This window comes from Oryctolagus cuniculus, chromosome 13 (genome assembly GCF_051225735.1).
Source record: "Oryctolagus cuniculus isolate XC-2025 breed Fujian yellow rabbit chromosome 13, ASM5122573v1, whole genome shotgun sequence".
Lineage (NCBI taxonomy): Eukaryota > Metazoa > Chordata > Mammalia > Lagomorpha > Leporidae > Oryctolagus > Oryctolagus cuniculus.
Window position 1 is genome coordinate 83,743,590 of NC_142879.1, and position 72,089 is coordinate 83,815,678.

General features: G+C 40.9%; 1 long non-coding RNA gene and 1 pseudogene across 3 annotated transcripts; one reads left to right on the forward strand and one right to left on the reverse strand.

Annotated features, from left to right (window-relative positions):
• Window positions 1-14,464: 14,464 nt before the first annotated feature.
• Window positions 14,465-37,176, reverse strand: LOC149122705 (uncharacterized). 3 transcript variants are annotated; one of them, XR_016219359.1, is made up of 4 exons: window positions 36,354-37,176; window positions 35,386-35,518; window positions 17,917-18,052; window positions 14,465-14,882 (listed from the first exon to the last, which is right to left on the reverse strand). It is a non-coding gene; the product is annotated as an uncharacterized LOC149122705 (long non-coding RNA). The 3 variants fall into 3 exon arrangements; XR_016219360.1 differs by lacking the exon at window positions 36,354-37,176 and adding an exon at window positions 36,004-36,318; XR_016219358.1 differs by having other exon boundaries at window positions 14,468-14,882; window positions 36,417-37,170.
• LOC127486144 (U6 spliceosomal RNA) lies at window positions 15,108-15,175 on the forward strand (annotated as a pseudogene).
• Window positions 37,177-72,089: the final 34,913 nt, after the last annotated feature.

Consider the following 72,089-nt stretch of genomic DNA (forward strand, 5'->3'; position numbering starts at 1 on the left):
TATTCCAGCCTCAAAATCAAAGCTCACCTCAGAAAATTCATTACAAACCATGATAAAGAAGAAAAATGACAAAACAGCCAAAGAAATGGAAGAGTCCTTGTTGATAGTGGGCTTGATTTAGTCCCAAGGAAACAGGCTGTTTCCGGATTCATCCACCCCTCCCAGCTGACTGGCTTTGGAAAACTCATTCAATTCACCTGAAAATCGCTGGCAAACTGATTTGGGGAATTAATGATCGTTCCCCTCTGCAAAAGGGTTCCATTTCTTTGTCCAAAACACAAAAATTCATGTTGGTCGTGCTGCCTCTAGAATTCTAAGCATGACACGCTAATTGGTTTTGTTTTTTTTTTATTTCATAATGGATCTGCTGTCTAAACTCGTGTTTGTATGGCGTCAGAATACAAAATTTGGGAAGGAAGAAGGCAAAACCAACTCAGACCCAGAAATCCTTTAGGAAATTGCCGCTCAAGAAACCAAAACTCGGCTGAGGCACCCAAAACCATGACAGAAAGCCAGAATTGGAGCAAGCCAACAGCTGTGCCCTGATTGAAAAACACCATTCCTTCCGTGTCTTGAACTCCATATTCCAGCCTCAAAATCAAAGCTCACCTCAGAAAATTCATTACAAACCATGATAAAGAAGAAAAATGTGAAAAGAGCCAAAGAAATGGAAGAGTCCTTTTTGAGAGTGGGCTTGATTTAGTCACAAGGAAACAGGCTGTTTCCGGATTCACCCACCCCTCCCAGCTGACTGGCTTTGGAAAACTCATTCAATTCACCTGAAAATCGCTGGCAAACTGATTTGGGGGAATTAATTATCGTTCCCCTCTGCAAAAGGGTTCCATGTCTTTATCCAAAACACAAAAACTCATGTTGGTCGTGCTGCCTCTAGAATTCTAAGCATGACACGCTCATTGGTTTTGTTTTATTTATTTCATAATGGATCTGCTGTCTAAACTCGTGTTTGTATGCCGTCAGAATACAAAATTTGGGAAGGAAGAAGGCAAAACCAACTCAGACCCAGAAATCCTTTAGGACATTGCCGCTCAAGAAACCAAAACTCGGCTGAGGCACCCAAAACCATGACAGAAAGCCAGAATTGGAGCAAGCCAACAGCTGTGCCCTGATTGAAAAAGACCATTCTTCCCGGGTCTTGAACTCCATATTCCAGCCTCAAAATCAAAGCTCACATCAGAAAATTCATTACAAACCATGATAAAGAAGAAAAATGACAAAACAGCCAAAGAAATGGAAGAGTCCTTGTTGATAGTGGGCTTGATTTAGTCCCAAGGAAACAGGCTGTTTCCGGATTCATCCACCCCTCCCAGCTGACTGGCTTTGGAAAACTCATTCAATTCACCTGAAAATCGCTGGCAAACTGATTGGGGGAATTAATGATCGTTCCCCTCTGCAAAAGGGTTCCATTTCTTTGTCCAAAACACAAAAATTCATTTGGTCGTGCTGCCTCTAGAATTCTAAGCATGACACGCTAATTGGTTTTGTTTTTTTTTATTTCATAATGGATCTGCTGTCTAAACTCGTGTTTGTATGGCGTCAGAATACAAAATTTGGGAAGGAAGAAGGCAAACCCAACTCAGACCCAGAAATCCTTTAGGAAATTGCCGCTCAAGAAACCAAAACTCGGCTGAGGCACCCAAAACCATGACAGAAAGCCAGAATTGGAGGAAGCCAACAGCTGTGCCCTGATTGAAATAGACCATTCCTTCCGGGTCTTGAACTCCATATTCCAGCCTCAAAATCAAAGCTCACATCAGAAAATTCATTACAAACCATGATAAAGGAGAAAAATGTGAAAAGAGCCAAAGAAATGGAAGAGTCCTTTTTGATAGTGGGCTTGATTTGGTCACAAGGAAACAGGCTGCATCCGGATTCACCCACCCCTCCCAGCTGACTGGCTTTGGAAAACTCATTCAATTCACCTGAAAATCGCTGGCAAACTGATTTGGGGAATTAATTATCGTTCCCCTCTGCAAAAGGGTTCCATTTCTTTTTCCAAAACACAAAAACTCATGTTGGTCATGCTGCCTCTAGAATTCTAAGCATGACACGCTCATTGGTTTTGTTTTTTTTTTTTATTTCATAATGGATCTGCTGTCTAAACTCGTGTTTGTATGGCGTCAGAATACAAAATTTGCGAAAGAAGAAGGCAAAACCAACTCAGACCCAGAAATCCTTTAGGACATTGCCGCTCAAGAAACCAAAACTCGGCTGAGGCACCCAAAACCATGACAGAAAGCCAGAATCGGAGCAAGCCAACAGCTGTGCCCTGATGGAAAAAGACCATTCCTTCCGGGTCTTGAACTCCATATTCCAGCCTCAAAATCAAAGCTCACATCAGAAAATTCATTACAAACCATGATAAAGAAGAAAAATGTGAAAAGAGCCAAAGAAATGCAAGAGTCCTTTTTCATAGTGGGCTTGATTTAGTCACAAGGAAACAGGCTGTTTCCGCATTCATCCACCCCTCCCAGCTGACTGGCTTTGGAAAACTCATTCAATTCACCTGAAAATCGCTGGGAAACTGATTTGGGGAATTAATGATCGTGCCCCTCTGCAAAAGGGTTCCATTTCTTTTTCCAAAACACAAAAACTCATGTTGGTCGTGCTGCCTCTAGAATTCTAAGCATGACACGCTAATTGGTTTTGTTTTTTTTTTTTTATTTCATAATGGATCTGCTGTCTAAACTCGTATTTGTATGGCGTCAGAATACAAAATTTGGGAAGGAAGAAGGCAAAACCAACTCAGACCCAGAAATCACTTAGGAAATTGCCGCTCAAGAAACCAAAACTCGGCTGAGGCACCCAAAACCATGACAGAAAGCCAGAATTGGAGCAAGCCAACAGCTGTGCCCTGATGGAAAAAGACCATTCTTCCCGGGTCTTGAACTCCATATTCCAGCCTCAAAATCAAAGCTCACATCAGAAAATTCATTACAAACCATGATAAAGAAGAAAAATGACAAAACAGCCAAAGAAATGCAAGAGTCCTTTTTGAGAGTGGGCTTGATTTAGTCACAAGGAAACAGGCTGTTTCCAGATTCATCCACCCCTCCCAGCTGACTGGCTTTGGAAAACTCATTTAGTTCACCTGAAAATCGCTGGCAAACTGATTTGGGGAATTAATGATCGTTCCCCTCTGCAAAAGGGTTCCATGTCTTTTTCCAAAACACAAAAACTCATGTTGGTCGTGCTGCCTCTGGAATGCTAAGCATGACACGCTCATTGGTTTTGTTTTTTATTTCATAATGGATCTGCTGTCTAAACTCGTGTTTGTATGGCGTCAGAATACAAAATTTGGGAAGGAAGAAGGCAAAACCAACTCAGACCCAGAAATCCTTTAGGACATTGCCGCTCAAGAAACCAAAACTTGGCTGAGGCACCCAAAACCATGACAGAAAGCCAGAATTGGAGCAAGCCAACAGCTGTGCCCTGATTGAAAAAGACCATGCCTTCCGGGTCTTGAACTCAATATGCCAGCCTCAAAATCAATGCTCACATCAGAAAATTCATTACAAACCATGATAAATAAGGGAAATGTGAAAAAGCCAAAGAAATGCAAGAGTCCTTTGTGATATTTGGCTGGATTTAGACACAAGGAAACTGGCTGTTTCCACATTCATCCCCCCAGTCCACACACTGACTTTGGAATTCTGATGGAATTCACCTCAAAATCGCACTCACACTCAATGTGGAGGGAATTAGAATCTGTCACCTCAGCAGAAGCGTTCCATGTCATTTTTCAAAACACAGAAAATCATCTTGGTTGTGTTGCCTATAGATTTCTAATCCTCAAAGGGCAATTTGCTGTGTTTTTTTTTTCTTTCATAATGCCTACTCTGTCCAAAATCTTGCTTGTATTGCATCAGAATACATAATTAGGAAATAAGAAGCAAAACCGACTCAGACACAGAAAACATTTTGGAAATTGCTGCTCAAGAAACCAAAAGTCAGCTGAAACACCCAAAACAATGAAAGCAAGCCAGAATTGCAGCACGCCAACAGCTGTGCCCTGATTGAAAAAGAACCTTCCTCTTGTGCCCTGAACTCCATATTGCAGCCTCAAAACCAAAGCTCACATCAGAAAATTCATTACAAACCATGATAAATAAGAAAAAAGAGAAAAAAGCCAAAAAAATTCAAGAATCCATAATGATATTGGGCTTGATTTATTCACAAGGAAACCAGCTGTTTCCTGATTCATCCAACCCTCCAGCTGACTGACTGTGGAATTCTGACTGAATTAACCTGAAAATCGCAGTGAAACTCAGTTTGGAGGCAATTAATATCTGTCTCCTCAGCCAAAGTGTTCCATTGTATTTTCCAAAACACAAAAACTCACCTTGGTCATGTTACCTATAGATTTATAAGCTTCAACCGCCTATTTGCTCTGTTTTTTATTTCATAATGGCTACTCTGTCCAAACTCTTCTTAGCATTGCATCAGAATACAAAATTTGGGAAGGAAGAAGGCAAAGCCAACTCAGACCCTGAAAACCTTTGGAAATTGCCACACAAGAAACCAAAACTTGGCTGAGGCACCCAAAACAATGACAGCAAGCCAGAATTGGAGCAAGCCAACAGCTGTACCCTGATTGATAAAGAACCATCCTCTTGTGCCCTGAACTCAATATGCCAGCCTCAAAACCAAAGCTCACATCAGAAAATTCATAACAAACCATGAAAAAAAGAAAAAAGAGAAAAAAGCCAAAGAAATGCAAGAATCCATAATGATATTGGGCTTGATTTAGTTGCAAGGAAACTGGCTGTTCCCAAATTCATCCAACCCTCCAGCTGACTGCCTGTGGAATTCTGACTGAATTAACCTGACAATCGTAGTGAAACTCAAGAAACCAAATTTCAGCTGAGGCACCCAAAACAATGACAGCAAGCCAGAATTGAAGCAAGCCAACAGCTGTGCCCTGTTTGAAAAAGACCATTCCTCCAGTACCCTGAACTCCATATTGCAGCCTCAAAACCAAAGCTCACATCAGAAAATTCATTACAAACCATGATAAATAAGGGAAATGTGAAAAAGCCAAATAAATGCAAGCCTGTGGAATCCTAACTGAATTAACTGAATTAACCTGAAAATCACAGTGAAACTCAGTTTGGAGGCAATTAATATCTGTCACCTCAGCCAAAGTCTTCCATTTTATTTTCCAAAACACAAAAATTCACCTTGGTCATGTTACCTGTAGATTTGTAAGCTTCAAAAACCTATTTGTTGTGTTTTTTATTTCATAATGGCTACTCTGTCCAAAATCTTGCTGGTATTGCATCAGAATACAAAATTTGGGAAGGAAGAAGGCAAAGCCGACTCAGACCCAGAGAACATTTAGGAAATTGCCACACAAGAAACCAAAAATCGGCTGAGGAACCCAAAACCATGACAGAAAGCCAGAATTGCAGCAAGCCAACAAGTGTACCCTCTTTGAAAAAGACCGTTCCTCCAGTACCCTGAACTCCATATTGCAGCCTCAAAACCAAAGCTCACATCAGAAAATTCATTACAAACCATGATAAATAAGGGAAATGTGAAAAAGCCAAAGAAATGCAAGAGTCCTTTGTGATATTTGGCAGGATTTATACACAAAGAAACTGGCTGTTTCCAGATTCATCCCCCCCAGTCCACAGACTGACTTTGGAATTCTGATTGAATTCACCTCAAAATCGCTCTCACACTCCATTTGGAGGGAATTAGAATCTGTCACCTCAGCAGAAGCGTTCCATGTCATTTTCCAAAACACAGAATCTCATCTTGGTTGTGTTGCCTATGGATTGCTAATCCTGAAAGGGCAATTTGCTGTGTTTTTTTTTTTTCTTTCATAATGGCTACTCTGTCCATAATCTTGCTTGTATTGCATCAGAATACAAAATTTGGGAAGTAAGAAGGCAAAACCAACTCAGACCCTGAAAACATTTAGGAAATTGCCACACAAAAAACCACAAATCAGCTGAGGCACCCAAAACAATGACGGCAAGCCAGAATTGGAGCAAGCCAACAGCTGTGCCCTGATTGAAAAAGAACCTTCCTCATGTGCCCTGAACTCCATATGCCAGCCTCAAAATCAAAGCTCACATCAGAAAATTCATTACAAACCATGATAAATAAGAAAAAAGAGAAAAAAGCCAAAAAAAAATGCAAGAATCCATAATGATATAGGGCTTGATTTAGTCACTAGGAAACCAGCTGTTCCCGGATTCATCCACCCCTCCAGCTGACTGACTGTGGAATTCTGACTGAATTAACCTGAAAATCACAGTGAAACTCAGTTTGGAGGCAATTAATATCTGTCACCTCAGCCAAAGTGTTCCATTTTATTTTCATAAACACAAAAACTCACCTTGGTCATGTTACCTGTAGATTTCTAAGCTTCAAATGCCTATTTGTTGTGTTTTTTATTTCATAATGGCTATTCTGTACAAACTCTTCTTTGCATTGCATCAGAATACAAAATTTGGGAAGGAAGAAGGCAAAGCCAACTCAGACCCAAAAAACATGTAGGAAACTGCCGCTCAAGAAACCACAAATCGGCTGAGGCACCCAAAACAATGACAGCAAGCCAGAATTGGAGCAAGCCAACAGCTGTGCCCTGATTGAAAAAGAACCTTCCTCTTGTGCCCTGAACTCAATATGACAGCCTCAAAACCAAAGCTCACATCAGAAAATTCATTACAAACCATGATAAATAAGAAAAAAGAGAAAAAAGCCAAAAAAAATGCAAGAATCCAAAATGATATAGGGCTTGATTTAGTCGCTAGGAAACCAGCTGTTCCCGGATTCTTTCACCCCTCCAGCTGACTGCCTGTGGAATTCTGACCTAATTAACCTGAAAATCGCAGTGAAACTCAGTTTGGAGGCAATTAATATCTGTCACCTCGGCCAAAGTGTTCCATTTTATTTTCATAAACACAAAAACTCACCTTGGTCATGTTACCTGTAGATTTCTAAGCTTCAAATGCCTATTTGTTGTGTTTTTTATTTCATAATGGCTAATCTGTACAAACTCTTGTTTCTGTTGCGTCAGAATACAAAATTTGGGAAGGAAGAAGGCAAAACCAACTCATACCAAGAAAACATTTAGGAAATTGCCACACAAGAAACCACAAATCGGCTGAGGCACCCAAAACAATGACAGCAAGCCAGAATTAGAGCAAGCCAACAGCTGTGCCCTGATTGAAAAAGAACTTTCCTCTTGTGCCCTGAACTCAATATGCCAGCCTCAAAACCAAGCTCACATCAGAAAATTCATAACAAACCATGAAAAAAAGAAAAATGAGAAAAAAGCCAAAGAAATGCAGGAGTTCTTAGTGATATTGGGCTTGATTTAGTGGCAAGGAAACAGGCTGCTCCCAGATTCATCCACCCCTCCATCTGACTGCCTGTGGAGTTCTGACTGAATTAACCTGAAAATCGCAGTGAAACTCAGTTTGGAGGCAATTAATATCTGTCACCTCAGCCAAATTGTTCCATTTTATTTTCCAAAACACAAAAACTCACCTTGGTCATGTTACCTGTAGATTTCTAAGCTCCAAACGCCTATTTGTTGTGTTTTTTATTTCATAATGGCTACTCTGCCCAAACTCTTGTTTGTATTGCGTCAGAATACAAAATTTGGGAAGGAAGAAGGCAAAGCCAACTCAGACCCAGAAAACATTTTGGAAATTGCCACACAAGAAACCACAAATCGGCTGAGGCACCCAAAACAATGACAGCAAGCCAGAATTTGAGCAAGCCAACAGCTGTGCCCTGATTGAAAAAGACCATTCCTTCCGTGTCTTGAACTCCATATTCCAGCCTCAAATCAAAGCTCACATCAGAAAATTCATTACAAACCATGATAAATAAGAAAAAAGAGAAAAAAGCCAAAGAAATGCAAGAATCCATAATGATATTGGGCTTGATTTAGTTGCAAGGAAACTGGCTGTTCCCAGATTCATCCAACCCTCCAGCTGACTGCCTGTGGAAATCTGACTGAATTAACCTGAAAATCGCAGTGAAATTCAAAAAACCAAATTTCAACTGAGGCACCCAAAAGAATGACAGCAAGCCAGAATTGGAGCACACCAACAGCTGTGCCCTGTTTGAAAAAGACCATTCCTCCGGTGCCCTGAACTGCATATTGCAGCCACAAAACCAAACCTAACATCATAAAATTCATTACAAACCATGATAAATAAGGGAAATGTGAAAAAGCCAAAGAAATGCAAAAGTCCTTTGTGATATTTGGCTGGATTTAGACACAAGGAAACTGGTTGTTACCAGATTCATCCCCCCCTTCCAGAGACTGACTTTGGAATTCTGTTTGAATTCACCTCCAAATCACACTCACACTCAATTTGGAGGGAATTAGAATCTGTCACCTCAGCAGAAGCGTTCCATGTCATTTTCCAAAACACAGAATCTCATCTTGGTCGTGTTGCCTGTAGATTTCTAATCCTGAAAGGGCAATTTGCTGTGTTTATTTTTTCTTTCATAATGGCTACTCTGTCCAAAATCTTGCTTGTATTGCATCAGAATACAAAATTTGGGAATAAGAAGGCAAAACCGACTCAGACCCAGTAAACATTTAGGAAATTGCCACACAAGAAACCAAAAGTCAGCTGAGGCACCCAAAACAATGACAAAAGCCAGAATTGGAGCACGCCAACAGCTGTGCCCTGTTTGAAAAAGACCATTCCTCCGGTGCCCTGAACTCTATATTGCAGCCTCAAAACCAAAGCTCACATCAGAAAATTCATTACAAACCATGAAAAAAAGAAAAATGAGAAAAAAGCCCAAGAAATGCAAGAGTCCTTTGTGATATTTGGCTGGATTTAGACACAAGGAAACCAGCTGTTTCCGGATTCATCCACCCCTCCTAGCTGACTGGCTGTGGAATTCTGATTGAATTCACCTGAAAATCGCACTCACTCTCGATTTGGAGGAAATTAATATCTGCCCCTCAGTGGAAGGGTTCTATGTCATTTTCCAAAACCCAAAAACTCATCTTGGTCATGTTGCCTATGATTTCTAATCATCAAAACCCAATATGTTCTGTTTTTCAATTTCATAATGGATCCTCGTTCTAAACCCTTGTTTGCATTGCATCAGAATACACAATTTGAAAAGGAAAAGGGCAAAACCAACTTAGACCAACAAAACATTTAGGAAAAAGTCGCTCAAAACGAAAAATTGGCTGAGGCACCTAAAGCAATGACAGAAAGCCAGAATTGGAGAGAGCCAACAGCTGTGCCCTAATTGAAAAAGACCATTCCTCTGGTTCCCTGAACTCCTTAAGCCAGCCTGAAAACCACAACCCACATCAGAAAATTAATTACAAACCATGATAAATAAGAAAATGTGAAAAATGCAAAAAAGAAAAAGAAATGCAAGAGTCCTTTGTGATATGGTGCTTGTTTTAGTACAAGGAAACCAGCTGTTTCCGGATTCATCCACCCCTCCCAGCTGAGTGACTGTGGAATTCTGATTGTATTCACCTGAAAAGAGAGAACATTTATAAGTATATTGGGACTGTGGAACCTGTCATTTACCAATCACATGTTAGACTGAATCATAGACCAAATATAGGGAAAAAATCCTTTGCATGTAAACCTTGTGGGAAGTCATTCAGTATTAAATTCTGCCATACCCTCCATCACAGCACTCATATTGTGGAAAACCCTCATGTGTGTAATGATTGTGTGGAAACCACTCACCAGAAGTCAGATCTCATTAGACATCAGAGAATTCACACAGGGTTGAAATCTTACAAATGTAATGACTGTGGGAAGTTCTTTGGCCAGAAGAAACACCTCATAAATCATCAGAGAATTCACACAGGTGAGAAACCTTATGAATGCAATGACTGTGGAAAATCCTTTGGCCAGAAGGCAAACCTCATAAATCATCAGAGAATTCACAGAGGGGAGAAACCTTATGAATGCAATCATTGTGGAAAAGCCTTTGCTGAGAAATCAAAGCTCACAAAGCATCAGACAATTTGTACTGGGGGAAACCTTATGATTGCAACGACTGTGGAAAAACCTTTGCTGAGAAGTCAAACCTCAGAAAGTATCAGAGCCTTCACACCATGGAGAAAGCTTATAAATGAAATGACTGTGGAAAAGCCTTTGGTTCCATCCTTGCATACCAAGGATAAATCCCACTTGGTCTGGGTGGATGATCTTTCTGATGCATTGTTGGATTCAATTGGCCAGAATTCTGTTGCAGATCTTTGCATGTATGTTCATCAGGGAAATTGGTCTATAATTACTTTCTTTGTTGCACTTTTTTCAAGTTTAGGAATGAAGGTGATGTTGGCTTCATAGAAAGAATTTGGGAGAATCGCCTCTCTCTCAATTGTTTTGAATAACTTGAGAAGAATTGCAGTTAGTGCTTTAAATGTCTGTTAGAATTCAGCAGTGAAGCCTTCCAGTTTTGGGGTTTTCTTGCTAGTGATGGTCTTTATTACTGGTATCATTTCCATCTGGTTATGTGTGTGTTTACGTTTTCTATATCTTTGTTGCTCAATTTAGGTAGGTTTTATGGATGGAAGGATGGTGGAAAGCCTCTTTGCTGTACTTCATAACTCATAAGATATCAGAGTATCCACACAGGGAATTTTCTACTTGACCTTTTTGTGCAAGTTATATCTCATGAAATATTAGAGAATTCACCAAGGGGAGAAATGCATGAATATAATACATGTGAATAGCCTTTGTGGTGCAAATCAGACCTCATCAAACATAAAAGAATTCTCATGGGGAGCAATTTTATGAATGTAATGACTCAGAGCCTTTTACCATAATTCAGCCCTCATTGTACATCATCAAATTCATATAGGGAAAAACTCCTTTGAAAGTAAAATCCCTTTAATTAGAAGCCATACCTCATAAGACAACAGGGAATTCACGTGGGAGAGAAACCTTATGGGTGTAATGAGTGTTGGAAAGCTCTGCCCAAATCTCTCCTTATATCAGAATGCACAACATATATATCTAATGAATGAAATAAATGTGAGAAAGTCATTTCACATAGCTAATGCCTCATAATCCATCATGGAATTTGAACAAGGGAGAGACCTTAACAATATAATGAATGTGGAAGAGCTTTTCTCCAAAATTCATGTAAGTATTGTGACAAAACCTTTTGCTGGAAATCACATCCTATCCAACAGAGACTCATGTAAAGGAGAAAGCTTATAAATATTATTAGAGTCAGAAGTCAATGGTACATCAGAGAATTGACACAGGTGGTTTCTTAGGCATATACTGATTGTGCAAACACATTTTCTTTATTTCAGGCTTGTATAGATACAGAATTCACAAAAGGTGATAGTCTTTGCATGCTGTAAATACAATAAAACCTTTAGCCAGAAATTAGACATCAACAGACTTCAGAGAATTCATAAGGAACAAAAGTCTATGCAATGAATTTGGAAAATGTATTTCTGTTATAAATCAGTCTTCAATTCCCATGAATAGACTCACAAATGAGAAAACATGCATGCATAGAAAAGTTTTGTACCATAAATTATCTCTAGATGGTAAACTAATAACTCACACAAAAGAAAAATCATGAGTGTAATGGAATTGGGAAACCCTTTGCTATAAGGCAGATTTCCAGAAAGCTTAGCAAGATTACAGAAAAGTCTCTGAAAATGTAACATGTCTGAAAGATTTGTTGGCATCACAAACTGGAGGATAGCTCAAGTGCATGTGTTTTTGTGCCTGGCATCCAAATTGATATCTCTTTTTCTTTGATGAATTCCTTGTTTATTTATTTAGCAGATTTAGAGACAAAGGATTCCTGTCCATTGATTTACTACTATATGCCCACAATTGCCATGGTAAGGTCTATGGCAAAAACTGAGTGCTGGGGGCTGTGAATCTGATTCATCACTGATAACATTGAAGACATTGGTTCCTGGTTCTTATGCTGCTATGCATGGAAATGTTTCTCTAATTTCATTTTCAAATAGTTCATTGTTAATATAAAGAAATGCTTCTAATTTTTAAAATTTCATTGAAATAATTTGTGATTAATGTGTCCTAGTCATGCATTATTACAGGGTGTAGTGCAATATTTGCACACATTTATGCAGTAAAAAGTGATCAAGCTAAGCAACTACAGTTTTATTAAGTTTTTAAAGAGTTATTTATTTGAAAGACAGAGTTACAGAGAGAAGTAGCAGCAGAGAGAGAGAGAGGTCTTCCTCTGCTGGTTCACTCCCCAGATGGCCACAATGGCCGGAGCTCTGCCAATCTGATTCCAGGAACCAGGAGCTTCTTCCAGATCTCCCACTTGGGTGCAGGGACCCAAGGACTTGGGCCATCTTCTACTGCTTTCCCAGGCCATAGCAGAGAGTTGGATCAGAAGAGGAGCAGCCAGGACTAGAACTGGTACCCACATGGGATGCTGGTGCTTCAGGCCAGGGTGTTAGCCCACTGTGCCACAATGCTGACCCCCAAGCAACTACAGTTTCTAATTCTTCTCCATGATTTGAGACTACCAGCTCCTCTCCTTCAGTTCTTTACACAGAACCTAATATGGTTGAATGTAGTCATCTCATTATATTATGGAACACCAGAAGTTCTTTCTGCCTCTTTGATTTTTGATACCTATTATCCAATCCCCCTCTATCCCTAGCTGCTTCCCTTCTCAGCCTCTAGTAATCACAGTTCTGTGTTCAGATCCATTATTTTCTTTCACTTCCACATGTGACAAGGACCAGGTGACATTTGTGTTCCTGCTTCTGGCTTATTTCAATTAATTTAATAATATTTTGTTCTTTTTTTGTATCTAAAAGAGGTTGCCCTGTCCATTGTTTTTCACTGATGGACAGCTAGATTGGTTTCAAATCCTGGCTGCAGTGAACTGTGTTATAGTGGCTGTGTTATGGGAAAATTGCTGTATCTTTGATATGCTCTCCTCCTTTCCTTCTAATAAAATTTCCTTATTCTATATAGCCAAGAGCAAGATAACTCTCACATGGTAGGTTAATTTTTATCTTAGTTTAATTTTTGTTATTTATTTGAAAGAGTTACAATAGAGGTAGAGACACAGAGAGGTCCTCCATTATCTGGTTCACTCTACAGATGACTACAAACGCCAGAGTTATGCCATTCTGAAACCTGGAGACAGGAGCTTCCTCTGGGTCTCCCACATGGGTGCATGGGCCCAAGGACTTGGGCCATCTTCTACTGCTATCCCAGGAGATAGCAGAGAGCTGGATTGGAAGAAGAGCAGCTGGAACTAGAACTGGCACCCAAATGGGATGCTGGCCCTTCAGGCCAGGGCTTTAACTCACTGCACAACAGCGCCGGCCCCAATTTTTATCCTTTTTAAGGAATGACCATACTGTTCTGCATAACATCTGTACTAACTTGTGTTTTCACCCACCATATATGACGGTTTTCTTTTCCCATGTGCTCTCTGGCATTTGTTATTTTTTATCAGTTTGGCATAAAAATGATATAGTATTGTTCATGTTTTTGTGTATTTTGAAATCAGTTAATTTGTTTATTAAATCTTTATTATTTGAAAGGTGGATTTAGAGAGAGAGGGAAAGACAGAGATAGCTTTCATCTGCTGGCTCACACCCCAGAGAGTTTCAACAGTTGAGCCTGGGGCATGCTGGAGTCAGGAGCTTCATCCAAGTCTCCCACATGAGTGGCAAGGACCCAAGTCCTTCGTCCATCTTCTGCTGGTTTCCCAGGTGTTTAGCAGTGAGCTAAATTGGAAGTGGAGATTCCTAAACTCAAAGTGGAACTCAGATGTTATGCTGGCCTCACAGATTGCAGCTTTCCCCACTTGGCCACAATGCCAGCCCCTCTATCAATTTAATTCCTCAAAAATAGCTCAGTAATGTTGGCATCTATCTCATTTTGTTTTTTCTCTGTTATTATTCAACTTATTGATGTCTTATTTTTGTTCACATTATTCCTCTCAATTGCTCTACCTGAGGTGAGTAGGGCTGCTGTGTTGCTTAAATGAAGTGTATGCTTTAGATTACTCATTTACTGAGTGCATGTCATTCACATAGCACTTCACTGAAGTTCTACTATGTCCCAAATCCTCTTCTAGGCAGAGAATTTAGACCACTTTTCTCTTAGGCCCAGATCTTGCCTTTAACATACTACTAGGAATTTAGTAGCTCATGAAATCTGCAGACTGCATAAATGAATGAATATTTTGAGGGCTGTGTTTTTGTGGAGGAACTTCATAGGAGACCGAAGGAATAAAATAAATCAAAAGCATCCACAGTATATAGAATGTATACTATTTTACAAGTCACAGAGAAGAGGAAGAAGAAGGAAAGTAGTAAGACTAGAAAGTTTGTGGCAAGACTAACAGGCGCTGGTCAAGAACTTAATAAGCACATTAGGAAAGCAGTAAGGTTTCTTTTTTTTTTTTTGAGGAAAAGTTTTTATTTCTAGTGATGAAATTGGCTACAGAACATTATGAAAGTTTAAAAATACAAAGAGAAATTGTCTATAATTAATAGATTCAAAATTTGACAATCAGTGAATATCATCATTAGTCATTACCAACAAAGATTCAAAATTTGACAATCAGTGAATATCATCATTAGTCATTACCAACAACAGTTATTGATTTGAAAGGCAGAGTGACAGGAAGAGGGAACCACTGTTTCACTCCCCAGACACTTGCAATAGCCAAAGCTTGACCAAGCCAAAACCAGGAAGTGGGAATTCATTCTGGATGTCCCATTTGGGTGCAGGGACCCAAGCACTTCTGCCATCCTCCATCTCCTCCCAGGGTGCACACTAGCAGAAACTTGCCTCAAAGCAGAGAAGCTACCACTCAAGCCAGGCATTTGTATATGGGTTGTGGGTGTGTGGTGGTGATAGCAAGCCCTCATAGATAAAAAAAAAAAGACAAAGTTATTTCTATGCCAAGGAAATTACTCTGTAGTCTTTCTCTTATAAACTACGTATTGCTGAACCTAGATAATTTTTCCTTTATTTAACAATGACATGAAAATGTCAGTTGAGTTGGCTTTCCTGAAGACCTTGTTTCTTGAATATTAGTGGCTAGCTGAGATAAATTCTTTTCATCTCTTTCTCGCTTCGGCAGCACATGTGCTCGCTTCGGCAGCACATATACTAAAATTGGAACGATACAGAGAAGACTAGCATGCCCCTGCGCAGTAAGGTTTCTTTACCTCCCTGTAGACTCTGCTCTCCAGAGGTGAACAGGGTCCTCTAAACCCACTTGCTGCACACACAAACACCTGAGTGTTGTATTCTCCCACAGGTGTTGGAGACTGATATGGTGTTCTGATTTATATTTACATAATGGCTAGTGACATCGGGCATATTCACATGTTTTGACCATTTACATTTCTTCTGAGAAATGTCTATTCAGATGTTTCTTCACTGTATTTTTTTGAGTTTTTCCAATTCATGTAAATGTTCTGGAAATCTGTAAACATTCAGAGTTTTAATTTTTCCTGCCATCTGTTCATTGTATCTACACTCTGATGTTTATTTTGTTGTGAAGAAGTATCTTAGTTGGATATACTCAAATGTCTCTGTTTTTATTTTTGTGACTATTGCTATTGGAATCTTACCCAAAAGCTATTGTCTGTTGACAATATTTAGAGTTTCCCTATGTTTACTTGGGTTTGGGTCTTATGATTACATTTTAATTCACTGTGAGTTCACTTTCACATAGTGTAAGAGATGTTGGAGTCTCTTTTCAGGCTTCTACATATGGATAATCAAGTTCCTCTGCACCACTTGTGAAAGAGATTCTTCTTTCTCCAGTTCATTTTAGTTCCTTTGTTAAATATGAGTTGCTGGTAGAAATTTGGGTTTATTTCTATGCTACCAAGTCTTTTCCATTGAACTATGTGTCTGTTATTATATCAGTGCTAACACTTCTTCCTTTTTTTTTTTTTGCAGTTTATTTATTTGAAAGGCAGAGTTACAGAGAGGTAGAGGCAGAGAGAGAGAGAGGTCTTCCATCCACTGGTTTACTCCCCAAATGGCCACAATGGCCGGAGCTCTGTTGATCTGAATCCAAGTGTCAGGAGCTTCTTCCAGGTCTCTATGCAGGTGCAGGGGCCCAAAGACTTTGGCCATTTTCTACTTTTTTCTCAGGCTATACCAGAGAGGGGTATAAGAAGTGGAGCAGCTGGGAAACATACTGGCACCCATATGAGATGCCGGCACTGCAGACGGTGACTTTACCTGCTTTGTCATAGTGCTGACCCCTGTAATATGTCTTAAAATATGGTGTGATGTCTCCAGCTTTTTTTTGCTTTATAATATTGCTTTAGATGTTAAGCATCTCTCATGTTTCTATGTGAATTTTAGCATCATTTTTTCTAGCTCTGAGAACATCGTTGGTATGTTGATTGGGATTGCATTGAATTTGCAAATTGCTTTTGGTAGTATGGATATTTTGGTATTATTCTTCCCATTCACAAACATAAGTTTTCTGAGAGACTGTCAAAAAGCCTTGACAAAAATTGGACTTTATTACACAAAAATTCATCACTTTTTGGGATCATTTAAATCCATAATTTTGCACTAATATTTGATAAATAATTAAAGACTTTGAGCATTTTAGTAGGAGAAATTAAAATATTTATCAATTTATTCAAATATTGTTTAGATGTGATATTCAAATATTGTTTAGAGCCATTGTCTGTATTCCCTCTAAATTAGGATATTTTTGCTTTTTGCCTGTTAAACTTGTCCCTTGATTCAACAACCCTTTTTAATGTAATGTAAACTGAAAATGTCATTTAATAAGCTAAAAAAAATGACAAAGAAGGAAAAAGAAGGGAGGGAGGTTGAGTATATAATTATGTTCTCCGAATTTTTTCTATAAAACATATTGAATCATTTAAAAGCTAATTAAAATTAAACTCAAAATTGGACCATTATGACCAATATTTAAAACAAGTGATTAAAAACTGTAGATGTCTTCAATTTTGATTATCATTCTTTAGAATATCTGAAAGAAATCCGGTTTCTCACTTTAAAATATACCAGTGTGTTAGAATTCAGTATTAAATGACTTTGTTTAAAAGTGTTATTTAATCTATCGCTTTAAGTAGTAATACTATGGCCATTGTAAAACAAAATCCTTATCATTTTTCATAAAACAGAAAGGGCCTTTAAAACATCATCACTAAAAATATTAAGAGACCTAAAATATAACATTCTTAAAACCCAAGTGATACCATTCAAAATTTTCAAATATGCAGGGATAGTTCGTGTCAAGTAACTAAATAATTGTGAAGTGTATATATGGAATAGCTTCTATAAATTCTTTTGGCAAGGGCTGGCACTGTGGCATAGTGGGTGAGGCTGCCACCTGCAGTGCTGGTATTCCATAGGGGCATCAGTTCAAGACCTGGCTGCTCCACTTCCTATCCAGCTCTCTGCTATGGCCTGGGAAAGCATTATAAAATGGTGCAAGTCCTTGGGCCCCTGCACCTGCATAGGAGACCAGGAAGAGGCTCCTGGCTCCTGCCTTCCAGTCAGCACAGCTCCAGCCATGGAGGCCAACTGTGGAGTGAACCAGTGAATGGAAGACCACTCTCTCTGCCTGTCCTTCTCTCTCTGTGTAATTCTGACTTTCAAATAATATAAATAAATCTTCAAAAAATTCTTTTGGCAAATAGATGAAGCTACTTGTTATACATTTCAAATAAATAGCAAACATACTAGAAAAATATATTGAATAAAATTTAAGCAACTCATAGCTATACACAGAAATTTCTCACCATAACAACATAGCAACCACTAAATTTCCAAATTCAATTTTCCACAACTTAGAATCTTTAACTCCAGAAGGAGTACAAAATTGACAGAACAGTGGCCTATGTATCAGGATACCTAATGCTAATACAGAATTATCCCTGCCACAACTTACCTATGTGACCTTGAACAGTTCACTTTATTTCTCTGGGCTTGGCATTTAGCATCCTCATATGATAAAGGAGGCTTGGATAAGATCAGTTGTACTCTATCTTGAGACTTCAATGATCTCTCAGTTTCCAAACAGACACCTTAAGGGAAAGTAAACCTTTAGATCAAAGCTTACATTTTTAAATCTAAATATATTTTAAACTGTTTCTACAACTAGTACAAAACAACACATTCAAATGTGTACCATGCCACTTTTCAATATTTGGGAATAATTAATGCATCATTTTAGAGCATTGTCTTGAGGCCAGTGCTGTGGTGTACCTAGTAAAGCCACTGCATGCAGTGGGGGCATCCCATATGGAGGCCGGTTCAAGTCCAGGCTGCTCCACTTTCCATTCAGCTGTCTGCTATAGCCTGGGAGAGCAGTAGGAAGTTGGCCCAAGTCCTTGGGCCCCTGAATCTGCATGGGAGACCCTGAAGAGGTCCTGGCTCCTGGTTTCAGATTGACATATCTCTGACCTTTTAGGCCATCTGGGGAGTGAACCAGCAGATGGAGGACCTCTCTCTCTCTCTCTCTTCCTCTTGTTCAATATCTGTGTAACTCTGACTTCCAAATAAATAAATAAATAAATCTTTTAAAAAATCAAAAGAATATTGTCTGGCACACAGTGAACCACTAAGTACAAGATATTATTAGTAATATTAGATTGAAATGTTGAAATAAACTAGGCAATAAGCCTTAAGATGCAAATTAATACCAAGAAATATAATCTCAAATTTCTGTGTTCAACAAGGTAGTCTCTTTTCACTACTAACTTTATACTAAATAAGATATTTTGATATTTTGTTAAGAGTAAATTTATCGGGGGCCAGCGCCGTGGCTCACTTGGTTAATTCTCCACCTGTGGTGCTGGTATCCCTTATGGGCAAAATGTTCTAGTCCTGGTTGCTCCTCTTTCAGTCCAGCTTTCTGCTATGGCCCGGGAAGGCAGTAGAGGATGGCCCAAGTGCTTGGGCCCTGCACCCGGATGGGAGACCAGGAGAAAGCACCTGACTCCTGGCTTTGGATGGGCACAGCTCCAACTGTGGCAGCCATTTGGGGACTGAACCAATGGAAGGAAGACCTTTCTGATTTCTCACTGTATATAACTCTACCTGTCAAATAAAAAAATTATTAGTTTTTCATTAAAACTGCAGTATTGAAAAAGTTCTAAAATCCCTCTAATTCTAAATGTCTGTGACTGCTAACTCATTAGCACATATTGCATTCTTTACATCTGGGTAATCATGACAATTCACTTTTAAATGATTAACAGATCTGCTGTTATATATAAATACATGCTTTTCCGAAAATCATACAATAAGCAGGCTACATACTTTACTTCAAGTAAAACTGCCATATCCAGTCCTACAATTGTAAATAAGACAGTTTCAATTGTTCAGCATTATCAATTATAAATTCCAATCGTGTAGCAATACTCATAAGAATTTAGGGGGCCGATGCTGTGGAGTAGCAAGTAGAGCTGTGGCTTGCAGTGCTGACATTCCAATTGGGTGCCAGTTCAAGTCCTGGCTACTCAAATTACTATCCAGCATTTTAGGCAAGTAAGACTTACTATCCAGCAGTAGAGGATGGCCCAGGCCCTTGGGCTCCTGCACCTGCATAGGAGACCCAAAAGAAGCTGCTGGCTCCTGGCTTTGGATTGGCAGAGCTCCAGCCATTGTGGCCAAATGGGGAGTGAACCAGCGGTTGGAAGACTGCTCTCTCTCTCTCTCTCTCCTTCTCTGTGTAACTCTGACTTTCAAGTAAAATAAATGAATCTTTTTTAAAAAAGGATGAAATAAAAAGGAAGATGAAGATTACAAAATTGTTTAATTTTTTTATAGGAGTGTCAATTTGTAAAGTCAACAACAGGAGTCACTGTGCACTTACTCCTCATGTAGGATCTCTGTCCTTAATGTGCTGTACACTGAGGCTTAATGCTATAACGAGTACTCAAACAGTATATTTCACTTTGAGTTTCTATGGGGGTGCAAACGATTGAAATCTTTACTTAATGTACACTAAACGGATCTTCTGTTAAAAAAAAAAAAGAAACTATCAATTCCCAACTTGACTCTCACTGGGATTAAACATGACAATAGGTCTGATCTGATTTCATCATCATTTAAAAAAAAATCATCTATTATTTTTCACTTTATGTTTCTGTGTGGGAGCAAACTGTTGAAATCCTTACTTAAGGTATACTAAGCTGATCTTCTGTATACTAAGATAATCGAAAATGAATCTTGATGTGAATGGAAGGGGAGAGGGAGTGGGAAAGGGGAGGGTGGTGGGTGGGAGGGACAGTATGGGGGGGAAAGCCATTGTAACCCATGAGACGTACTTTGGAAATTTATATTCATTAAATAAAAGATAAAAAAAATGAATTAGGTGGTGGAAGATTTCTGTCTCTCCCTCTCTCTGTAACTCTTTCAAATAAGTAATTAAATATTTTAATATGATAAAAATGGCAGAGAGACACAGAGACAAAGAGAGAAGGAAAGAGAAGCAGAGAGATATCCCATCTGCTGGTTCACTTTCTATATGGCTACAACTGTGCAAGACCAGGTTTCAAGTCCCCATTGAGGTTACAGTTCTCCAAATTAGATGACAAGAAGGAAAGAATTTGAGTTATTATCCATTTCTTCCCAGGGATATTAACATGAAACTGATTTGGAAGTGGAGTACCCAAAACTCAGATTAGCACTGCAATATATGATGCGGGCATCTGTTGTGATGGTTAACAAATTGGAAAACCTAGAGGAAAAATCAACAGATTCCTGGACATACACAATATACCAAAATTAAGTCATGAAGACACATAGAAAAGCTAAACAAATCAAAAACCAAGACAGAGGTTGGATGAGTAATAAAGACCCTCCCAAGAAAGAAAAGTCCAGGATCAGACAGCCTCACTATTGAATTCTACAAGTCTTTTAAAGAACTAATGCTTCTCAAACTATTCAACACAATTGAAAGAGAGACAATCCTCTCAAACTCCTTCTATTAATCTGACAATGACTCATTCTATCATTTATTTATACATAATGTTGAGAAAATCAGAAGTATTTGTTAGGACTTCTGCTAAAATGCACTAGATTTATAATTTTTAAATACATCTTTCCTAGATGTAATGCAGTCCTTTGCTACTTTAGAGTATCAGAAATTTAAAATGTTGGACTTGTGCTGGGGTGGAGCAGGTTAACACCCTGGCCTGAAGCTCCAGCATCCCATATGGGGGCCGGTTCAATACTCAGCTGCTCCACTTCTGATCCTGCTCTCTGCTATGGCCTGGCAAAGTAGTAGAAGATGGCCCAAGTCCTTGGGCCCCTGTACCGATCTGGGAGACCTGGAACTAGCTCCTGGCTCCTGGCTTCGGATCAGCACAGCTCTGGCAGTTGCGATCAATTAGGGAGTGAACATCAGATGGAAGACCTCCCTCTTTCTCTCTGGCTCTCCTCTCTGTCTGTAACTCGACTTGTAAATAAATAAATAAATAAATTTTTAAAACAATTAAGAAATTTAAAAAGGGAAAGGTTTTTAAAAGATGTATTTATTTATTGTGAGGCAGAGTGACAGATATAGAGAGGAAGAGAAAGAGAGGTCTGCTATCCACTGGTTCACCCCTAAATGGCCAGAATGGCTGGAGCTGGGCTGATCTGAAGCCAGGTGCCAGAAGCCAGGAGTCAGCAGCTTCCTCCAGGTCTCTCACATGGGTGCAGGGGCCCAAGCACTCAGGGCATATTCCACTGCATTCCTAGGCCATTAGCAAAGAGATGGATTGGAAGTGCAGGAGCAGGGACTCAAACTGGTGCCCATGTGGGATGCTGGTGCTGCTGGTGGATGCTTAATCTACTATGCCACAGAGTGGGCCCAGGGAAAGGTTTTAGGAAGACATCTTTCATGTAGACTAGGCTGCAATATTGCAAGGTAAGGTTTAGCTTTTATTTCCACACATCAGTATTCATCTTTTAGCAACTATAAATACTGAATATCATACATATAGACATAAATATAGGTAACTGCAGATTTTGTGGTCATTCTTTCTAATTCTCTTTTAATGTCTGCTAATAGGCCATCTTATGGATTATTATATTGATGTTACCTGTACACAACCATCAGGCATTTCCACTGTTGAATGTGTTTATGTGTACAGGTAGTTTTGTTTGTGTGTACATGAATGCACATTTGATGGAGATAGCACTGACAGTAATACTGTGAGAACTCCTAATGCTGATTTCAAACTTTCTATCCTCTGCAGAGATGGCTGTCATTGAAGTAGACCACAGGGCCCCTTTGCTGTTGTGGACTGAAATGTGCCTCCCTAAAACTCAAACACTGAAGTGCTAACCACCAACATAACTCTACCTGAAGAAAGTGCTTTTAAGCAGTTCAAATGATAGATGTGTCTGTCACATCAGAGAAGGGCTTCTGGAAAAATCGAGCCTATTAGCACCTTGATCTGATATTTTCAAGCTCTACAACTCTGAGAAGTAAAATTCCATGATTTAAATCATATTCTCTGTGGTATTTTCTTAGCAAATTAATATATCCTCATTTCTGCTAGCATTTTCTGCTGTCATCTAGAAGGTCCTCGTGATTAGCAGAGAAATATAGAAAGTAAAAACTATGATTTTAGATTACCAAGTATCTACTAACATAAAAAAGATATCCCAGAAGCCACCTACTACCATCCTCCAGGACCCAGGAAAAAAAAAAAAAAAAAAAAAAAAAACAGGAATGAGTCAAGTTGTGGGGCAGTAGAAAAGTGAATAATGAAAGATCACAGCAGACGTAAATAAGGAAGGGTTTGATGCTGTGGTGTAGTAGGTTAATGCCTTGTCCTGCTGTGCATGCATCCCATATATTGTTGCTAGAAGACCAGGTTCTCCACTTCCAATCCAGCTCCCTACTAATGCACCTGGGAAATTGGTGGAAGATGGACCATGTTCTTGGGTGCTGGCACCCACATGAGAGACTTGGAAGAAGCATCTGGCCTTGCAAATAAAGAAATCTTAAAAAAATAGAAGCAGTGTTAGCACTGTTGGAAAAACAGACACATAGTTCAATGGAAAAAATAGGCAGCTGAAATAAACTGACTTTTCTACAGCCAACCCCTATTTAATAAAGGAAATAAACAGGAGAAAGAAGAATCCCTTTAGCAAATGGTTTAAAGGAAAGTGATTATCCATATGTAGAAGCCTGAAAAGATACCCCAACACCTCATACACTATGTAAAAGCAACTCAAGGTTAATTAAAAGTCTAAATATAAAACCAAAACCTTGAGAGCTTGTTTTGAGGTTCTAGCAGGGGAGCGCAGCTACTCGTATACCCTTGACTGAAGACTGGTCCTCCTCTAGTGGGGAAGGTCATCCTCTTCGACCGAGCACGCAGCTTTGGGAGGGACGCACATGGAGTGGTGAGGGAGGAAGGGGACACCCGCCTAGCCAGCCAGATCAGCCGAAGCAACCCTGGCGATCAATGGGGTGAAAGATGTTGCAGCCAGATCACCCTCACATTCTGAGTTCACGCCGGAGCTGAGGGAAGGAAGCAATGCCGTCGGATCTGGCCGCTCTGCGGGAGTCTGAGGAACAACTCGCACCAGGTGGCCGCCATTCCGTCGTCATGGGTAAAGGAGACCCCAACAAGCCGAGGTGCAAAATGTCCTCCTATGCCTTCTTCGTGCAGACGTGCCGGGAAGAGCACAAGAAGAAACACCCTGACTTCGGTCAATTTCGCAGATTTCTCTAAGAAATGCTCGGAGAGATGGAAGACCATGTCTGCAAAGGAAAAGTCCAAGTTTGAAGATATGGCAAAAAGTGATAAAGCTCGTTATGACAGGGAGATGAAAAATTACGTTCCTCCCAAGGGTGATAAGAAGGGAAAGAAAAAGGATCCCAATGCTCCTAAAAGACCATCATCTGCCTTCTTTCTCTTTTGCTCTGAACATTGCCCAAAGATCAAAAGTGAACACCCTGGCCTGTCCATTGGGGACACTGCAAAAAAATTGGGTGAGATGTGGTCTGAACAGTCAGCCAAAGATAAACAACCATATGAACAGAAAGCAGCTAAGCTAAAGGAGAAATATGAAAAGGATATTGCTGCATACCATGCCAAGGGCAAAAGTGAAGCGGGAAAGAAGGGCCCTGGTAGGCCCACAGGCTCAAAGAAGAAGAATGAACCTGAAGATGAGGAGGAAGAAGAGGAAGAGGAAGAAGATGAAGATGATGAGGAAGAGGATGAAGATGAAGAATAAATGGCTATCCTGTAATGATGAGTGTGGAGTGTGCGTGTGTGCTCAGGCAGTTGTTTTGCTAAGAATGTGAATTCAAGTGCAGCTCAATATTAGCTTCAGTATAAAAAAACTGTACAGATTTTTGTATAGCTGATAAGATTCTTTGTAGAGAAAATACTTTTTTTAAAAAATGCAGGTTGTAGCTTTTTGAGGGGCTACTACATACAGTTAGATTTTAAAGCTTCTGATGTTGAATGTTCCTAAATATTTAATGGTTTCTTTAATTTCTTGACTTGTGTATGGTAGCACAGCAAAGTTGTAGGAATTAGTATCATTTGTAAATTTGGATTTTTTGTTAGGATGTTGCATTCTGTGTTGTTTTTTTAAAAAAACATTTTGTAATAAAATTATGTATGTTAAAAAATAACCCAAAACCTAAGTAAACATATGAGAAACTGTAAAACATAAGCAGAGACAACAGTTTGTGTAAGATTCCAAAAGCACAAGTAACAAAAATAAAATATACAAATTTGAGCATATCAAATTAAGATACATCTTCACAACAAAGTAATCAACAGAGTGAAGATACAATGGATGGAATGGCAGGATACATTGAAAACTCTGACTATGACAAAAGATTGATAGCCAGAACATACATATATAGAACTGGAAAAACTCCAAACAAGAAGCAAAATGTACACGTAAGAAATGGGCAATGATCAGAATACAGGTTTCTCAGAAGAAGAAATCTCAATGGTCAAGACATAGATGAACATGCCCAATATCACTAGCCATTAGGGAAATGTAAATCAAAACCAATAGCAGACTCCATCTGTGGGAGAAGACAATGCTTGGGTTTTCATTTGTGCAACAAGTGGGTTTAGAGGACCCTGTTCACCATTAGAGGGCAGAGTCTACATGGAAGTAAAGAATCCTTAATACTTTCCTAATGGGCTTGTTGAATTCTTGACTAGTGCCTATTACCATTGCCACAACCTTTCCAGTCTCACTACTTTCCTTCTTCTTCCTCTTCTCTATAGCTTGCAAAAACAGTATATCTTCTATATACGGAGGATACTTTTGTTTTGTTTTATTCCTTCTGTCTCATGATGTTCCTCTAAGAAATCACAACCCTCCAAATATTCATTCATTTATGCAGTCTGCAGTTTTCATGGGCTACTACATGGCAAAGTACTAGGTTAAAGGAAAGGTATAGGTCAGGAACTGAGCAAAGTTCACAATGATGTAGTATTATCTGGGGAAATGAACCTGATGGAAGACATCTCTCTCTCTCTCTCTCTCTCTCTCTCTCTCTCTCTCTCTCCTTCTCTCTCTGTGTAGCTCTGATTTTCAAATAAATAAATAAATCTTTAAAAACTAACTAAATAAATATACTAATAACCTGGTGGCAACACCTTTCTATCAGAACATGTGAAGCACTCAAACACAGTTTGTCCCAGAAAGTCAGCCATAGTTTTCAAGGGCACACCTTCCACTCCATTTGTGGACATCTCTGTGTGGAGTAAGGGGCACTTATTTCTTCCCCTCTTCTTTCTTACCACTCTCACAGTTATAACTTCTTCCACAGAGCAGTCTTTATGAAATTGTAGAACTAATATCCTCCCATTTCAAAAATGTCATGGGTTTAACCACAGAACCCAAAATAAGACAAGTAACTGGCCTTCTTAAATTACACAGTGTGGAATGTAAGATTCTCAGTGGATCACTGGGTAACTGTAAAGTACTGGGCAGAGAAAAAGATGTTACTTATCTGTATTTATGATGTTGTAATTCTCCAATTTATGCAAACTCAGATTAAAAGGGCTCCAGATAGTGGGCAACACTGTTGCATAGTGGGTAAAGCTACTGCCTGCAGTGTCAGCATCCTATATGGGTGCCGGTTGGGATCCTGGCTGCTGCACTTCCCATCCAGCTCTCTGCTGTGGCCTGGGAAAACAGTAGAAGATGGCCCAAATCCCTCATCTCCTGCACCCACCTATGAGACCTGGACAAAGCTCCTGGCTTCTGGTTTTGGATCCAAACAGCTCCAGCCATCCATCTCTGCTTCTACCACTCTGTAACTCTGCCTTTCAAATAAATAAATAATTATTTTAAAAAACAGCTTCATCCCAAAAGAAGCTCCTGGCTTCAGACTGGCACAGCTCCAGCTGTTGCTGCCAATTGGGGAGTGAACCATCGGACAGAAGACGTCTCTCTCTCTTTCTCTCTCTCTCCTCTCTCTGTGTAACTCTTTCAAATGAATAAATAAATCTTTAAAAAAGTAGCTCCAGTTATTGACAACACAGTAGACTTGCATTAATTTTAGTTCCCTTCTTATTTTGCAAAGGGATCAGTGGCAGGTCAAAACAGTTGACAGCCTTGCTAACAGGAGAAGAAATAGCTGAAGACAGAAAATGAAAAGCAGCCAAATACATCATCAAAGAAAGAGAAGTGGACCCCATCCAACACAAACCTTTAAAAGTGGATGCTCACAATTGACGAGTGAAACAGCTGCCCACTGAAATCTTATCTAGGGAGGGAAGATGTCCTAAGTTCTGCTTCTGTAAACTCCAGTCATAAATCTATCCTAATAAATCTGTCCCCGGCATCACTTTTACAAACATACTGGACCCACTGACCATTGGAAATGTGGACCTAAGTCATGAAGGCTGCCATTTAAACCCACCAATGCTGTAACAGCTAAGAAACTTGAATTTGATGCTCAGTTCTCAGGAAATCATTCCAGCTGAGCCTAGGGCCATTAATAGAAACTCCTTGGATCCTCCACTGTCTCTGTGCCTGTTTGAAAGAAGGGAGTTTTCCCACCCCAGGTTTCTGGAACAGCTTCAAATTCCACATTGGAAAAATCTGATAATTAATATGAGAGGGATCAATGCACACTTCACACTGCTCCCCACCAGGAAGATGAGGTGCAGGATGAGAGCAGTGGGGCAGATCCCAGTCAGATCCTCCTTCCCACCCCTCTGCTGCCCCAGGCTCCCTGCTGAAGGCCACCCAGCCCCACCCTGCAGGAACCAGCCCAGGAAACATCAAGAGACGTGGCCAGACTGCATTCTGAGACCACCCACAGTGGGAACCCAGCTTATTTAACTGTGGAGAGCTGGAGTCTTTCTGCCTTCCTTCCCTGCGTGTGCATGTTCCCAGAATGCTGCCCCCTCTCTCCTATAACCACTAAATAAAGCGCATTAGGGACAGTTTGGGTGAGGTCCTGCAGGAGAGATTCCAGGCACTGGGAGCCTGGGAAGTGGAGGTGGGAGACAGAACAGCCCGGGTCCCAGTCCTGACCTCGGGGGAAGCTGCCATGATCTATGGCTCCCTGGCACCCACCCTTCTCCCACACGTATCCCAGCCCCTTCCTGCATGCCAAACCTGCAGCAGAAAGTCCCTGGAGCAGGTACCCTTTCTTCTGGACACACGGGGATCGATTCGGGGAGTGGCGGGAAGAGACTCCCTGGTAAGTGGGACCCACAGGTGGAGGATGAAGAGGGAAGATGCAGCAGGAGGCAGGCTCGGGGTGAGCACTTGGAAACTCCCTGGGATAGCACGTGCAGAGCAGGAGATGCGGTAAATGCCAGAGAAGGAGAAGCACAGCCCCCAGGGCTGACCCTGATCAGGGAATGAACTCCCTCTGGTCCAACTCAGGCCCCAGGGAATGGCAGCAGCATGCGCATGTGCACAGGCATTCAGAAGGCATAATACATCCGAGCTCCTGGGAACTCTGGGAAATGGAGTACAGGCCGCAGCATCCCTAGAGACACCAGCTGACCCTCCCAAAGGCTGTAGTCAGGGGTGGGTGCCCACAACCAGAGGGCCTTTGCTTTTATTCAGTCCCTCCTTCCTTTCCTTCCCCCCACCAAAATCTCAGGGATCAGTTGCTTTCTTCCTTTCCTGAATCAAATCTGAAAGAGTGACACTCACTGCTGCTAACTGACCCCAAATCCTGGCTCCCTCATAACCTCTGTCTCTTCCAGAAAAATCTTATTTACTACTTTGGCCCTAGAAATCATAAATGACTATGATAGAATGTAGCTTTTAACAGAGGTGTAGAAGGCATGGTTTAATGTCCAGTTTTGAGAATACAATTTTCATTTGTGTTTTATTGATGTTTATAGTTCTTTTAAGATTTATTTATGTATTTGGAAGTCAGAGTTACAGAGAAGGAGAGCCAGAGACAGAGAGAGAGAGAGAGGTTTACCATCTGCTGGTTCACTCCCCAATTGGCAGCAGCAGCACAGCACCGACCCCTTATAGTTCTTTTCAAATCATTTTAAACTGTCTTTTTATTCATCTAGTACAGAGACAGAAGAATGGACACAGAGCTAACATAGCTGCGTATTCAAAGAGACAGGTTAAGGGGTTAAATGCCTTATATCATAGCATTTATACCTTAGATTAACTCTGGGGACAGTATTATCTGGAGTTTACAAAATAGAAACTGAATGGAAAGAGCTTAGAAAAGCATGGTGTTTTTTAATATCATAAAAAAGTCTAAGTTAAAGGCCAATCAAGGGGCCAGCACTGTGGCATAGCATGTAAAGCATTGACATTCCATATGGGTGGAGGTTGAACCCGGCTACTCTGCTTTCGATCCAACTCTCTGCTATGGCCAGGGAAAGTGGTGGAAGATGGCCCAAGTCCTTGGGCAGCTGCATCTGTGTGGGAGACCCAGAAGAAGCTCCTGCCTGCTGGCATTGGAGCTGTACAGCTCCAGCAATTGTGACCAATTGGTGAGTGAACCAAAAGATGGAAGATGTTTCTCTCTCTCTCTCTCTCTCCCCTTCCTCTCTGTGTAACTGTGACTTTCAAATAAATAAATAACTGTTTTTAGAATGTCAATCAATATATAATACTAGCTTAAAGATATTTCTTTTGTCTTGTGTCTCAGTTTTTAAAATCTGATTTATCAAATGGAAAAATGTGAGAGAGATGAAGAATACCTACAAAAATAATTTACTGTAATTATTTACTGTAATAATTTACTGTAATGATGTACTGTAATTTACGGTAATAATGTACTGTGAAGAACCACATAGGATTATAACTTGTCTAGAAAACAAAGGAGATTCAAAGTTGCTATTTTTCATGGTTATTTTTTCTTATTTTTAATATCAAGATAGTATATAAATATTATGCACTCCTAGGTATTTGTGTGTTGTTTGATATGTTTTATTTTTAATCAGAAATTCAAAGAGATAACTGGGTAACATGAAGTTCTGTGTTTCTGATTACTTCTCTCAATTAGAGATCATGGGATTAGAGGTGGTGCTAGATTAAGAATGCTTCAATCTTTATCCACTGACTTCACACCAGCATTTACTATGTTAAACAATATTCTTGGGGTAGATGGCTCTTTCTTGCCAGACTGTAAACTTCATGGGGTCTAGAAACATATTTGCTTTGACACTAAAACTCAGCATCTTGACAGTCAGTCTTTTAGTTGAATAAATACATGATATACAAAATAAATATTTCTGCCCCTCAAGAACTGCCTAAGAGAGAAGAAAATAGAAATCAATTTGATGACTCTCAGTATTAGGTGAATATATAATTTGTCATTCTGACATAAGCCTTGTCATAAAAAGGGCATATGAATAATCACACAGAGTTGAAGTGTATGAACACCTAGGGCCAAGTGGATTAAAAGTTCAGCCTAGCTATGTAAGGCATTCCATGTCAATAGGAGAGGAAGGAGGAAGAGGGGAGGGAGTGTAGGCGGGAAGGTGGTTACGGTGGGAAGAATCACCATGCTCATTACTTAGCAGCAAAGAGAGAATCTGTGATCATTTGTTGCTTAAGAAAGGGTGATAGGCATTATTTAATTATAATGCAGGCATCAGTGTTCACCTGTCTCTGAAATAGGAAGTCTATAACTCAGAATTCCTTGCTGTTTCATCAAAAACAATTCAAAACAAAAACCTAATTAAGCATAAGTGGAAGTTGTGCATTAGAAGTCTATTCTAATCTCTAGGAGGTTCAGGGGTTGGAAAATTCATCTAAAATCTTGCTGCCAAACATTGTCCCACACATTTTCCATGAACACTACCCTTAAGCATAAGCTTTTTTTTAAAAAAAGATTTATTTATTTGAAAGTCAGAATTACAGAGAGAGGAGAGGCAGAGAGAGAGAGAGAGAGAATCGTCCATCTGCTGGTTTACTCCCCAATTGGATGCAATGGCCAGAGCTGAGCTGATCCAAAGCCAGGAGTTAGGAGCTTCTTCCAGGTCTCCCGTGTGGGTTCAGGTGTCCAAAGACATGGGCCATTTTCTACTGCTTTCTCAGGCCACAGCACACCTGGATTGGAAGTGGAGCAGGCTGGACTCCAACCGGTGACCATATGGGATGCTGGCACTGCAGGAGGCAGCCTTACCTGCTATACCACAGCACCAGCCCCCATAAGCCCTATCTTCTGCAGAACCAGCACCCCAGACACCAGCCACCACATGGCATCCCATGGCACATTCAACCCTGGCAATGTTCTGCAGCTCTTGCTCCTCTCCACTTTCACTGGAAGAATCTGCAACTCCTTGTTTTCATGCAAGTAATTCTGATTCAGATGATGCCCCTGACACAATTGGCTGGCAAGTGCCATGGCATGTGTCCACGGCCTAGCTAAATGCAAAGCTGGAACATTTTAAACTTTTCACTGCCATGGTGAGACACGGACTCCATCTGATGAAGTAGGGGATTTTTCAGGGAGTCTAGAGAATCAAATATGACAAAATGACAAATCTTAACCAAAGAGTGCCGTGGTACAGATGAAGAGAACCCAAAATGTATTTTTCTATCTTTTCTTTTCTGAGTTAAGTGCCTAAAAACAAAGCCAATGAGGGTTAAACAGACCCATTCTGAAAATTCCTTAACATCTTCATTTTCATCCAAATTAATATATTACTTGAAGGAAATAAATTTTACATAAATGAAAATGCAGTACCACAGACAAGTGTACAGAACATAGCCCTTCAGTTAGCTTCAAACCATCTGGGTCCATTAATGTGTTCTTCCAGAACCCAAGCTGCAGTACAATAGAACCACAGCCTCTGACATTCCTCCTCCACCCTGATGGATCTTGGGTTTTCCTCCCACCTCCCCTCTCCTGTGAATACATCAGTAGCAGGATAAATGGAATCCAAAGATACGATGATGTTATTTAACATGGAATAAACATAGTGTTTTAGTCAGTACAATCCTCAATACTACAATAATAATTCCGAGTTCACTGACTATGAAACTAAGTATATGAAATCTATTCCTAAGTAATCGTACCATCGAGAGCTGAATGTAGACTTTCAGAGGGAAAGAAAGAGAGAATTGTGTAGAGATGTGTATCTCTATAATAGAGATTTACCGCTGTACTTTATAGACAGTACACCATGTTTGTATTTTCTTGTTTTTTTATTTTTTTATTTTTTGCAGTCTGGAATAGTTTATTATATCCAGCTTGTCACTTTGGAAATTTTATGATTAGACACTAATATACAACAAATTTTGAATCCTTACAGACAATATAGAGCACCCTAGGCCCTCCCAAGGGCAGAAAACAGACCAAGAGCTCACAGATTGGCTGCAACTGCAAGAAGCAGATGAAAATATCGTCAGAAAGATACATATTCCTGCAGTGTGGCTGCTGAGCAGTTCTGCCCTTATGGATCTCATCTCTGTTTCAGATCATTAAAGAAAGTTACATGCTTTCTGACATTTCTAAAGATTTCAATAATGAGAATCTAATATATGTTCACTATGCTAAGAGCTTCAGAACAGCCCAAAGATGTGGGCCATCTATTGCTTTCCCAGGCCATAGCAGAGAGCTGGATCAGAAGAGGAGCAGCTGGGACTAGAACCGGAGCCCATATGGGATGCTGGCACTTCAGGCCAGTGCTTTAACCTGCTGTGCCACAGCACTGGCCACAACGTAGTATTTCTAATAGAAGAGATGGTTAAGTCATTAACTCCTCTAAAATACAAGTTAAGTATTAGTTTTGAAACTCTGATTCATTCATGAGAAAAACAAAAGGTTAATTTTCACTCTTTGCTTCTGGGTATGTAAATTTTCTTCTAAGAAATTAATCATGACTTTTACATCTCAGACCCTATTATGAGTAAGTAGAGAATATTGTGGGGTCATACGCTCATTCTATCAAAGGAACATTTCTCCAATTAAAGAAAACATTATGGGCATCCCATATGGGCACTGGTTTGAGTCCTTGCGGCTCCACTTCTGATCTAGCTCCTGGCTATGTCCTGGGAAAGCAGTAGAAAATGGCCCAAGTGCTTGGGCCCATGCACATGCATGGGAGAACTTGAAGCTCTTAGCTCCTGGCTTCAGATCAGCGCAGCTCCAGCCATTGCAACCAGCTGGGGAGTAAACCATCAGATGGAAGACCTCTCTCTCTCTCTCTCTCTCTCTCTGTGTGTGTGTGTGTGGGTGTTTGTAACTCTTTCAAATAAATAAACAAATCTTTAAAAAAAAAAGCCATGAGTCAGGGAAATTTCATCCAGGTCTCTCGCTTGGGTGCAAGACTCAAGGATTTCTACCATATTCTACTGCTTTCCCAGTATGTTTTCAGAGACCTGCATCAGAAGTAGAACATGCAATGGTGCCCATAGAGGATGCTAGTGCTGCAGGTGTTGCTATAACCCATTTTGCCACAGTGCTGGCCCGGTAACAATTTTTAATTCCTAGGAATTAACAGGGAAGAAAGAAGTATGGCAGGATACCTTTTTTAAAAAAAATATTTTATTCATTTGAAAAAGTTATATGGAGAGGTAGAGAGTGAGCTGATCAGAAGCCAGGAGCCAGGAGCTTTTTCTGGGTCTCCACATGAGCAAAAGGGCCCAAGGACTTGGGCCATCCTCTACTGTTTTCCCAGGTGCATTAACAGGAGGCTGGACTGGAAGTGGAGCAGCTGGGACTCTACCAGCACTCATATGGGATGCCTGTATTTCAGGCCAGGGCTTTAACCTGATGTGCCACAGTGCTAGCTCCAACAGGTGACCTTTTACGCTCAATAATCTCTTCTTGGTATTGGCAGCAGTTTGTAATTTTTTGTTTATTTTCCTTCTTCTTAATCTATATTTTTAAAAAAATTACAAAAAGTTCCAGCACCCTGAGAACCTCCATCACAAGGGCATACAATCAGATGTTTGTCCAGAAAAGGGTGGTGTAGATGCAAGGTGGAAAATGCAAGGTGAGTTGATTCATCTTTCTCAGGCTGTGGTTTCCATGGGCAACTTTTACAACCAACTGCCTGATTTGTTCCTCTTCCACAGAGTGGAAAACATGTTAAGTCATCCTATTTAGCCAAAAGCCAGTGGCAGCACTTCAATACGTCATCAATCCAGGGCCAGCATTGTGGCACAAAGGAGTAAGTTGCCAACTGCAACAGCAGCATGCCTTATGGCACTGCTTTGAGACTCACCACCTTCACTTCTTGTCCAGCTCTTTGCTTGGGAAAGCAGCAAAGATTGCCCAAGAGTTTGGGTTCCTGCACCCCCATGGGGGACTGGGGCAGACTTCCAGGGTCCTGGCTTCAGCCTGGCTCACCCCAGCTATTGTGGCCATCTGGAAGTGAGCCAGATGAAAGATAGATCTCTCTCTCTCTCTCTCTCTCTTCCTTTTACCTAAACATACATTACATACATAAATGAAGATGCATCAATGTAGCAACTTGTTGAGGAAAAGTCTTCTGATTATTGCAGGTACTGTCTCAATGCATAAAAATATTCAGACACAAAAATTATAAACTGGTTTATATTTATATTTCTCAACCACATACTTTTCAGAAAAAATTGTCTGCCACTCAGCATCAGGTATGAGTCTGAAAGCATTCATTAAAAAATCAAGTAATTTTACTAAGCACAAAAACCTCTAGTATAGACCGCATATAAACCAGTGGCTTCCATGGGTATACACAGATTGATTTTTGTTAATTTACAGGGATCACTGCACTTCCCTGGCACGGAGCTGTCTGAAGAGTTTAAACACTGATGGGTGTGGCATTATTTCTGATATTTGCTTATTATCCAGAGTGCATTTATTCAATATCTATCATGAACTCCACACTCTATATATAAATCTATTTCAAATATGTTGATATTTAATGGTACTTACACACTTACAAACTGAGCTGATCCTCCTAACTTCTCTCTGGAATAGCTATGCCTTTGACATTGCCTTTTTTCACACATATGGAAATGCATAATATGCTTCTGTATGGTACTTCAGAATTTATAAAAGGCTTTTCAGGTAAAATTTACATAACATCATGTGAAAGTGGCCAAAGGACACAGTCTTCTCATTACAGAGGGGAGAGGTATGAAGTCACTCTCTGAACAGTTACTCAGATTCTGTCAATCAGGTTCAGAACCTTATTAGGTATCAGATACACATCTAGATTTTTTCCCTACTGTCTCTTTTTCAGAATTCCCAGCTTATGAGTGAACTTCAGTCTGAATGAATGCTAATATTCAAGGTTCAAAGTGAAAAAATTACTGAGGTTTGTATTGGTGAGTAAAGCATGTGTCTAAATGTTACTTGTATTTAATAATAAGTATTGAATCACATGAAACTGAATATAAGATTATGCAAATTTTTAAGATGAAGAGCATATATTTAAAACCACATTCTTACATTTTGCAAACGTGTTGAAACAGCTTACTGGAGCATGTGTTTGGCATAGTGGTAAAGCCTTCCACATCCCAGTCAGAATTCTCAGGGCTCAAGCCCTAGCCCTGCTTCTGCTTCTGGCTTCCTGCTAACAGAACCCTGGGAGGCAGCAGCTGATGGCTCAAGTACTTGAGTCCCTGCCACCTGTGTGGGAGACCCACACTGAGTTCCTGGCTTCAGCCTGACCCAGCTCTGGTTGGTGCAGACATTTGAGGAATGAGCAATAAATGGAAGGGCTCTGCCTTGCAAATAAACAAAAATAAATATACAGACATTTACTTAAGGTGTCTTGCTCACTTTTAAATGATTTCCCTTTTCACAGTAAAATGCCTAACTGTCCTCTTTAGTTACAATGCATGTTTTGCTCTCCATGTCCACTCCTGAGCTCCAAGTACTGGCAGCTCACCCTAGCATGCTGACTGGTTCCAATGTTCAAGTACTCATCGCCCATTCTCTTTTGGTGGGTCTACTGGAAAGAAAGGAGAGTATCTACAGTAGTTAATATCTTACTGTTGCTCTTGCTGTCCACCTGCAGGCCTGAAGGATGATCAGCTGAATACACACTGTGATGTTCTGGACGTAGTTTCCAAACTTCAGTCACTTTGCAGTGGAGGGACTCTGTCCTCGTCAATCACCTGAAAGCCTGCAGGAGTAGGGAGAAGCTGTGTTTGAAGAATTCACAAATACAGTGCATTGAAGCCAACCACTACCACCCCCACCACACCCCTACTTCAGGGTTCTGGCAAATCCCAAACCAGGAGTTTGGGACCAGCAGTGGTTCAGGAGGTGACCTCAACTCCTTACTCTGAACAGCTCCAAAGTGCCTGGTGCACCCAGCGGGAGCTCAGCGCCTCGACCTCCCGCCCTCCTGCCCTTGCCACCAGGACGCCCAGCTCCCAGAGCCTCCAGGAGGCCTGCAGCAGACCCGCAGGTCCAGGTGCACTGGGTTGTGCATCCAGAGAAAACCCAAAATACAGGCCCAGCTCAAGTGTCACCTCCCCACAAAGTCTCTGTATCCTACTCCCTCCCGGAAGGCTGCGGGCCAGCACTCAGAACTGGGAGTCGCGGCATTTGGGGTTCACCCATGCTCCCATGAAGAAAGATGCCCCCGTGGGAACCCCACTCCACCTGTGGGCAGGGCTGGGGAAGGAGTGCCGAGTAAGCCTCCACCCTAGGACTGCAGCCTGGGAAAGTCCAGGGCCCCAGCCCCCTTGCCGGACATGGGGTCTCACTAAGTGTGCTCTGAGCCAGGGCCTCAGCCATCAGCAGCTCTCTTGCTTCCAGAATCTGCTGCAGGACAGCTCAGGCTCCGCCCAGCGGGGAACCTTGGGCCAATCCTTCCTGCACTGGGGCAGGACCAGCGCTGCCAGACCCGCCCCATGTAGGCTGGCTATAAAGGCGGTGGTCATTGGTGGGCAGCTGGTAGTTGTGGTGTAGGCTGGTGATGTGGGTCGTTTAGCTTCTTGGCTGTTTTGTACCTTGGGGCTAGAATGCAGGTGGTGGCCCCTGAGTCAGGAGGGTCAGGAGAAGAAGAGACAGACCTGGTAGTGTGACCGCCCACCTCTCCTGCCAGCCCTGCTGGCTGAGGCTTGCAGCACGTGCTGCGCTTGGGGAAGTAATGAAGGCCAAGTCTCATCAGGAAAACCAAGTGCGCGGTGCTGATTTACTCACTGACACAGCATCTGTGTGGTCTGCATGGGCAGACAGGGGGAAGGGTTTCGTAGGAGGGCGCTGTTGGCACACTGGGCCGCATGCAGCTGCCTGCTATAGGCATCCAGGGCAGCAGAGTCCTGCAGGGTCCCTAGAGTCCTGGACATGCTGTGCCTTCCATCATCCACCCTCCTGCACTGATGCTGGGGGAAGTGCTTCTGCGGTTGATATCTCATTTGAATCCATGGTCATTTTCTCATGATGGGATGATCTCACACAGTGACAATCATGGGACAAATCACTGTTCTGCAGCATCTTCCTACCAGGAGCATTGCAGGTAGACAGGGGGCCACGGGTGACCAATGGCACCTCCTGTGCATGGTCTCTGGCCCATCCAGGACCGAAGGTGGAAAGGAAAGGAGAGGAGCCGGCTCAAGGGAGTTCTGCTGTGGGTTCCATCAGGTGCAAAATGTCTCCCGATTGCGGTTAACCTTGCAGGGAAATTGTTTCCTTTTGTGGGCCAGAGACCCCATCTGCTTTATTAGCTGTGCAGTGTATTGATAATTAAAATTTGGGCAGTCCTATCTTTAGTCCTCACAGTGTAGTTACATTCTGAGGAACTGATGAAACTGCTCAGTACTTCGGGACTGAGTGTAATATTAGGTGGGTAAGCCTGTTGTTGGCTTTTGGTTTATAGCTATTGGGCAACTTTATTTGGTAAAAATGCATTCAGGCTCAGTAGTGTATTCAAGGATGACCACTTAGTGAATTGTCTTTTTTTTAAGAATAAGAGTATTGAAGACCGGGTTGAGCTACCTATGGCAAAACTCCACCATTCCTGGGAAGGCCACAATTGGCAAGAAAAGCAGGTAGCAAGCTTTCATCAAGTAAGTTGAGATTCCTGTGTTTGCAATCTGAAGAGCTCACTGCTGAGCTGGGAGGGGAACTGCTCTGAGCACAACTCATTAGAGAACTGCTCTTGCAGACCTTCCCTGAAGGAAGCACTGTTGTGGTCAGAAGCATTCCAGGAGCTGCTGGCCAGCAATTGTGAATTAGGCTTGAATTGAATCCATTGCAAGTATCACAAGAGTGCAGAAAGGCTGTGTCCTCAAATGAGCAGCTCACCAGGGAGAATTTGACTTAACCTAGAAGGTCTGTTTATCTCCGCTTATTTCGCAGCATATTCACACCAGGTGGGGAAGATAAATCAGCCTTCAGCTCTGCAATGGCAGTGCTCTTGGTTGAGGCTGAGGATGCTTTTCATTGCATGCAGTGTTTGCAAGAGACTTAGTTCCCTGAGGATTTATGCCTCTCCTGTAAATACATTTTTGGCACTAAAACAAACTGAAGTATTTCTGTTTTAGTAGTATGGAACCAATGAAGTATTTTGCCTACAGGCATCTATGTCTTTAAAGAGCTAAATCTGCAGGATTACAGGATTGAGTAAAAACGAGAATAGCTAATCCTAGTACTAGAAAAGTACAAGGGATTATTTGATCATTAGCTTCCTCATATTCCTCATGTTTCTTTTTATTTTTCTGCCTGCTCTTCCCTACATACAGATGGTCTGGCTGTATTGGAGGCTTTTCTAAAAACTGAATTCTGTGAAGAAAATATAGGCTACTGGCTGGCTTGTGAAAACTTCCAAAAAAGATCCACCCACCCCAGAAGCCATCCTTATATCCAAGATAAATATATACACTCTGCTTAGAAAAAGGCCCAAAAGAGGTAAGACACAATTCCTCATTTCAGCATAAAGAGTACACTCTTGACATCAAGATGCAACAAAAGAAGTAAAGACATAAGACTAAAGCAAGGGCCAGGGAATCTGAAAAGCTTCCTCTCCTGGTGTCCTGTCTTTCAAATAAGTCTCCCCAGACCTGGCAGGTGGAGGTCATCACACATTACCGCTTCTAATTTTCACTTTCAAAGAGCAGAGCCCCCTTCTCTAATAAAGGATAATGAGTGATCTTTGTCTCAGATGAACATGCTTTCAAACCAAAACTCTTATTATCCAAAATATAAAAGAAGCTATGACTCCCAGCTTTACAACTGCCTGGAAAAGGGTGTATTACTTGATGGAGAATAACTTTTTGAAGTTGTATTTATTTGCAAGGCATAGTTACAGAGAGAAAAAGAGAGGGAAAGACAGAGGTCCATCTGCTGACTCACTCCCTAAATGGACACAATGGCCAGGGCTGGGCCAGGCTGAAGCCAGCAGCTTCCTCCAGGTCTCCCATGTGGGGGCAGAGGACCAAGTGCTTGGGCCATTCTCTGCTGCTTTACCCAGCAAGGAGCTAGGGAAGAAGTAGAGCAGCTGGGAGTCAAACTGGCATCCATGTGGGATGTTATTGCTGCAGGCAGCAGTGTAACTTGCTATGCCACAACACCAGCCCTCAGAAAGAACTCTTATCCCTGGTCTTTCTTTTGAGTCAGAATGCTACCAGGATTTGTGTTGAAAACCACAGATCACCACAGAACCCCATGAGAAGAAAAAGGAGCCCCAGAGTAGAGGACATGTTCTGTTTCCTAAGGCAGAAGTTTTTGACTGCCAGAGACGAACATTCAATTCAGCCTGGGTGTTTGGGAAATATACCTCGCAACTGGGGATTCCAGTTCAGGTAGTAAATCAGGAAGCTGGTGACTGTCCAGGAGATGCCTGTATGAGAACAGCTTCCACCACCGTGAAGACACAGGCAGGAAATACGTGGTCTGAGTGGGGTGGGTCTCACTGGAAAAGCAGGACTCTGAGATGGAAGATAATGCAATGGAATGCTGTTGTTCCAGACTCACTTAAAATCAATAGGTCTGGGATTCTGTGGCCTTAGCTACCTAGCTCTACATCTTTCCTTAAATCCATCCAGGTTACCACATGGTTTTAGTTCTAGGTTTTAAGTCCAAACTAATGTAACATGTTTATTATGTAGAATCATCCATTCTATTGCTGTGTATTACTGAAGCTGAAGTGATGTTTGAATTGTTAAATGGTATATAAAATAGTGAGTGCTCATGTGTAGAAAACCACAGTGGCTGTTCCAAGTGCCAAACACTCTTGAAGGCAGTTAAGCTTTGAAGTGGTCTTTGAATATTTGAATACATTTATTTTGATAACTAATGTCATTGAATACTCAGAGTCCAGGTGTGAGTTGATTTGATTTTGGTAACTGGAAATATGACCAACATAAGATCTTTGTAGTAGAGAAGAAGCATGCATTACTGAATCTGTTCAGGGATCACAAAGTGACCTGAATTGACCAGTTTGGGGTGGAAATCCCTAAGGCATGACTGGGCCTGGGCTGGGCTGCTGTGGGTGGGGCAGAAGGAGAGGGGAGGTGCCTGGGACCTGCTGGCCAAGGCTGCAGGTGTTCCTATTGGCCCCTGGTCACCCGTGGGGCCTCAGCCCCTCTCACAATGGAACCACACATGCACCTCAGATCGTTTTTACCCCTAATTCCACTTTAAAGAAAAGTTTATCAAGGCTGGCACCATGGTTTGGGGTGCAACCAGAACTGCAGGGCCTGCATCACAGTTGCTGATTCAAGTCCCTGCCGCCCAAATTCCTGTCCCACTCCAGCCAACAGGTGCAGTGGTGATGGACAGGTGCTTGGACCCCACACCACATGGGAGAACTGGAAGGGGGCTCATCAGCCTTCAGCCTCACCCAAACATTGGGGGATCAAACCAGCAGATGGAAGACCCCTGTCTCTATGCCTTTCAAATAAATCTCTTAAAATAAATAAAAAAGAAATGCAAAAATAAAAAAGAACCAGCTAAATAGAAGTGAACTGTATGGAGACAAACACCAATATTACATTACTCAACTCTCCACTGCTCCAATGAACAAAGAAGACAAATAAGAGGGATATAGGCCTCCCCTTTTTTGTTATGCTTCCCTTGGTTCTAACTAGCATGGGCTTGCAGAAAATGCACAAGGAATCCATTCTCTTCTGTGGTCAATACATGATCTCAGAATTTCCTTTATTCATTTGCCTAACAGATTTTGATTATGTTACTCTAAGGAAAGGGAAGGCAACAAAACTGCCCTTTTCCCCCATTTTAAAAATCTATTATTTATTTGAAAGGCAGAGTTACAGAGAAGTGGTAGAGACAGATCTTCCATCTGCTGGTTCACTTCCCAAATTGACCTCAGCTGAGCCAATCTAAAGCCAGGTGCTTCTTCCAGGCCTCCCACATGAATGCAGTAGTTCAAGCACTTGGGCCACCTTCTGATGCTTTCCCAGGCACATTAGCAGGGAGCTAGATTGGAAGTGGAGCAGCTGGGAGTTGAATCAGCACCCATATGGGATGCTGGCACAGCAGGCCATGGCTTTACCCATTGTGTTGGTACTGTTTGTGTGTCTGTGTGTGTGTATGTATTTTTATTTCAAAGACTCATTTATTTATTTGAAAGGCAAGGTTAGAGAGGGAGAGACATAAGAAAAGAGATCTTTCAACCTCTGGTTCACTCCCCAAATGTCCACAACAGCAGAGGCTGGGCCAAGCCAAAACCTGGAGGCTGAACAGCAGATAATCTTCAGTTATTAATTTAAAATGAATAGGCTGTAGCTGGTGCTGTGGCATATAAGGTGAAGCCACCACCTGCAGTGCTGGCATCCCCTATGGGCACTGGTTCATATCCCAGCTGCTCTGCTTCTAATCTAGCTCCCTGCTAATGTGTCTGGGAAAGCAGCAGGAGATGGCCCAAATACTTGGGCCCCTGAATCCATGTGGGAGAACTGGAAGAAGCACCTGGCTTTGGATTAGCCCAGCTCCAGCTGCTTGCAGCCATGTGGGGAGTAAAACAGCAGACAGAACATCTTTTTATTTCTGTGTCTCTCTCTATAATTCTGTCTTTCAAATTAATAAATAAATCTTTAAAAAGGGTTTATTAACATATACTATAATCCAATCCAGGAACAGTAAGAGAAGCATTAAATATTGCTACCTATATTTTTATTTATTTTTTATTTTTTAATTGTTTAAACTTTTATTTAGTAAATATAATTTTCCAAAGTACAGTTTATGGATTACAAAGGCTTCCCCCCCATAACTTCCCTCCCAACAGCACCCCTCCCATCTCCCACTCCCTCTCCCATTCCATTCATATCAAGATTAATTTTCAATTATCTTTATACACAGAAGATCGATTTAGTTTATATTAAGTTAAGATTTCATCAGTTTGCAGCACACAGAACATAAAGTGTAAAATACTGTTTGAGTACTAGTTATAGCATTACTTCACATTGGACAACACATTAAGGACAGAGATCCCACATAAGGAGTAAGCACACAGTGATTCCTGTTGTTGACTGAACAATCTGACACTCTTGTTTATGGCATCAGAAATCTCCCTGGGCTCTAGTCATGAGTTGCCAAGGCTATGGAAGCCTCTTGAGTTCACTGAGTTTGATCTTACTTAGACAAGGTCATAGTCAAAGTGGAAGTTCTCTCCTCCCTTCAGAGAAAGGTACCTCCTTCTTTGATGGCCTGTTCTTTCTACTGGGATCTCACTCACAGAGATCTTTTATTTAGGTCCTTTTTTTTTCTTTTTTGCCAGAGTGGCTTTCTGCTGCTCCTCTGCACGCGGAGGAGCCACACCGGACCGGACGCTTGTTGTTCCCTTTTTTTACAAGTCCTTTCTATAGTAAAGTAAGAATAAGTAAACAGCAAACTCCCAAAGCAAGAATGAGTAGAGAGAAGTGAGAAAGAACGAAGTAACGAACTTCCCCGCGAACTCTCCAACGCACTCTCCAACCAACCCACACCACCATGCCATCTCTCTCCTCCTATATAGTCCTCTCCACCAATCCGTGCTCTGCTACCCACACGCCGAGCGTGCCGCTCTCCTCCAATCAGGAGCGGCTCTTGCAGCTTATCAAGTTGGTAAGGGGCAGCTGTGTAGAAGCTGTACGCTCCTCTCCCAGCGCCACATTGTGGGAGAGCAGATGCATAGAATAAGTCTTAATTCCAGTAACAGTATAGTCCGAGTTGCTCCCCACAGATCCCCCTTTCTTTTTAATTTTTTGGCGTTGATACGCACCTGTGTAAAGTTCAGCGTGATCTTCATGCTATTGACTGTCTTGTTTGTCGTGCTACTTCAGAGTTCGTTGAAAAATGTCCCATATTCAAGATCCCAGGGATTGGTTATTCATTGTTTTTCTTCCTCAAATAGAGTTTTTTTCTTCTAGCTCTTCTGCTGGTAGGTTTACCAACCGAATTCTTCTCTCAGGGGTCCATATTGGTTGTGCCACACCCTGTGGAAAAAAACAAACGGCGCCTCGTATTCTGAGTAAGGGGAATGGGCCTTTCCATTGGTTGTCCTGTAAATCCTTCCACATTACCCACTGTATTGATTCCTTATCAGCTGATTGAGCATGCATTTCTGCAGGTGTTTTACCATTCTTTTTCTTGTTCAAAAAATTAATTGTATAAAGAGCTAGGGCCAAGGCATCCTTGTTGGATGTGGCCATTTCCCCTATTCCCCCTTTTTGTTTAATTATTAAATTTTTAAAATATAAGTGAGTGCGTTCTACCACAGCTTGCCCTTGTGGATTGTATGGAATACCGGTAATATGGGAGATTCTGAATTCTTTCAAAAATGCAGCAAAACGAGTTGATGTATACGCTGGGCCGTTATCCGTTTTGATCACATGAGGAACTCCCCAGGCTGCAAAAGCCTGCAAGCAGTGTTGGATTACTTGTTGTACTCCTTCTTTATTCATGGCTGTGGCCATAACTACACCTGAATATGTATCTACAGTGACGTGAACACAGCTTTGTCGCCCAAAAGAGGGGATATGTGTAACGTCCATCTGCCAGATATGTCCTGGTTTAAGGCCACGGGGATTGGCTCCCGCAGGAATCTTTGGAACTATGGTAACAACGCACTTTTCACAGGATCTAATAATATCTTCTGCTTGCTTGCGGGGAATATTAAATTTAAAACTTAAAGTGTGGGTGTTAACATGCCATTTAGAGTGATATTCTTTAGCTTGTTCCAAAGCGGTGCATGCAAGCAAGAATCTTGAATAATGATCTGCCATCATGTTTCCTCGAGTAAGTGGGCCAGGTAAATTAGAATGAGCTCTTATGTGGCCTATGTAAATAGCATGCTCTCTTTGATTTAATAACCCCTGAATTTCACTTAAATAAGAATAGACTGAGGAGGATTTAAGAATAAGGCACTGTGTAGCAAGCATCTGAACTGCATTCACCACATATGCACTATCAGACAAAATATTCATGGGTGCGCTCTCTCTGCGTAATACTGTTGTGATAATAGCTAATTCTGCATGTTGTGGAGAAGGGGATGCTGTTAAGACAAAATATCGCTGATTGTTAAATATAGCTGCTCCTGTTCCGCCTTTAGCTCCATCCATAAATATGGTAACTGCCCCTTGAATTGGATCCCTTCACACCTTCTGCACCCGTTTTATTGAAACCTGTGTGCAGAAGTTAACAAATGGATGGCGAGGGTAGTGATTGTCAATCTCTATTTGTAGAATGAGAACTATGTATGCCCATTGCCAGCATTCCCTTGTAAAGGCTTCTACTGCCTCTTGAGCAAAGGGAACTACACATCGCTTTGGAGTCTTCCCCGCCATTTCTGTCACCTTTTTTATTGCTGTTAATATCAAATCAGCCACCGCTATGCCTTGGGTGTATAGTACACGCGGTGCATGTGAATGTGGGTATACAAACAACAAGGGTCCTCCTTGCCAAATGACTGCGAAGGGATACAGCTGTTCCATAAAAATTAATATTTCTAGGGCTTGTTGTGGATCACATCTTTCCATCTGCATTGCTTTAATTTGTTTTTCGATTTTCTGTAACGCCAAGTGGGCTTCTTTTGTCAATCTACGAGGGGAATCAAGCTGGGCATCTCCTTCTAAAATATTGAATAATGGCATCATATCTTCGGTGGTTAATTTACAATAGGGCCTCAACCAATTTAAATTGCCACATAATTTTTGGAAGTCATTAAGGGTCTGCAACCCATCTATTGCAATTTCAAATTCTAATGGGGTCACCTTTTCAGAAGTTACTTTAAGCCCTAAGTACTGTACTACTTCCCCTTTTTGTATCTTCTCTGGCGCTACTTGTAACCCAACTTTTTCCAAATATAATAACAGCAGCTTATATGCTTCCATAAGGTGACTTTCACTTTCAGCCATTATTAACAAATCATCCATGTAGTGTAAAATTTGTACTTTTGGGCACTGTTGTCGAACCGGCTCTACTGCCTGGTCAACATATAGCTGGCATATGGCAGGACTGTTAGTCATTCCTTGGGGAAGCACCTTCCATTCATATCTTTTGTCGGGACCTTGATGATTAATGGAAGGTACGGTGAAAGCAAACCTCTGAATGTCTTGTTCATGTAGAGGTATGCTAAAAAAGCAGTCCTTCAGATCGAGTACTATTAATGGCCAATGCTTTGGGATCATAGTAGGAACCGGGAGTCCGGGTTGTAATGCCCCCATGGGTTGCATCTGCTGATTAACAGCCCGTAAATCATGCAACAACCGGTATTTCCCCGATTTTTTCTTTATCACGAATATTGGCGTATTCCATGGGGAGGTTGATGGTTGCAAATGGCCTGCCTCTAATTGTTGTAACACTATATCATTTACCGCAGCCAACTTTTCCTGGGTAAGGGGCCACTGTGGTATCCACTTTGGCTTGTTGTCCAGCCATGACAATGGCAGCGACTGCATCTCAGTGGCCCCCACGAAAAACCCGTGTCCTGTCTTTTAAAATCGCCTTTGGGCTGGGCTAGGTCCCTTCTGCCTTCTCTGGAGCCTAATCCTCTCTCCTGATATCCCTTTTTATACATAATACGCCGTCCTGTAGAACTCTCCAATTGGTCCTCATTTGTTAATGTCAGTCCCAATTGTTCTAAAATGTCTCTTCCCCATAATGTGATGGGGAGTGCACTAACATAAGGCTGCACATTTCCCTTGTTCCCTTCTTGATCCTGCCAATGAAGCACCTGAGCACTTCTTGATGGTGTCATGGCCGCACCTAGGCCTACTAAAGTATTATCTCCTGGCTGAAGGGGCCATGACTTCGGCCAATCATTTTCTGAAATTGTACTTACATCTGCACCTGTATCTAGCAGGCCCTGAATCGACTTTCCTCTAATGGTTAAGGTCCACAGAGGTCGATCTGCTAAAGATAGGGACAAGGCTGCAAATTTCTCCCCTTGGGGTCCATGAACATCCTGCGCTCCAATCATGATCAGCATTTGAGCCACAGGTTCTTCTGGCTTGATTTGAATAATACCCTTTGTAGATTGTATTAGCACTTTTAACTTATCAAAAGGTAATTGAATGACTCCGGTAATGACCATTAGGCCTCTTAAAGCATTTGTTTCTTTTCCTATGATTATTCCAAGTCCCTTATGCTCCGCTGAAATTGTTTCTGCCCTCACCTCTATGGCTTGTGGCCCCATTTGAGGTGTTAGTACCGAATATTCGGTGGCTCGTAACTCTGCGCAGTAAATATTTGGTTTTTGTATTGTTGGGACCGTGGCACCCACCGATTGTTTTGGCCCCAGGGTGCAGGGGCCCACATTCCATTTTTTTGCTGTTGTCCACATACACCTGATCTTCTTATGGGGCCCGGCTCATTTGGCATCCTCAGGGGATTGCCTGCGCTATTCATTTTAAAGTAACATTCACTGACCCAATGATTCCCTCTTCTACAGCGTGGGCAAAGGCCTGGTCTTCTCGAGTTCTCTATGCCCTGCCGATCTCGGGCTGGAAATTTTGCCCTACATTCCCTCATTAGATGCCCTTCTCGACCACATCTAAAGCATATTCGTCCCCTCATGTTCTGTCTAAATTGTCGGGTTACAGCTACTGCAGCATGTGATCCAGAAGCTACATCATCCATGACATCCCTACAGATTTTCAAAAAGGTAGGGATGTCTTTATGCTGCCATGGTCTAAGAGCTTCACGACATGTTTTATTGGCCTGTTCATACGCCAATCTTCTGACTAAGGGCATTGCTTCTTCCACAGTTTCAAAAATGTTTCCTGCTGCTTCCATTAATCTGTTCACGAAGTCAGCGTAAGGTTCAGTAGGGCCCTGTACTATCTTAGTTAGGCTGTGTCTTATTTCTCCTTTTCTGGGTATCACCTTCCAGGCTCTTCTTGCTATCTCTCTCACTTGTAAGAGGACAGCTGTTGGTAATCAGGCCTGCTCATCGGGATTGGCAAATCGCCCTTCTCCATTTAACATTTCCTCATCCCATGCTTGATTCCCTGCTTGATAGTTCTGCTTTGAATATTCTCGCGCGAATTCTTTATAAGCAGCTAACCATAAGAGGAAGTCACCCCCGCCCAACACCGCCTTTACTAAGTTTCTCCAATCCTCGGGTATTAGGCCTTGCTGCCCAATGTTATCAAGGATTGCCTGAGTGTAACTTGCATGGGGCCCATACAATTGTACTGATTGTTGCAACTCTTTAAGTAATTTATGGTCAAGAGGCGTCCAACCCCTGTTTCCCTGTTGATCCTGAATTATAGGAAACACCTGGCCTGGTTCCTGGTACTGCTCCCAAGCAGGTTTTCTATAAACAGCTCCCCTTTGCTTGCTTTCGGTTCTCGGCCTTTCTATCTCCTCCTGCATACCTACTCCCTCCATCACTCCTTTTTCCTCCTCCCACTCTTCTTCAATCTCATGTGGAAAAAAGGGGCTTTTCTTTACAGGAGGAAACTTTGGTAGTACTAATGGGCGATACCGGGGTGGTGATTCATCCTTTATGGTTGAATTTGCCAGCCTTGTAGGGCCAGGATATATTCTTGGCATCTCTCTCGGGGGCGAGGTTCCCTCTTCAGCTTCCTTCTCCCCCACGTAAGCTTCCTGGCTCTCTAAATCCTTCTTTGATTTTCTTCTCACCTGTTCGTTACAATAGCTGCTCGCCTGGCTGCCCTGCCATAATTCTTCCTGCAATTCACTCCCCTCATTAAGCAACTCGATCCCTTCCGTGGGGTCCTGAAGCACCTGATCAACGAGTTGCCACAGCTTCAGCACTTCTATCGATTCCCCAGCCTCACGTAATTTCCGTCCCACCTGCCTCCACTGCTGTAGAAACCAGGGGGACGTCTCCACGACTGCTCTTACGAATGCATCAATTTTCCTGCCCCCTCGTTTCCCTCACTTAGAAGAAAAGCTGCGAGGAGGTGGGGAGTAGGAAGAGAGAGAAACCACATTCAGCCCACAATGGATGATCTTTAGGGAGAAATAGAGAATGGTGCCTAGCAGGAGGAAGAGGTAGCCAGTGGGCAAAGAGTAGCCAAAGAACTCCATTGTCTGTACCGTCTGTGACATGTGGGAGCGGTGGGCGTAATGGAAGACTGAGTCTCCCAGACGTTCCCAGTTAATACCTCTTTCCTAGCTTCTAATTTTCTTCCCCCACGGCTTTTTTCCTGGGTTCTAACTAGCTTTTCACCGGCACTCTTTCCGTCCGGCCTTCCCCTAGGCTCTTTGCTAGTCTCTCTCTCCGGTAATTTCCCACTTCTTCCCGTTTTTTCCCTCCTAGGTTTCCTATCTGAGTCACGGCACCATTTGCTGCTCCTCCGCATGCGGAGGAGCCGCACCGGACCGGACGCTTGTTGTTCCCTTTTTTTACAAGTCCTTTCTATAGTAAAGTAAGAATAAGTAAACAGCAAACTCCCAAAGCAAGAATGAGTAGAGAGAAGTGAGAAAGAATGAAGTAACCAACTTCCCCGTGAACTCTCCAACGCACTCTCCAACCAACACACACCACCATGCCATCTCTCTCCTCCTATATAGTCCTCTCCACCAATCCGTGCTCTGCTACTCACATGCCAAGCGCGCCGCTCTCCTCCAATCAGGAGCGGCTCTTGCAGCTTATCAAGTTGGTAAGGGACAGCTGGGTAGAAGCTGTACGCTCCTCTCCCAGCGCCACATTGTGGGAGAGCAGATGCATAGAATAAGTCTTAATTCCAGTAACAGTATAGTCCGAGTTGCTCCCCACAGCTTTCCATACCTAAAATACTCTCATGGGCTCTTCAGCCAGATCTGAGTGCCTTAAGGGCTGATTCTGAGGCCAGAGTGCTGTTTAGGACATCTGCCATTCTACGAGGCTGCTGTGTATCGCACTTCCCATGCTACCTATATTTTATATAGTCTAAGTATTGTATAAACTAAAATATACAACACTAGGAGTATGCTATCAGTAATTACACTACCAATCTCAGTGATTATAAATAAGAATTTTAGCAACTATACTGATTCTGAACAGTGATTCAATGTTTCTGTTTTTAAATTTAAAAATGCCCCTGAACTTGAATGTTTCTGTGTAGCTCCTCATAGAACTACAAGCCTTAGAAGTTCTATGCTGTTTAACATTTCATCTTCAGTGCCAACTTGATGATTACACTGCCAGTTTATAAAACACTTCACAGTCATGTGAACCTTACCATAAGATAGGACTGTGTAGAATAAATCCTTTAACTACAAAGACAATCTTATCTCACAAGGGAGGAAGATCCAGAGGGGTCAAATGACTTGCTAATGTCACTTAGCTCTGTTGGCACAGAAACAAGGAAAGCTCTCAGCTTCCTGCCACCTCCCCTTACACCACCTGCCTCAACTAGACGAGCCTGTAATTTTAAGGATGCTCAGGTCCCATGAGTTTAAATGAATTTTTCAAGGTTACATGACAAGTACCAAAGCCAGAAGTAAAAATTATTGCTTCCATCTTTCTCTTCCTTGTCCACAATGGAAGTTTGATGTACACTTATGCATTATTCAAATATCATTTACAACCAAGAAGCATTATTTTTCCCCAAAAATAACAATGACACTGCTTTTTCCATTGAGGAAGTTATTTTAATGGATCATGCACACATACTTGTTTTGTTTTTTACTTTGAGATGCAAAGAAATGAACAAGTAGACAGAGAAGTGGTATTCACCCTCTAGTTAACTGCTGAAATGTCCACAGCGGTCAGGGCTGGCCCAGGAGCAGGGAACCTAATCATCTGAACCATCACTTGCTAGCTACCAGGGTCTACATTATCTGAAAGTTGGAGTCAGGGGCTGGAACCGGGAATCAAACCCAAAAACTCCAATGTGGGACACAGACATCTGAACCATAAGGCTGCACCCTGGCTTCCAGACTTGTTTTGTCACCAGTCCTCTGAAAATTAAAGTTAATTACAACCTGAAATCCAAGACTAAGTAGTCCTCAAGTGTGTGTGTCTATGCAAGTTTATGCATGAGAGTTACTTAGGTTGCCCAAGAGTCTGCAGTTTAGAGAGAACAGAAGAGTGAAACATGTGTCAGAGGATGTCAGCATTGGAGAGGTGGCTGTGCTCTAGTCAGAGGCTGAGGAGGACAAGTCCACAGAGGGCAGCAGCACCTAGGGAGTGTGCGAAAAAGTAGGGAAAAAATGTTGAAAAATAAATATGTGAAAAGGATTTATTTATCTGGAAGACGGAGTTATAAAGAAGGAGAGACAGGGAGGGGGAGAGAGAGATCTTCCATCTGCAGGTCAACCCACCAAATACTCACAATGGCTGGGACTGGGTCAGATCAAAGCCAGGATCTGGAACTCCACCCAAGTCTCCCTCATGGGTGGCAGGGACTCAAGAACTTGGGTTGTCTGCTGCTTTCTCAGATGCATTGGCAGAGAGCTGGATGGGAAGTACAGCAGCTGAGACACAAACAGTGGCCATATGGGATGCCAGCATCAGTGGCAACAGATTATCCTAATGCATCACAACACTGGCTCCAACAAATGAACTTAGGTAAACAAGTCCAAATGCCAGGGAAACATCACATAAAATGCCAAGGATGAGCATTGTGGTGCAGCAGGGTAAACCACTACTTAGGAGGCATACCTCATTCTTAAGTATGAGGATGTCTTTTAACCACTTTTGTACAAGAGAGTACAAGCCAGAACACCATAGCATCTTCCAGATTCGGCACTGCCTGTTCTCAGGGGGCCCCCTACAAACTCCTGTGCTTCCGCTGGGCAGTTTGTTTTGGCTGGAGCCAGCCAGAACCCTGGGGTCATTGGAGTAGGAAATGGGATTAAAGGATTTCATGCTGCAGAATTGCTCCAAGCCAGTTTTTTTCACTGAGAGACAGAGAACCAGAATGACATGCCTGGAGCTCACAAGGCCATGCCTGGACACACACTCACAATTGATTTGGAGGGAATTAATTACTGTCCCCTCAGCAAAAGTGTAGCATTTTATTTTCCAAAACCAAAGGCTCATCTTGGTCATGTTGCCTCTAGATTTCTAAGCATGAAACGCCCATATGATTTTTTTTTATTTCATAATGGCGACTCTATCTGAATGCTTGTTTGTATTGTGTAGGATTACAGAATTTGGGAAGGAAGAAGGCAAAACCAACTCAGACCCAGAAAACATTTAGGAAATTGCCGCTCAATAAACCAAAATTCAGCTGAGGCACCCAAACAATGACAGCAAGCCAGAATTGGAGCACGCCAACAGCTGTGCCCTGTTTGAAAAAGACCATTCCTCCGGTGCCCTGAACTCCATATTGCAGCCTCAAAACAAGAGCTCACATCAGAAACTTCATTACAAACCATGATAATTGAGAAAAGTCAAAAAAACAAAGAGATGCAAGAATCCCTAGTGAATTTGGCATTGTCAGTCACATAGAAACCACCTGTTTCTGGATTCATCCACCCCTCCCAGCTGACTGCTGTGCAATTCTGATTGAATTCACCAGAAAATCACAGTCAAACTCGATTGGTGGGTGTTAATATCTGTCCCCTCAGCAAAAGTGTTCCATTTCATTTCACAAAATACAAAAACTCACCTTGGTCGTGTTACCTGTAGATTTCTAAGCTTCAAATGCCCATTTGTTGTGTTTTTTATTTCATAATGGCTACTCTGTCCAAACTCTTGTTTGTATTGCGTCAGAATACACAATTTGCGAAGGAAGAAGGCAAAACCAACTCAGACCCAGAAAACATTTAGGAAATTGCCACTCAAGAAACCAAAAGTCAGCTGAGGCACCCAAAACAATGACAGCAGGCCAGAATTGGAGCACGCCAACAGCTGTGCCCTGTTTGAAAAAGACCATTCCTCCGGTGCCCTGAACTCCATATTGCAGCCTCAAAACCAAAGCTCACATCAGAATATTCATTACAAACCATGGAATTCCACCCCTGTGGAATTCTGACTGAATTAACCTGAAAATCGCAGTGAAACTCAGTTTGGAGGCAATTAATATCTGTCACCTAAGCCAAAGTGTTCCATTTGATTTTCCAAAACACAAAAACTCACCTTGGTTGTGTTACCTGTAGATTTATAAGCTTCAAGCGCCTATTTGTTGTGTTTTTTATTTCATAATGGCAACTCTGCCCAAACTCTTGTTTGTATTACGTCAGAATACCAAATTTGGGAAGGAAGAAGGCAAAACCAACTCAGACCCAGAAACAGTTAGGAAATTGCCGCTCAAGAAACCACAAATCGGCTGAGGCACCCAAAACAATGACAGCAAGCCAGATTTGGAGCAACCCAACAGCTGAGCCCTGATTGGAAAAGAACCTTCCTCTTGTGCCCTGAACTAACTATGCCAACCTGAAAACCAAAGCTCACATCAGAAAATTCATTAAAAAGCATGATAAAGAAGGGAAATGTGAAAAAGCCAAAGAAATGCAAAAGTCCTTTGTGATATTTGGCTGGATTTAGACACAAGGAAACTGGCTGTTTCGAGATTCATCCCCCACTTCCACAGACTCACTTTGGAATTCTGATTGAAATCACCTCAAAATCGCACTCACACTCAATTTGGAAGGAATTAGAATCTGTCCCCTCAGCAGAAGGGTTCCATGTGATTTTCCAAATCACAGAAACTCATCTGGGTTGTGTTGCCTGTAGATTTCTAATCCTGAAAGGGCAATTTGCTGTGTGTTTTTTTTTCTTTCCTAATGGCTACTCCGTCAAAAATCTTGCTTGTATTGCATCAGAATACAAAATTTGGGAATAAGAAGGCAAAACCAACTCAGACCCAGAAAACATTTAGGAAATTGCCGCTCAAGAAACCACAAATTGGCTGAGGCACCCAAAACAATGACAGCAAGCCAGAATTGGAGCAAGCCAACAGCTGTGCCCTTATTGAAAAAGAACCTTCCTCTTGTGCCCTGAACTCAATATGCCAGCCTCAAAACCAAAGCTCACATCAGAATATTCATTACAAACCATGGAATTCCACCCCTGTGGAATTCTGACTGAATTAACCTGAAAATCGCAGTGAAACTCAGTTTGGAGGCAATTAATATCTGTCACCTAAGCCAAAGTGTTCCATTTGATTTTCCAAAACACAAAAACTCACCTTGGTCGTGTTACCTGTAGATTTATAAGCTTCAAGCGCCTATTTGTTGTGTTTTTATTTCATAATGGCAACTCTGCCCAAACTCTTGTTTGTATTACGTCAGAATACCAAATTTGGGAAGGAAGAAGGCAAAACCAACTCAGACCCAGAAAACATTTAGGAAATTGGTGCTCAAGAAACCAAAAGTCAGCTGAGGCACCCAAAACCATGACAGAAAGCCAGAATTGGAGCAAGCCAACAGCTGTGCCCTTATTGAAAAAGAACCTTCCTCTTGTGCCCTGAACTCCATATGCCAGCATCAAAACCAAAGCTCACATCAGAAAATTCATTACAAACAATGATAAATAAGAAAAATGAGAAAAAATCCAAAAAATGCAAGAATCCATAATGATATTGGGCTTGAATTTGTCGCAAGGAAACCGGCTGTTCCCGGATTCATCCACCCCTGCAGCTGACTGCCTGTGGAATTCTGACTGAATTAACCTGAAAATCGCAGTGAAACTCAGTTTGGAGGCAATTAATATCTGTCACCTCAGCCAAAGTGTTCCATTTTATTTTCCAAAACACAAAAACTCACCTTGGTCGTGTTATCTGTAGATTTCTAAGCTTCAAACGCCTATTTGTTGTGCTTTTTATTTCATAATGGCTACTCTGCCCAAACTGTTGTTTGTATTGCGTCAGAATACACAATTTGGGAAGGAAGAAGGCACAACCAACTCAGACCCAGAAAACATTTAGAAAATTGCCGTTCAAGAAACCAAAATTCAGCTGAGGCACCCAAACAATGACAGCAAGCCAGAATTGGAGCAAGCCAACAGCTGTGCCCTGATTGAAAAAGGACCTGCCTCTTGTGCCCTGAACTCAATATGTCAGCCTCAAAACCAAAGCTCACATCAGAAAATTCATTACAAACCATGCTAAATAAGAAAATTGAGAAAAAAGCCAAGGAAATGCAAGAATCCATAATGATATTGGGCTTGATTTAGTCGCAAGGAAACCGGCTGTTCCCGGATTCATCCACCCATGCAGCTGACTGCCTGTGGAATTCTGACTGAATTAACCTGAAAATCGCAGTGAAACTCAGTTTGGAGGCAATTAATATCTGTCACCTCAGCAAAAGTGTTCCATTTTATTTTCCAAAACACAAAAACTCACCTTGGTCGTGTTGCCTGTAGTTTCTAAGCTTCAAACACCTATTTGTTGTGTTTTTTATTTCATAATGGCTACTATGCCCAAACTCGTGTTTGTATTGCGTCAGAATACACAATTTGGGAAGGAAGAAGGCAAAACCAACTCAGACCCAGAAAACATTTAGGAAATTGCCACTCAAGAAACCAAAAGTCAGCTGAGGCACCCAAAACAATGACAGCAAGCCAGAATTGGAGCACGCCAACAGCTGTGCCCTGTTTGAAAAAGACCATTCCTCCGGTGCCCTGAACTCCATATTGCAGCCTGAAAACCAAAGCTTACATCAGAAAATTCATTACAAACCATGAAAAATAAGGGAAATGTGAAAAAGCCAAAGAAATGCAAGACTCCTTTGTGATATTTCGCTGGATTTAGACACAAGGAAACTGAATGTTTCCAGATTCATCCACCCCTTCCACAGACTGACTTTGGAATTCAGATTGAATTCACCTCAAAATCGGACTACACTCATTTTGGAGGGAATTAGAATCTGTCCCCTCACCAGCAGGCTTCCATGTCATTTTACAAAATACAGAAACTCATCTTGGTCGTGTTACCTGTAGATTTCTAATCCTGAAAGGCCAATTTGCTGTGTTTTTTTTTTCTTTCATAATGGCTACTCTGTCCAAAATCTTGCTTGCATTACATCAGAATACAAAATTTGGAAAGAAGAAGGCAAAACCAACTGAGACGCAGAAAACATTTGGGAAATTGCCACACAAGAAACCACAAATCGGCTGAGGCACCCAAAACAATGACGGCAAGCCAGAATTGGAGCAAGACAACAGCTGTGCCCTGTTTGAAAAAGAACCTTCCTCTTGTACCCTGAACTCCATATTGCAGCCTCAAAACCGATGCTCACATCAGAAGATTCATTACAAACCATGATAAATAAGAAATATGAGAAAAAAGCCAAGGAAATGCAAGAATCCATAATGATATTGGGCTTGATTTAGTCGCAATGAGACCGGCTGTTCCGGATTCATCCACCCCTCCAGCTGACTGCCTGTAGAATTCTGACTGAATTAACCTGAAAATCGCAGTGAAACTCAGTTTGGAGGCAATTAATATCTGTCACCTAAGCCAAAGTGTTCCATTTGATTTTCCAAAACACAAAAACTCACCTTGGTCATGTTACCTGTAGATTTCTAAGCTTCAAACGCCTATGTGTTGTGTTTTTTATTTCATAATGGCTACTCAGTCCAAACTCATGTTTGTATTGCGTCAGAATACAAAATTTGGGAAAGAAGAAGGCAAAACCAACTCAGACCCAGAAAACATTTAGGCAAATGCCGCTCAAGAAACCAAAAGTAAGCTGAGGCACCCAAACAATGACAGCAAGCCAGAATTGGAGCAAGCCAACAGCTGTGCCCTGATTGAAAAAGGACATTCCTCTTGTGCCCTGAACTCAATATGCCAGCCTCAAAACCAAAGCTCCCATCTGAAAATTCATTACAAACCATGATAAATAAGAAAAAAGAGAAAAATCCAAAGAAATGCAAGAATCCATAATGGTATTGGGCTTGATTTAGTCGCAAGGAGACCGCCTGTTCCCAGATTCATCCACCCCTCCAGCTGACTGCCTGTGGAATTCTGACTGAATTAACCTGAAAATCGCAGTGAAACTCAGTTTGGAGGCAATTAATATCTGTCACCTCAGCCAAAGTGTTCCATTTGATTTTCCAAAACACAAAAACTCACCTTGGTCGTGTTATCTGTAGATTTCTAAGCTTCAAATGCCCATTTGCTGTGTTTTTTATTTCATAATGGCTACTCTGTCCAAACTGTTGTTTGTATTGCCTCAGAATACAAAATTTGGGAAGGAAGAAGGCAAAACCAACTCAGACCCAGAAAACATTTAGGAAATTGCCTCTCAACAAACCACAAATCGGCTGAGGCACCCAAAATAATGACAGCACACCTGAATTGGAGCAAGCCAACAGCTGTGCCCTGATTGAAAAAGACCCTTCCTCTTGTTCCCTGAACTCCATATGCCAGCCACAAAACCAAAGCTCACATTAGAAAATTCATAACAAACCATGATAAATAAAAAAATGAGAAAAAATCCAATGAAATGCAAGAATCCATAATGATATTGGGCTTGATTTACTTGCAAGGAAACCGGCTGCTCAAGAAACCTCAAATTGGCATTCAAATCCTCCACACATTAGTGTTTTCTAGGCAGAAGTCTTCAGAAACCTGTTAAACATGCTATTTGTGTTTGTAAACATGACATGGGATGCATTTGCCGAACAGAAAGATTGTGCTTTTCTCCAAAACCACTTTGACCATGATTTTTTGTTAAATATAGCCCGAAAACCACAACAAATTTTGAGGATTTCCCGGGGTGAAAGCAGAAATATCTGGTGTGTTGTGGCTATCTCATTCCAAGATCTTGCTACAGCTTCTCTGTTTGTTTGTGTTTTCTGGACATTCTCTATGGACTTTACACTGTTGAATGCATTTTAGCATGACACTTTTTGTTTTCTTCTGGCAAACGCTAATTAGTTCCCCTTGGTGTCAAATCCTCCACACAATCGAGGTTTCTAGGCAGAAAGCTTCAGTATCCTGAGGAAACATGATATTTGTTTTTGTAAACATGACATGGGATGCATTTGCTCAACAGAATGATTGTGCTTTTCTCCAAACCCAGTTTCACGGTTATTTTTTGGTTAAATTTCACGCAAAACCCACAACAATTTGTCCAGATACTCCTGGATGAAAACAAAAATATCTGGTGTGTTGTGGCTATCTCTATCCCAGATTGTGCTACAGCCTCTCTGTTTGTTTGTGTTTTCTGGACATTCCTTACAGACTTTGGTTTTGAATGCATTTTAGCATGTAATTTTTTGTTTTCTGCCGGCAAACGCTAATTGCTACCACATGGAGTCAAATCTTAAACACATTCGAGTTTTCTAGGCAGAAAGCGTCAGAAACCCGATTAAACATGATATTTGTGTATGTAAACACGACGTTGGATGCATTTGCCAAACAGAAAGATTGTGCTTTTCTCCAAAACCAGTTTCACGGTTATTTTTTGGTTAAATTTCACCCGAAAAGCACGACAATTTGTCCAGGTACTCCTGCATGAAAACAAAATTTCTGGTGTGTTGTGGCTATCTCAATCCCAGATCGTGCTACAGCCTCTCTGTTTGCTTGTGTTTTCTGGACATTTTCTCGGGACTTTACAGTTTTGAATGCATTTTAACATGTAAGTTTTTGTTTCCTGCCGGCAAAGGATAATTGCTTCCACATGGGGTCAAATCCCACACACATTCGAGTTTTCTAGGCAGAAAGCTTCAGAAACCCAATTAAACATGATATTTGTGTTTGTAAACATGACATGGGATGCATCTGCCGAACAGGAAGATTGTGCTTTTCTCCAAAAGCACTTTGACTGTGATTTTTTGGTTAAATTTCACCCGAAAACCACAACAATATTTCCGCATACTCCTGGATGAAAACAAAAATATCTGGTGTGTTGTGGCTATCTCAATCCCAGATCTTGCTACAGTCTCTGTGTTTGTTTGTGTTTTCTGGACATTCTCTATGGACTTTACAGTTTTGAATGCATTTTAGCATGACACTTTTTGTTTTCTCCCGGCAAACGATAATTGGTTCCCCTTGGTGTCAAAACCTCCAGACATTCGAATTCTCTAGGCAGAAAGCTTCAGAAACCTGAGAATACATATTTGTGTTTGTGAACATGACATCCAATGCATTAGCCGAACAGGAAGTTTGTGCTTTTCTCCAAAACCACTTTCTTGGTGGTTTTTTGGTTAAATTTCACCCGAAAACCACAACAATTTGTCCAGATACTCCTGGATGAAAACAAAAATATCTGGTGTGTTGTGGCTATCTCAATCCCAGGTCTTGCTACAGCCTCTATGTTTGTTTGTGTTTTCTAGACATTCTCTATGGACTTTACAGTTTTGAATGCATTTTAGCATGTAAGTTTTTGTTTTCTACCGGCAAACGATAATTGGTTCCACCTGGGGTCAAATCCTCCACACATTCGAGTTTTCTAGGTGGAAGGCATCAGAAACAGGATTAAACATGATATTTGCATTTGTAAACATGACATGGGATGCATTTGCCAAACAGGAAGATTGTGTTTTTCTCCAAAACCACTTTCTTGGTGGTTTTTGGTTACATTTCACCCAAATTCCACAACAATTTGTCCAGATACTCCTGGATGAAAACAAAAATATCTGGTGTGTTGTGGCTATCTCAATCCCAGATCTTGCTACAGCCTCTGTCTTTGTGTTTTCTGGACATTCTCTACGGACTTTACTGTTTTGAATGCATTTTACCATGACACTTTTTGTTTTCTGCTCACAGACAGTAATTGGTTCCACCTGGAGTCAAATCCTCCACACATTTGCATTTTCTTGGTGGAAGGCTTCAGAAACCGGATTAAACATGATATTTGCATTTGTAAACATGACATGGGATGCATTTGCCAAACAGGAAGATTGTGTTTTTCTCCAAAACCACTTTCATGGTGGTTTTTGGTTACATTTCACCCAAATTCCACAACAATTTGTCCAGATACTCCTGGATGAAAACAAAAATATCTGGTGTGTTGTGGCTATCTCAATCCCAGATCTTGCTGCAGCCTCTGTCTTTGTTTGTGTTTTCTGGACATTCTCTACGGACTTTACTGTTTTGAATGCATTTTACCATGACACTTTTTGTTTTCTGCTCACAGACAGTAATTGGTTCCACCTGGAGTCAAATCCTCCACACATTTGCATTTTCTTGGTGGAAGGCTTCAGAAACCCGATTAAACATGATATTTGTGTTTGTAAACATGACATGGGATGCATTTGCGAAAAAGAAAGATTGTGCTTTTCTCCAAAACCACTTTCAATATGGTTTTTTGGTTAAATTTCACCCAAATTCCACAACAGTTTTTCCGGATATGCTGGGATGAACGCAGAAATATCTGGTGTGTTATCGCTAACTCAATCCCAGGTCTTGTACAGCCTCTGTGTGTGTTTGTGTTTTCTGGACATTCTCTACAGACTTTAAGGTTTTGAGTGCATTTTAGCATGGAAGTTTTTGTTTTCTGCCGGCAAATGATAATTGGTTCCACATGGAGTCAAATCCCACACACATTCTTGTTTTCTAGGCAGAAGAAACCTGAGAAAACATGATATTTGCATTTGTAAACATGACATGGGATGCATTTGCGAAACAGAAAGATTGTGCTTTTCTCCAAAAGCACTTTCACGGTGGCTTTTGGTTACATTTCACCCAAATTCCACAACAATTTGTCCAGATACTCCTGGATGAAAACAAAAATATCTGGTGAGTTCTGGCTATCTCAATCACAGATCTTGCTACAGCTTCTGTGTTTGTTTGTGTTTTCTGGAAATTCTCTATGGACTTTACTGTTTTGATTGCATTTTACCATGACACTTTTGTTTTCTGCTCACAGACAGTAATTGGTTCCATCTGGAGTCAAATCCTTCACACATTCGAGTATTCTAGGCAGAAAGCATCAGAAACATGAGAAAACATGATATTTCTGTTTGCAAACATGACTTGGGATGCATTTGCTGAACAGAAAGATTGTGCTTTTCTCCAAAACCACTTTGACTGTGATTTTTTGGTTAAATTTCACCCGAAAACCACAACAATATTTCCGGATACTCCTGGATGAAAACAAAAATATCTGGTGTGTTGTGGCTATCTCAATCCCAGATCTTGCTACAGCCTCTGTGTTTGTGTTTTTTTGGACATTCTCTAAGGACTTTAAGGTTTTCAATGCATTTTAGCATGCAAGTTTTTGGTTTCTGCTGGCAAACGCTAATTGGTACCCCTTGGTGTCAAATCCTGCACACATTCAAGGTTTCTAGGCAGAAAACATCAGAAACTTGAGAAAAAATGCTATTTGTTTTTGTAAACATGACATCTGATGCATTTGCCGAACAGAAAGATTGTGCTTTTCTCCAAAACAACTTTCTTGGTGGTTTTTTGGTTAAATTTCACCCGAAAACCACAACAATATTTCCGCATACTCCTGGATGAAAACAAAAATATCTGGTGTGTTGTGGTTATCACAATCCCAAATCTTGCTACAGTCTCTGTGTTTGTTTGTGTTTTCTGGACATTCTCTATGGACTTTACAGTTTTGAATGCATTTTAGCATGACACTTTTTGTTTTCTCCCGGCAAACGCTAATTGGTTCCCCTTGGTGTCAAAACCTCCATACATTCGAGTTCTCTAGGCAGAAAGCTTCAGAAACCTGAGAAAAAATGATATTTGTTTTTGTAAACATGACATCCGATGCATTAGCCGAACAGGAAGATTGTGCTTTTCTCCAAAACCACTTTCTTGGTGGTTTTTTGGTTAAATTTCACCTGAAAAGCACAACAATTTGTGCAGATACTCCTGGATGAAAACAAAAATATCTGGTGTGTTGTGGCTATCTCAATCCCAGATCTTGCTACAGCCTCTATGTTTGTTTGTGTTTTCTGGACATTTTCTAGGGACTTTACAGTTTTGAATGCATTTTAGCATGTAAGTTTTTGTTTTCTGCTGGCAAACGATAATTGGTTCCACATGGGGTCAAATCCCCCACACATTCGGTGTTCTAGGCAGAAAGCTTCAGAAACCCGATTAAACATGATATTTGTGTTTGTAAACATGACATGGGATGCATTTGCTCAACAGAAAGATTGTACTTTTCTCCAAAACCACTTTCAATGTGGTTTTTTGGTTAGATTTCACCCGAATTCCACAACAATTTGTCTGGATATACTGGGATGACCGCAGTAATATCTGGTGTGTTGTGGTTATGTCAGTCCCAGATCTTGCTGCAGCCTCTGTATTTGGATAAATTTCACCTGAAAACCACAACAAATCAGGATTTCCTGGGATGAAAGCAGAAATATATAGTGTGTTGTGACTATCTCAATCCCAGATCTTGAAACAGCCTCTGGGTTTGTTTGTGTTTTCTGGACAGTATCTAATGACTTTATGCTTTTGAATGCATTTTAGGAAGTAATGTTTTGTTTTCTGCTGGGAAACGCTAATTGGTTCCACATGGAGTCAAATCCTCCACACATCCGAGTTTTCCTGCAGAAAACTTCAGAAACCAGAGAAAACATGATATTTGTGTTTGTAAACATGACGTTGGATGCATTTGCCAAACAGAATGATTGTGCTTTTCTCCAAAACCACTTTGACGGTTATTTTTTTGGTTAAATTTCAACCGAATTCCACACCAATTTGTCTGGATATGCCTGGAGGAAAGTAGAAATATCTGGTGTGTTGTGGCTATCTCAATCCCAGTTCTTGCTACAGCCTCTAGGTTTGTTTTTTTGATTTTTCTGGACATTATGTAAGGCATTTATGGTTTTGAATGCATTTTGACATGTAACTTATTGTTTTCTGCTGGCAAGCACAAATTGTTTTCACATGGAGTCAAATCCTCCACACATTCAAGTTTTCTAGGCAGAAAACTTCAGAAACCCAAGCAAACATGATAGTTGTGTTTGGAAACATGACATTAGAACCGCTTGTCAAAGAGAAAGATTGTGCTTTTCTCCAAAACCACTTTGACTGTTTTTTTTTTTTTTGGATAAATTTCACCCAAATTCCACACTGCTTTGTCCGAATATGCCTGGATGTAAGCAGAAATATCTGGTGTGTTGTGGCTATCGCAATCTCCGGTCTTGCTACACCCTCTGTATTTTAGTTTCCTGGACATTATCTCCTGACTTTGCGGTTTATAGTGAACTTGAGGATGTAACATTTTGTTACATTTAACTGCTGGCAAGCGCTAATTGGTTCCACATGGAGTCAAATCCTCCACACATTCGAGTTTTCCTGGCAGAAAGCTTCAGAAACCCGAGAAAACATGATATTTGTGCTTGTAAACATGACATTGGATCCACTTGCTAAAGGAAAGATAGTGCTTTTCTCCAAAAACACTTTGATGGTGATTTTTTGGTTAAATTCACCTGAATTCCACACCACTTTGTCCGGATATGCCTGGAGAAAAATCAAATATCAGGTGTGTTGTGCTTATCTCAATCCCAGATCTTGCTACAGCCTCTGGTTTTATTTGGGTTTTCTGGACATTATCTACGGGATTCACCGTTTTAATTGAATTTGAGCATGTAGCTTTTTGTTTACACCTGGCAAACGCTAATTGGTTCCACATGGAGTCAAATCCTCGACACATTCAAATTTTCCTGGCAGAAAGCTTCAGAAACCTGAGAAAACATGATATTTTTTCTTGCAAATATCATATTGGATACACTTGCCGAAGAGTAAGATTGTGCATTTCTCCAGAACCACGTTGAAGGTGATTTTTTGGTTAATTTCACCTGAATTCCACACCACTTTTTCTGGATTTGCCTGGAGGAAAGCAGAAATATCTGGTGTGTTGTGGCTATCTCAATCCCAGATCTTGCTACAGCCTATGTTTTTGTTTCTGTTTTCTGGACATTATCTCCTGACTTTGCGGTTTGGAGTGAATTTGAGCATGTAACTTTCTTGCCGAAGAGAAAGATTGTTGTTTTCTCCAAAACTACCTTGAGGGTGATTTTTGGGTTAAATTTCACACATATGACTTTACAATAGATCAATTCTGACATTATATAGAGTTAGTAGCCATAATGGATTAAGATTTTGCGTAAACACATCCCAGGCATAATCCAATGCAAAACATGTATTTGATTTTTGGCTCCAGTCAAAATTATTAAGTCACCCAGAGGTCCCCTCTAAGTTATCTTATTTGCATGAGTTAGCTATGGCCTGAAATTTCTGTATTAGACAGAATCATAGCCACTCATATTGCCCATGGAATATTGAGTGTTAAAATCCAAGGTATAGGAATTGAGGAGAAAAGAATTTTTTTCTTCTACCAGTCACAAATGAACTCTCAAATTTATAAACCATTTTATAGCCAGCAGAATCTGATCTTCTGAGATATTCTCAAATGCTACAAGTTATCATTTGACTAAACCAAATTTCAATGCATAATGCAACTACTGTGTGTTCAACAGTTTATTTGATTCTCAGTTCTCACACCAGTTAGCTTGGGGTTGGGGAGTGAAGAATGATTAGCCTTTACGAAGATTTTACTCTCCACACAAGGGTGTGAAGGCATTTAATCCCAATTAGGAGAGATTAATCATTGGGAACAGGTGGGACCCTAATGAAGTGATTAGGCTAAATCAATTCATGTGATTATTGAGTGACTGCTTATTCCCAGGTGTGTGCTATAGAAACTACTTCATATTTGAACCTCCTGCAATTTCATTATTTGGTCATTTGGTCTCTGTGCCACCCAAACCTCTGCCAACAAGATGACCCTCAACAGATACTGCCCTCCGACCTTTGGCCCAAACCAAGAGACAAATACCATTTCTTTCTAAATGACTGAGTCTGTACCATTCTGTTATTAGCATCAAACAAAACCTGACTCAGAACCTAGGAAGAGCTGTGCTGACAGCACTGAATTGTAAACTAGTGACCTCGTTTCTCAACCAAAGGATATCAGATCCCATGTGGAAGTTCATTTCCCCATGTGGATTCTGTAATCACCATCAATTTGGAAAGCTGTGAGGCCCCAGGGTTCACACAAACCCTTTTCCTTTAGACACAGGACAGGACACCAGGGTCCTGGCTACTGGCCCAGCTCCCCTCCTGTGCCCATAGAATACTGGTCTCTGACACTCACCACTTTCCAGCTTCCAATGAGTCCCAGCATCCTCCTGAGGGCTCCTGAGTGTGGTGAGGGAAGTTCACAGAGCAGCGATGGGTGAAACACCTGAGCCTAACATTGGGATGCCAGAAAAGAAGACGCTGTGTGGTTCAGCAGTGTTGCCTTTGAACACCTGATTTTAAAGTCTGCCCTAACAATGAGCATGCATAACATCAGAGAACACACAGCCCATCCAAATGCTCCTAGCATGAGGGCCATAGCTTGGGGTTGTGGCAGGTGGGGGCAGAGAGGAACTCTGCTTGGTCTCAGGTCTGAAACTGCCTCATCTTTGCAGCTTGATCCTCCCAACAGCAGGGGCTGCTCTCACCTCCCTAATGATCATGACATCAGAGCACTGTCCCTCCCTCCTTTTTCCAGGACCCTATTAAAATCTTGTGACATTTGGACTTTCAATAATGGTCTCACATGTAAGAGAATGCTGAATCTTTCCGGTATTCTGGGTCTTTATATTATTTATATTCTTGGCTCCTTTTTAAGGTCATTTGACTTTTTTTTAAAAAAATTGACTCCAGGACTATTTTAAGATACTAAAAAATACATTGCATAGATTGACCTCGCTTTCTCTTGTATCTATTACAGATATTCACTTGTAGTTCTGTATTCTGTAATTTAATATTGTTGTCTGTTTCATTCTTACTGGCACGCATTGGGTTTATATATTGATCTTATACACAGTAATCCTGCATAATTCTCTGGTCAGTTTTTATTTGTTTTGAATTTTATGGGAGTATCTCCGTATATAATAGTTTAATTAACATTTATTGATGGTTTTGCTGCTTAGAAGCATATCCTTATACATAAAATTTTCTGTTTTTTAAATTTCCTAACTGCACATCTAGGACATTGTTGAAGACAGAAAATAAAAGGAGAGCGGCTTATACAGCTGTGTTCCAAGGGAAATAGCTTTCAGTGTTCTATGACAATTATGCTTTATATTATAGGTGCATTGCAGCCCATCTTAGTTATAATAAGTAATAACTATTTTTACTGCTTTACTTACAGTTTATGTTTGTGATTAGATGCTTAATTTTATTCAAAATGTTTCATCTTTTAATTGCAATTACCCTGTGATTTTTTTGTGTTTCTCTTCCACATGAATTATTTACATGATTTATTTTGAAATGTTAAACACCTTGGCATCTTTGACTCTATCTTGCTTTTTAATTGATCTCTTGTGATTTCATAGTTTGCTCTATATTAACATGTTGCTTAAAATATTTGTACCTCATTTTATAAAGATATGTTCTTTAAGTTCCTTTTTAGTTCATGTCTTGATCTGACAGTGGCATCAATGTAATACTGCATTCAGAAAAGAAATTAAATCATATTCCATATTTATTACCACTTTTTATGAATCTGGGAAATTGAGGAGTGTTTTACTGCCTTGAATATGAGGGAAATTCTACAAATCTAGGCCAGAAATTTTGCTTTTGAATTTGTTCATCGGTTATTTTGATTTTTCAAACAGAGTCAACTTATTTTGTTTATATAGCAGATTCCTATGTTATTGAAGATTTTTGATAAATTTATTTCATAACGTGGTGGCTCTGGGTTTAAGGTTTTTTTTAAAAAAACTTATTTCTATGCATTTCAGAATATTCTTTAACTGTGTTGCTAAACTTTATTAATTTGGTCAAGAACAATGCTGTTTGAATTTCTGTCACTGGTTATCTGTGTTGCATATTTTTACTTTATCTTAAGATTATACTAGTCTTTATTAATTCTACTCATTTTATAAAAATATTAATTTATTTGAAAGGAAGTGTTACAGAGAAGCAGAGGCAGAGAGTTAGAGAGATGTATTCCATCAAAGATTTACTCCCCAAATGCCTGAAATGACCAGAGCTGGGCAAACCTAAAACCAGGAGTCAGGAGACTCTTCTGGCACTGACATGTGGGTGCAGGGGCCCAAGGATGTGGGCCATCTTCTACTGCTTTTCCAGGCCATAGAAGAGAGCTGTATTGGAAGTGGAGCAGTTGGGACTTGAACTGGCATGCATATTGGATGCCAACACTGCAGATGGCAGTTTAACCTAATACGCCACAGTTCCAACCATCTGCTCATATGTTTTAAAAACACTTTTCCTTTGTAATTCATTTCTGTTGTACAGTCTTTCTAAACACATTATATTGATGATATTCTTCATTTTCACTATCCTATATTGCTGTATAGTTCATCTTAGATCTTAAGAAGGATGTCACAATGATTAGGTCTCTGTCTTCTCACATAATATCTTGAGCCTATAAATTTATCTGTGCACTGATTTATATGACATCTCCTCTATTTCTTTCTGTGTTTTCCAATCCTCCATCACTCTGCCAACTATTTGCCTCGTGATGTCTCAAGCCCTATGTGCCTTCCAGGTATGCCAGACTTTATGTATCTCTGATCTTGCTCCTGAAACCATATATTATCAGCAATTTTACCATTTTATTTGGCTGGGTCTGATGTTCATCCTTGTAATCTTGCATTTAAAAATCTTTGACATCCAAGCCTGCTCTTAGTAGCCTATCCTTGTGCCTGCAGCAAGGGCTGGCTTCAGAGTCTCCATCCCTTCTATTTACACCACGTCTTTCCTCAAGTGGCTCCTACTGTGCTTGTATCTTATGCCAATCCTCATGAGTCTCCAGCTCCTCTACATGTAGCCATTATCTTCCCCTCACATGCTGACCTCTCTGATTCATACAGCCCATGTCAGGATACCTGTGTCTCCATTCCTTTATACACAATGACTTCAGTCCTAATTCCTGGTTATTGCTGCATTCCTCTAAAGAAGGCTAAAATTCCCAATTGGTTTGCAATATTTGTCTCACTGTTGCAAATATATTGAGAATTACTGCCTGGCCTGAAAGTTGGTTGGTGGACAATCAGTTGAGAAATCACACAGATATTTGCTATCAGTACAGCTGCAGTGTCCTTTCCGATTTTTCAAAACAAAATGCTAATGTTACACACAAATGGCATAACCATGAACAATGCCTGCCCTGCAACAAGGAACCAGAAACCACTTATTATTGAATGAGACAACTGTGCAGAATAGATATTCAAAATATAACCTATTGAAATACTGGATTTTGAATATAAGTATATATTTGACCCTCAGGTCAAACCAAATCTCCTGGCTCTGATGTCTAATAGCCCCTGAAATTAGGCTCTCACTATCAAACTGCCCTGGAAAATCCCCAAGCACAAGCATCCAAGAAGCGTTCACAGCAGCAGCTTCCTGCCACACTACTGAGTGTACCACCATGTGATGTTCTCCCTGACTTCCCTTTATTCATTATCCACCGGCTGGTACCCAATCTGGCCATCCACAACAAAAGCAGAATACTCTCTACTTGATGCTGTCCTGAAGGGGCTCCTAAGTTGATGGATTTCAGGGAAATCTCATGGGTTCCTCTGGACCTTCCTTGACATTGATGAGGCTCATCCACCCATATAGTACACAAAAAAAGATAGTCACCAGTGATAGGCCCACTGGCATACTGGGTCTGAAACCCCACAGGCACTCCTCTGGATGACAGTCACCTTTTACTGGCTCATGACATAGATAATTGTGGCCTGATTGGAGACTGAATTACAGGGCATGCTCTCTTCAATTTATTATTGCAGTGCATCAGCCCTGCTGGGTCACTGACAGACTTAGGATAATTTCATGGTTAACATTATTAATGCAGGACACATGTTTTCTCATGAAATCTGGCATTGTTCCTCCCCACCTCTCATTTACCATTTCTGATCCTTGGCATGCCTTGAATTTGTGATAGTCTAATATCAACCTCCAGTATCTGTCTGATTTTAACTATCTAAACTGTTGAATTAAATCTGGATATGTTGGTGTTCACAATCTCTGATTCTTGCCTTATTTATTTTTAAGGAAAGAACTTAAACAGATAATGCTCTTTAACACGTAAATCCAGTATCAGTATACCAACTTTCAAAATTGATAATTTAATATTATCTAATATCCATTGTTTCTGAAATGTAACATAGATTCTGACTTAGGTATAGTTGGAAGGATGGTTAGAGGGTATCATTTGTATCTGCTCTTGCATTGTAGGTCACGGAACCAATGTTGTGTCCTTCCCATTACCAAGTATTTTCCCCCCATTTTACAATTTGAGAGCAGAGAGGTTAACCATGTTGGGCTAGAGGAAACAATAGACTCTTTGAAAACTTACCTTGGACTAGAGCACTGTTTTCTACCATAGTCACTATTATTTTGGAATCTTAACATTCAAGTTGCTATCTGAGTTCCCAGTGATTATGACATTCCCTACCATGAGGAATGACCCACAGAAAAGATCCACCTCTGTGGTTCTCAGCAGTAACAGTGCCCTTCGCACCAACACCAATTTTATTGCTTTTGTAAATGGAATGTCTTTGGGCCTCTTGTAGAACATAGTCATTTTATAACTTTTTCAGCTGTATCATTTTAGTAACTGTAGCATAATTCCTGTGAGATTTTGATTGTTTCTTTCTCTATCACAGAAATTCAGCTATTTCTACCTCCCTTAGCATGGACTGTTTTTGGTTTAAGTTTTCAAATGTCATCATAGTATTACCATCATCCTTTGGGATCTTTGACAATGGGTTAAAACCTTTGTTGTTGATGAGTGTTCTCACATTGAGAAACCCTCCCTTTTCTAAATTTTTCCTCCACCCTCAGGACTCAGTCTCATGCACACTCTGCCACTCCTGATAATACATATTGGCTAGGCCTTGCAACTGTTTCTTTTTAGACACAGCAATTTTTCTCACTTAAAAGATTATACTTCTGTAGCTAGGGCCATTAGCATGAAAAGGTTATTTAGCCTTGAAAGCTACTGTTAGGAAGAGTAGATGCAGTGAAATCCCAAAGTGAAATCTATTTCTGGGTGGCAAACTCCTTTCTTTCTCTAAGGCATATGTGATATAATAATATTAAATTGACATAAGTTGATGAAGTCAGAGTGGCCACAATTTGAGTGATTTTAGAAAGTCCATTGTCTGGGGACTAGTTTGGCAAGAGAGTATAGATAAATCTACTAGCCAAAGATCATTTTTCTCAAGAGAAAGGGACATAGCAGATTATACTATCATCAAAATTATGTAAGTATATTATAAGGCTTCATTGGAGTACTATCATAATTTAGACTTTTTTTATAGCCTTTCTTGTTTTACCCCCATAACCACCTGTTCGGTTAATATTATCAGCATTAAAATGATAGGTATGTTAAAATGCTTTATAGCCACAGTTATTAATTTTAGATTAATCAGAGATGGAAACTAATTTTCATGGGTGTAAATTATCATAATTGTAGCTAGTTGAATCACTTGGAAGCTTTCTGCACTTTTAGAACAAATTTTTAAAACCAAAAATTAAAGTTTAATATACAGTTTTGTCTTTATTGCATATAGCAATGTGTATCAAGTGTTTTATGTCCTAGAATCGGGATGATCATAAAAATGTGCTCTCTCTCTCTCTCTCTCTCTCTCTCTCTCTCTATATATATATATATATATAAATTATAGCTGAAAGTGCTTAACATATACCTTAAACTATAAGTCAGTATTCATTGGTGTAGATGTCTATCTGAATTTCAAGATTCTGGGTTATGCTATATAATTCTAGCAATTCATCTCATTCAGAAGAGAACAAGTCCTAGGCTGCTTACATACTCTGCTGGACTTGTGCTAACAGTGTTAAACTTCCTAAGAAACCTCCACTCTAAACTTATTACTTTTTCCCCCAAATACACTATTTTTAATTGATAGCTGGTGGCAAAGTGCTTCTGCTTAAAACAGAAATAATCTTAAGATGATAAAACAAGCTGTAATTAACATGTTCCAATCATAAACATCACTAGAATGGAGAACTCAATGCTCTGTTAAAGAGTAATGAAGCATCAAGCTATGGATGTATCTCAGTGGATCCCTGGTGGTGGAACATGTTGTGGACAATAAGAGCATTGATAGATGTGCAAGTCTTCAATTAATGACATAAAGTGTTTAATAATTCAACTCAATAGACAATATAGCCAGTTCAAAAACTTCTAATCAAAGTGGGAAAAAAAATTCCTCTTACATTAGTAAGCACCAAATCACAAGGGTACTTCTATCATGCAGGATGCATTTATGAGTAGTAAGCCACTTTTATAATTTAAATCTTACTTTACTAGAAATTATGAACTTTGCATTTGGTTAAACTTAGTTTTTTTAAAAAGATTTATTCATTTATATGGAAGTCAGAGTTACACAGAGAGAGAAGCAGAGGCAGAGGTGGGGGATCTTCCATCTGCTGGTTCACTTCCCAATTGGCTGCAACAGCTGGAGCTGTGCTTATCCAAGGCCAGGAGCCAGGAGCTTCTTCCAGGTCTCCCACATAGATACAGGGGCCCAAGAATTTGGGCTATCCTCTACTGATTTTCCAGGCTATAGCTGTGAACTGGATTGTAAGTGGAGCAGCTAGGACTCAAACTGGTGCCCATATGGGATGCCAGCACTGCAGGCAAAAGCTTTACCTGCTACACCACAGTGCCACCCCATGTTTAAACTTATAATGAACAATTTAGAGATGAAATATAAAACATATAAAGAGTGGGGGCTGACATTTTGGTGTAGCGGGTAAAGACATCTCCTGTATTGCTGACATTTCATATGGGTGCCCCATTTGAGTCCCAGTTATTCCATTTCTGATTTGTCCCCCTGCTAATGTGCCTGGGAAAGTTGCAGAGCATTGCCCAAGTGCTTGGGTCACTGCACCCACATGGGATACCTGGAAGCATCTCTTGGCTTTTGACCAGAAACAGCATCATTTTACCTAGCAGTAGTGCTCAAATAGAATGAAGCACAAGCTATGTATGGATTTCAACATTTTTGCATGAAAATAAGTCCATCTAGTTTTTTCTATGAACTTTTTGAAGCCTCAGTGTAGTATATGGACCAAAAATGGCTTTTCCTTTGCTTACATTCATTATTTTAAAGAAAGTTCTAGGGATAGTGCTGTGGTGTAGTAGTTAATGCCAATGCCTGCAGTGCTGGTATACATTATGAGTGCCCATTTGAGACCCAGGTGCTCTACTTCTGACCCAGCTATTTCTATGGCCTGGGAAAGCAGTAGAAGATGGCCCAAGTGCTTGCAAACATGTACCCATGTGGGAGATCAGCCCAGCTTGAGCTGTTGTGGCCATTTGGGGAGTGAACCAATGGATGGAAGTTCTCTTCCTCTGCCTCTGCCTTTTGAAACTCTGCCTTTCAAATAAACAAACCTTTTAAAAAAAGAAAGTTCTGTAGCTGAATAGTGTAGAAAATTCTAGTGCCCCCTCTCTGTCATTCCAATTGGCTCAGGGATAGAAATTCCTTGCATGACACAAAGATCTTGGTGCAGGTTGCCAAATGTGACATTTGGAGTTCTAATCATCTCTAGTGCTGGGTGGCAATTCTGTCCTTATTCCCTTAGTTGAACTTCAGGAGGGCCAATGTATTCTGTGAGTAAGATGGTTTAAAATTCTGTCTCTTGTCATAATGTCCCAGGCTTCCAGCAGAAGTTCTCCCTTGACAGTAAAGAGATTGTGGCTATGTTCTTCCTGGTGCCAGCAGATGATAAGTTTGGGAAACAATAAAACAATGTGGGCTCATGTTTTATCAAAAAAGAAAAGAATTTCATTACTTGAGCTCTTATTTGGAAGTGGAAATTATCCTAATTTAGTGCTGCCTTTCTCATATAGGATTCATGGAACATGAAAGAGAGACAGACTATCAAACAATAGTGTATATGAGCTGGGAGAAACTATGGCAATTAACGAACCTCTTCCTTTTTTACATGGGAACATGGGACAAGGACTAGAAAATTTTCTTCTGTTCCAAGTGTAGGACTCTGCTTGTGGGTTTCTCATTCCCAGGGCATATTGTTTTCTTATTCCACCAGAATGGAAGCCATTTGCTGAGGGGACAGATATTAATTGCCTCCAAATCGAGTGTGAGTGCGGTTTTCAGGTTAATTCAATCAGAATTCCACAGCCAGTCATCTGGGAGGGGTGGATAAATCAGGAACAGCCAGTTTTCTTGTGACTAAATCAAGCCCAATATCACTGAGGACTCATGGATATCTAGGGCATTTTTCATATTTTTCTTATTTATCATGATTTGTTATGAATTTTCTAATGAGCTTTGAATTTGAGACTGGAAAATGGAGTTCAGGGCACGGGAGAAATGGCCATTTTCAATCAGAACACAACTGTTGGCTTCCTCAAATTCTGGATTTCTGTCATGGTTTTGGGTGCCTCAGCCGATTTTTGGT